The sequence below is a fragment of the Scomber japonicus genome, chromosome 5 (genome assembly GCF_027409825.1).
Source record: "Scomber japonicus isolate fScoJap1 chromosome 5, fScoJap1.pri, whole genome shotgun sequence".
In the NCBI taxonomy this organism is placed as follows: Eukaryota; Metazoa; Chordata; class Actinopteri; order Scombriformes; family Scombridae; genus Scomber; species Scomber japonicus.
The window spans coordinates 22,631,735-22,703,823 of NC_070582.1; the positions used below are offsets into that span (position 1 = coordinate 22,631,735).

The 72,089-nt window shown below is 38.5% G+C and overlaps 3 protein-coding genes across 3 annotated transcripts in view; all 3 read left to right on the forward strand.

The window, feature by feature from the left end:
* Positions 1–11,714: 11,714 nt before the first annotated feature.
* Positions 11,715–19,365, forward strand: ehf (ets homologous factor). The gene is made up of 9 exons (XM_053319214.1): positions 11,715–11,888; positions 14,238–14,352; positions 14,817–15,074; positions 16,286–16,330; positions 16,470–16,514; positions 16,616–16,675; positions 16,837–16,881; positions 16,993–17,188; positions 19,266–19,365. Exons 2-9 carry the CDS (start codon positions 14,277–14,279, stop codon positions 19,363–19,365), a joined length of 825 nt encoding a protein of 274 aa, XP_053175189.1. The 5' UTR covers positions 11,715–11,888; positions 14,238–14,276.
* A 5,442-nt stretch (positions 19,366–24,807) lies between these two features.
* pdhx (pyruvate dehydrogenase complex component X) lies at positions 24,808–57,127 on the forward strand. Its single transcript, XM_053319516.1, has 11 exons — positions 24,808–24,957; positions 29,930–30,013; positions 32,757–32,857; positions 39,295–39,503; positions 40,810–40,908; positions 45,978–46,140; positions 47,095–47,242; positions 51,608–51,666; positions 53,359–53,517; positions 55,256–55,320; positions 56,155–57,127. Exons 1-11 carry the CDS (start codon positions 24,822–24,824, stop codon positions 56,408–56,410), a joined length of 1,479 nt encoding a protein of 492 aa, XP_053175491.1. The 5' UTR covers positions 24,808–24,821; the 3' UTR covers positions 56,411–57,127.
* Positions 57,128–63,896: 6,769 nt separating this feature from the next.
* cd44b (CD44 molecule (Indian blood group) b) overlaps positions 63,897–72,089 on the forward strand; it is an 11,702-nt gene continuing 3,509 nt past the window's right edge. Inside the window, exons 1-2 of the mRNA XM_053319942.1 lie at positions 63,897–64,118; positions 71,374–71,539. Of these exons, the coding sequence (XP_053175917.1) occupies positions 64,052–64,118; positions 71,374–71,539 (233 nt within the window). The 5' untranslated portion in view covers positions 63,897–64,051. The remainder of the gene's footprint in view (positions 64,119–71,373; positions 71,540–72,089) is intronic.

The following is a 72,089-nucleotide window of genomic DNA, read 5'->3' on the forward strand; positions in this document are numbered from 1 at the left end:
CATAAACATGGCAAACAGTCTCATTTTTCTTGGGTATAGAAAGCCCCTTGAACTTTCTTCTGTCACTATAGAAATGTCAAATTAGCAAACTTCAACAAACTTCCTTTCTAGAACTTCTCTGTGATCAGCTTTCAGACCTTGAATTCAGTCCTTTATCCAGTTTTACTGTTTTTGTCTCACTGTGCTTTTTATTCCCTGAGCATCAGAAAGCCTCTGTTAAGAGGGAAGACAGAAATACACAACTCAAAGGAATGAGGAAACATATCTTAGAGGAAGCTATGAGGAAATCTTGCAATGATTTTACTGTAAGCATGTCAGTGTCTCTACCTGGCACCAAACCTCGATCGAGGGAATCTACCATGGCACAGATTCAATTATTCCACCCACCTGTCACCCCACTACTTCCTCTGGACATCCACCCCCAACCCAGAGGAGACCATGATCTTTTTTCAGCTCTGCACAGACAGACACGCCACCCACATAACCAAGTGTAAGCCTAATTAAAGACACTATGAAGTCTACTATGTCATGTTTTATCCTTATCTGAGGGGATGTTGTACTATAGATCATTTCTCAAAGTAAATTCACTGCTATGTTGGTTTAAATGACTTTGCCAAAAGAAACTACCACCATCTGAACAACAAAGAAGAAAAATGTAATTATATTAAGTCTTAATCAACCTCTATTGTAACCTTCTTTCCATTTACTTTATCGTATTAGAGTGTGAAGAGTCACAGCTAATAACTGGCCCCTAAGCTGCAAACCTACCACCACCATCTCCCTCCACCTTTATCAGAGAACATGTGGACAGAGGCTCAGTGAAAGAGGGCACAGAGAACAGGCAGGCTGAGAAGAGAGGTAATTTCTGCTGTCTCACCTCAGCGCTTTCCTCATTCTACTCTGATTAGCTCCAATAATGTATCTTAGACTTTTCAGCTGTTCAAAAGGACGGTGGGGGAGGGTGAAAGGAAGTGAGCGAGAGGGGAAAGATGGTGAAGAAAACGTCCACTCCCTCACAGCTCTTACACACCATTAATCTTTTTCTTCTCGCTGTCGTCTTGAGAAAGTGATTACAGTGACTTAATTGTATTTGAGGAGTTTCTCTACTTTGTATATGCTTTACCTTATAAGAGGTCTTGTCAAACTTTGGGAATCTAGATTACAAGCATTTCTTAAATGCTGCGTCAGAAATTAGGCATTAGGGATGGCATGTATCATGACAAGTGGCAACGCCTTGCATTATTCTTATAGGCTGCCTAAACAGCATTTACTCTGACTACCTGTTTAAATAAAGGATTAAATAAAACAAATCAATATGTTGTTATATGGTAGATGAGATAATGTAATTATTCTATTGTTTTCTAATAATAATAATAATAATAATAAATAATTTATTTTTGGATAGGGACAGTGCATATTGATGAACATCAATATTAGACATCTCTGTAAATATGCCGGATTATAGCAAAACTGCTAATTTGCATCCGTAGTCCCTATTGAGTAAAATAAATATAAAAAAGAATACAAGTAGAAGAGACAGCATATAAATAGATAAGATACAAATGGAACACACACAGCACAATACAATACACAATCAAAAGGCTATCAGATCCAGATAGGATACAACAATGTAATAAAAAGTTCAGTCAGTGTCAAGTCCAGTTAGTGGTCGCATTGTTTATTCTATTTTTTTTTCTTGATTTGGTGAGTGCACGAATCCAATAAAATATGTCAAAAAACTGACTTTGATCTAGTATCATTGTATTTACTTTACTTAGATTTATGGATTAGCTTACTATTTTATTCCAAACAGACACATATTAAAGGTTTCATTAGCTACCTATAGGTTCTAAATCATTTAGCATTGTTGTTGTGTCACACAATAATTGTGTTGCCTCTTCTGCAACATATCTCACATCAAAAACAGATGCTAATGGTCAACTTCAATAGAGTCTGTCCAGGGTGAATAGCAATTTCAAAGTAATGCAAAAAAGTACTTGACCAAAGGGAACAAACACAAATTGCTTTTCAATGCATTTGCACAATCTACATATATTCCTCACCTGATTTACTTAGACAGCAGCTCTTTACGCTGTCACCTCTGTGCCATGGACCGTCCTGCCAGACACATTCTGCAAGAAAAAGTGCAGTGCAATTTCTATAAGATCACTAAGCTTAGGAAAGAAATCATCTTGATCTTGATTGCACTACAGTATATATACTTTGGCTGCAGTTCAACACAATGTAGAAAAACGATCAAGCAATAAATCACAATATTACTAATAAATTATGATACAATAATCTTTAGCATATATCCGATTATTGGCACATTAGGAGGCATTAAATATGTTCATGGGAAAGGACAAGGGGATGATGAAATGCACATTTCTTTTTCCAGCTACTTTGTGGCTCTTGTAAATCCTATTTAGGTTATGTATATGCCTGGTATTACACCATATTGCATGATGTTTGTAAATCCAGAGGAATACTTAATTAATCGACTTCTGTTAACATGTCTCCAACTATGATTTGCATTATCCTCCTTTAAATGCAGTGAGGAGAGAGACACAATTTGCAAACCTTCATATAAATTACAACTACAGCTCTAGCCTGGTGCAATACACGGCATGTGTCTTGGGGCAGCATGGATGGAGGTACTAACAAAAGCCTTAGTGCATCTGGCCCTAAAAGTCCAGGCTACTGACTCTTTAATGCTGTACACAGCTGTCAACATGCAAACACGCTCACAGCTAATAGCTAATATGCTGATACCTAGCAGGTGTAATGTCTTAGTTTTGCTAATTAGATTAAAAAGTGCAGCTGACACTGATCTGAATAGTTTTAGTTTTGCAGGTATTTGGTGATAAACCAAAGCATTATGACCTGATGATGGAGTGAGATAGAAGTCAGGGGATCATCAAAGTGATTACAAATGTCATAGCAATCTAATCCATTCAGTAGCTGTAGATATTTCCATCAAAACCACAAATGTCAACCTAACATTGGCACTAAAGTCACCTAACCAAAGTCATTGGGATACATCCTGTAGGGACTGTGAATGTATGTGCAAAATTTCATGCCAATCTGATAGCTGTTGATATCTTTCAGTCTATAATATATCAAGTTTCAGAAAATAATATCTCTCTCTTTTTTTTTAAACTATGCCATGTTAGAAAAAACTATAGTTAATAAATGACTGCATGATGTGCATGCAAACACTGCAACTATTACTGATTAACACAACACACAGCCAGCAAGGCAAATATAGCAAATTTGAAAGTCAAGCCAAATCAAGATTAAGATCTATACACATCCAGCAGCTTGCATTCACCTTTGTCTATAGATGTCTTTCTCACAGGCTCAGCAAGGCAAGACAAAGGCCAGTTTGAATAAATGAGTTTTCAGCTAGTTTTTAAAGGCACCAACAGAAACAGCAGATCATACATCTATAGGAAGAGCATTCCACTGTGTCATAGCCACAACATCAAAGGCACAATCACCTTGTGATTTTAGTCAAGAGCGAGACAACCAGCAAGCCCTGGCCAGAACACCTAAGTGGTGATAAAGGGATGAAGCAGATCAGAGATGTATACATACCATGCAGGGTTCTATATGTAAAAACAAGTACCTTAAAATGGGAAGCCAATGTAAAAATGATATGGTGGGTGTGATGAAAGTCATTCTGCTGGACCTGGTAGACCCTTAAAGACCATGTGCCAAAGCAGGGGAAAAGGGCATTGCAGTAGTCTAGCTGGGATGACATAAAAGCATGAATAATCAAAAAGGCTGATTATCAAGAAAATAATTAACTTACATAGTGCCACATGAAATTAGAAGACTGCAAGATTTTCTCCTGGGTAATTAACTCATAGTACAAACATATAGAGCCTTAGTACGTAGTGTTGTGTTGTGTAACACTCACACAATTTATTGAATGTTAATAATGTCACCAACAGAGAATGACTCTTGTTTCATCTCCATCGGAACATGTTTGGAATTTGAAATCTTACATCCAATAGCAAATGGTTTCTTTGGCATGCACACACAAAGGGACACAATGCACAAAAACACATGCTACATGCACATCTCCACAGGAGTGGTCATCAAGCACTATCTCTTTCCTTCAGCTCAGACAAAAGCTTGTGACATGTTCATTAAGCAGCAGGGATCCCATTACTGCACTCAACAGCCTCCCTGTCACAATGCACGCACATAATTAGTTACACATGCAGCCTCAGGAATGCTAATTGTTGCTCTCCTCCCCTCACCCGCTTATATTTTTCTATACAGTTTCTCACATCCTCCTTCTTTCATCTCGTTTGTTCACTCTGCAGGTGGCATAGTGTGCTACTTTATGCTGTCAAAGTTGTTCAGAAAAGCTTTCAAATTACAGTTTAAATTTCCCCACTGAGAACCTATTAACCGCATAATGGAGACAGAGACAGAGAGAGAGAGAGTGAGAGAGAGAGAGTGTGTCAGACAAAAAGAAAGTGAAAGGTGGAGTTGGCAGGCTGAAGGGGTTTGACATTAGTCACTTTTAGAAATCAAATGTGTTCTTCACATGTCCTGGCACTATTTTGTTTTTTATTCCTTCCCTTGTCACTTTGTGTCTCCACCGCACTCTGTCATCCATCCCTGCCTGCTCATTTAAGGGGATCAGCAGAATGTGTATACTGATGAGGTGATGGGGGATTGTCACTGTTGCATAGGTCACCAACCTATTCAACAGTTTGATCATGAAGCAGCAAAGCCAAACAAACCATTACGTAAAAAGGAATAGGAAGCATGCCTTTGACTTGATTTATATAACCTTATTGTCTCCATTTGTCTGAGCAAAATCCTTACCATCTCAGCTAATTTATTCAATGTGAACTGTTTCTAAACTTCATGGAAAACAATATGTCTACTGTGAAAAAACCTCTACTGAAGACTTTTCTTTTTAATTAAACAAATTAAAAAACTTGTATGATGTCAACCCCAAAAGGAGATCTAGTGAAGATTTTTATAGATACAAGAGGAGAAATGTTTTTTTCAGTGACAGTTGCTGCAACTCATTACATATTTTTAGATCAGCCCTGTTTACTTCATGATCATTAAAACACTAAAAAGGTGAAAACTCTGAGCTACACTGCCAAAGCATATAAGTCATTTGCAGTCTCTCACATGCACCTCTTGTATGATATTGCAAATTGTTCAGATTCACTGGAGAAAAACAAAAATCACCCTAACCCTAAAACCTCGTCTTTACACTTCAATAAACAGCTAAACATGTAGGGATTAGCTCTCCAGTCCCCCAGATGGGAGGTGAGTGCCCACTTGTTATTGTGTAAAAAGGTTTTCCACAGTATGATAAATATCAATGCTACATGCAGAGAAGCTAGAAATCATGCTCCCTGCTTTCTTCCTCGCCGATAAAATATAGTAAACTACGCATATAATACCTCATCATCATGGGAGCCTGCTGTTTTCTGATTTTTATTTCATATTCACACATTCAAGTGCTTGACACTACAAAATATTATCCTATAGTATATGACACCAGCTTTAACTCAGCAGGGGAGGGTCAAAACTGATTAATCTGCCATGCAACATGTGGTTTTACTTAATTATCATACTATCAGAATCACATGCACACAGTAAGGGGTATCTAGTAATTTCAGGAAAAGGCTGATAGCTTTTAAGGCACTACAGTTTATACACCAAGACTAGAACATCAGTGCCCTGCTTACGCTATGCAGGTGTCTCTCATGTGCCGATTAGTTGCAGGTGACCTGAGGCTATGTCAAGCGTTGGGCCCTGTCGCTTCAAAGTTTCCAGGTGCTATAAGGGTGGGGTGGGGTTTCCAAGCTTCCTGGTGGAAGCAGCAGGCTGATTGTTTCCATGTAAAGACTCACATAGCCTATATCACACATACGTTAGGCTATTTGTTTTGCTATATTTAAAATGATTTCCTCACCTTTGTGTCTCTCGCAGCAACCCTGTCTCCTAGAAATGACGTTTGCATGTAACACTACACAACTGGGCTACTACATGACACACACATTAATAACTAATAACACCGGCTACACTGCTTTCTTAGCCTACTCTAGTAATTTGAATAACCTTTACGAACAGAAAAAGCAAGGATCATGTAGACTAGCTAAACTATGCACTTATCATTTGATATTTCTTTAATTTGGTCAAGCTGTTTCACCGTCTCCTCTGCATGAAGAGTTACTTGTGAAGCACCAAGATTGTAGAGTTTGGAGCTACACATGTACCTTAAGCTCTTTATTGCTGTCTTCATTTAAATAACTATAATCAGAGAAGTTGTATGCCATCATTGGGTCAGCCATGAGTGAAATATCTTCCTCCTTCATCTCACTTTCACCATCATGATCGAAGCTAACGTAGGCTAGCCATCGGAGTCAGTCTCAGAGCTTCAGCTGCTGTCAGTTTCGGCTCCACTATCATTCAAATAATGCAAATTTAGCCAAAATCCAAAATTAGCTCTGTCTGATTGTCATCAAATGTAGCACACAAATGGAAATTGAATTCAAAAAGTTGAGCAATGTCTTCCTCATGTATCTAGCTTTGCTATCTCCCTCTGCTGTCAACCGCAATCCGTCTCATCTCTTCATTAATTTTATTCAGCCTTGTCAATAAATGGGATTAATATTGACATTATATTACAGCTAAGACTTTATTTATTTATTCAGAAGCACAGTAAAACCCAAAATACATGTAGCCACACAAAAAAAGTATTTCTGCAAAAATGGACCACTACAACATCTGACTCATTTTGATGGAATTTCTCACAAATTAAGCTATAAAGCAAGATATTCTTTAGATCAAAATGCAAAATGTGGAAGTACTATAACTCCAGTACATGCTGTATTGAGAATCTGCATTCTTAGTAGTTCATAGAGAGACAATGAATGTATGGTAATGTAATGATAATGTTTTTTTTGGTATGTTCAAATGAGTCAGAACATTTTGTGAACTCTGGAAAATCAGAATAACTCTGTTACTTGTGAATAAATTGGTCTTAAACTGAATTACATGGCAGTTTAAGATCTAACAATGAAATCATCAACCACTTCCTAACATAGACACTTTCATTAAATCATTATAAAGCACGTCACAGCGTTTTGTAGAGTTTTGCTCAAGCTGTATGTTTTATTGCTTAGTGAAAGAAGGAACTACGAGATAGTTCTACCTTAGTGTTATGTGTGACCATTCTGCCATTCTTCTGTTCATGGTGTTAAAGTCTTAGTTACATATGTCTGAATTAAGCAAATTTTTCCCAAATGTACAATAATTGCCCTAAACCTGCATCAACTAGAAACTAACATCACTGCATCAAACTAGAATCAAAGAGAATATTGTCACATTTTAGCTTATATGATTATGAAAGATTGCTTATTTACACAGCAGGTCAACATTACAATGTATTTGGAGTATGTTAGTCTGTTTTGCTCTTCACCAAGTCCTGAGAAAAATATATGGAACACAGAGCATGTTAGGAGCTGTGCAGGTAGTGTACAGTAGGTTTTTAGAGCTTTTTTGTTGAAAGCAGTTGTCAGCTTTGTCTGCAAATGATGTTGATGAGAGCAGAGTGTACCAAAGCCGAAAAGTTGTACGCCATAAAATCAAAACAAAACGCTCCACAGGGCTGAGGGGAACTGCAGGGTTGGTCGATAATCATCTCTGCATTCGCCACTATGATCCACATTTTTCACATACTTCATTTCAGTATTAAAAATTGTAGCCAGGGCTACGAATTTAAAACATCACATATTTATTCCCTAACAACAAGAATATATTCTTGTTAAATAAGCATTTATCCTAATGATTGTGTCTACTGGAACTTATATATAATACTACAGTGTTCATTTGTGTTGGAGGTTACATATTCAATATGTAGGTCTCATTTTAAAAGATGGGCTGTTTCATTGATGTATTGTACCATGCAGCAGTTGGTACAGTGAAGGACAATCAGTCATTGCTGCCTAGGAAGAACCATGTTATCCATCTCAGCAATGTGTTAATTGAAACACAAGAAGCTGCCACTATAGCAGCACAATATAGCTATGACACAATAAACAACTGCTGCACTCCTTGGAGTCATCTCTTTGGCTCTGTCCTGTCTCTCATCTCTCTTTGTCTCTCATGTATCCTTCTTACACCTCTGTGTAAGAGCTGATAATGAATATAGGTTACTGTAGGAGTAGCAGCATCCATGGACAATGTAGTCAATAACTGTCAGGGCGCATGTCATTGCCTACACATTCTCATATCACATCTGTGTTGTTCACTCATCACATAACCTCGCATTCAGAGCTCCCCGCAGTATGAGACAACAGTGTCACCTATGGGTGGAGGAGAAATCAACACTACCTTATCAAGTGCAGTCAAGCTCCTGGACACTGTGCAGGTGAAAAGGTAATCTTACATCAGTCATGACATGCTCCAGCAGACCTGCATTTGAACATATCAGTTGTGAAACATGCAGAACTTGTGTTCTCCATGCAGAGTGAATAATACAGCCGATCAAATAGACATGGAGGAGTTCAAAAGAACAAGAAAGGAAGATGATTGTGAATAATTCATTTTTCTGTTCTTTGACAGGGAGGAAACGTACAATTACAATTTAGGCAGTGAAATTGTCATTTGTAGCAGTAATTGACACTAATAAAATGATTTTTCCTTCTTTCCCCATGGATCATATGCTAATCAAAATGTGAAGTATTAAAGATGACACTAACAGGCGTGATAAGCAGCTAATGAAAGAGGGGAGGCAAGTAGGACAGTAATAGACATACTCCTGCTAATAAGTTCCTGTTCATTAGAGCATGCAAACTGTACCCTCCTCCTGTCTTGTCTGTTTCTTCTGACTGACAGCTTTGACAGGCTTTCCTGTCAAAGGTAAACTTTTGACCGCATCCTCAAATAAAGCATTAATATTTAATAGTAGCACTAAGCAAGTTATAAGCCTCTTTATAAATGGATCAGTAGTGTACTATTATTGGATGGTGACATAAGCCTCCACTTGACTCTGTACTTAAAAATAGATGACACTGCCTATAATTCCAGCATTCTGATGACATTTTCTTGTGTCTGGGAGGATGTCTTCACTCACTCTCATGATGTTAGTAGATTGACTCACGCAGAGTGGAGTTGATTTGACAGACTTTGATCTCTCCCACTCTCTCCCTTTTGCTGTTTCCCCAGTGGACCTCTTCATATGTCGACCCACATCCACCCTGAAAAAGCAGAACAAAAATCTATGAAATGAGATGCCAAATATGAAGCTCTCCTTGTGACATGACAAAAAAAAGGTTTGACAAAGAAAGAAAGAAAAAACGAATTTGAAAGGCAGGCCAAACTGTCGGCCATGATGAAAAGTGTGTTACTTCAGTTCACTGCTGTTGAGCATATTAATCTTACTGCAATAAAATCTGGTCAGGCATTCACAGTGGGACGGGACCAAACGTGGCTTAGGTCCCAAATTACACCCTGGAGGCACTTTACCCTTTAGAAAGAAGATGGGAAACTGCTGCAAAAAATCCAGAAAATCACACCTGTGTTTCAAAAAGGCAGCAAGCGGGCTGCTGGGAGGGCCAGAGGCGACTTATCCGTAAGCCCTTGTAGGTAGGACAGTGTCAGAAAGACACAGGGAGATCAGGAGTGGTGAGTTTCACCATTAGGACTGTAGCGATCTGGCATGCATGGGGAGATGAGAGTAACTCACAGAGATAATCACACTCACACTGGATTCCCTCATTACCTTTGAGGCAGAGCTGTGGGCAGGAGTCCAAGTCAAACGCACACACTCAGAGAGAGCTCTCAAAGTGTGCTCAGTGTGAACTGTGGAGAGCACAGAAGCTTAGTATGTTGATCATAGGGATGTGTGGAATGAGGAAAGTCCATTAATTTTAGCCTATGACATGCTGTTTATTAGAGCAATGCATTTTTATTCTAGTTTTCTTGAAATGATCAGAGATTTGAACTGGTTTTATATGATTGCATCAATAGATCCATATTATATAAGACCAAAATAATTGAGTTTATTTGTTCAGCATTACCTCTTGTTTCCCTCCGCACAACTCTGCTGAGGAAGCTCTGAAAGAAACCTGACAGTTCTCCCTGCTTCAGCCTATTATACAGTTCAACCCTGCTCAAAGTCACTTCAATTATTAACATCATACTGTTAGTGCCTCTGGTCCCAAGAGGTACTGTAGTGGTACAATGCTACAGATCAGATTTAGATCTCAGCCAAAACCCTAATTGGCGTCAAGCAAAAATAGAATGTTTGAACTCCCTCTGATTGTTGTCAGTATAGAGCGGCAGTGGATATGAAGGGTAGCAAAGTTCAGCAAAATTGCTTTTTTGACACATTTACTTCTGAATGGATACTGTTTGTTTAACCTTGCTGGTTTTCATTTGGAAATGCATGTTCTGGATTTGACTTATGTGAACTGAAAAAAACAAACAAAAAATAGCTAAACAAGATGAACATGTTTTGATCTAATTACTTTCACATTCACTGTCTTTCTTTATGAGTACAGTGAAGTGCTTGGTGAAATGCATGGTGGCTGATTTAAATAGAAAGAAGATCTTTTGGATAATAGTACGGGCTGTGATTCAACTCAATTTAACATGTCATTTACAGTATTATTTGATGTCCTCTTCAAAGACAGCAAATCCTGTGAATGCCAAAAAGGGAAAGACATGATAACTGACAAGAAACTAGTTCAGCATAAATGAACACTGACAAAGATTTTAAGCATAATAAAGCAGCTTTTGATATTCCATGTCTGACATTGCTATGGAATTCTCACTGGGATTTATGAGATGTGTATAATTGACATCTGTCAGTCCGCACCTGTGGATTACTGTGATCCATTGGGCACTATTTTAAGAATTGATCAAAGTGCAAAGTGATTGGTGAGGTCATCCCTACCTCTTGGTGAGACTAAAATGAAGCCTGTTCTAAATAGCAATCATCCCAGTGCAAATTTAATTTGCAAACTCAAGGCTGAAAGAGGCAACTGTGTGAGAACAAAGACACAGTGGAAAATGAGAGACATTTGTAAATGTGTAACCATGATGAAGGCATTTTCTTACAGTATTTTCAAGCAGACAGCCACTAATGTTTTTTTTTCACCATGCAGTACTAGCTACTTTCAAAAAGGAAAAGGAACAAATTCTCTCAGGTCCTCTTACCTAAACTGTCAGCACCTCATTCATCATGATGAAATAAGAAAAACAAATGCTTGTGCTACATAATAACACAAGGGACTTTTTTTAAAGGTTAAACACTATATTAAGCAACCATATGAACAATGACTTAAAATGTTTTCCCTCTGTGGGCTTTGAGTGTGTGCCTCTGTATATGTCTCTTCATGAGTGTGTGTTTTTCTGCTTGAGTAAGTGCAAGTTTGAAAGAGAGTAAGTGAGAAACAGTGTCAAAAGAAACTAAAAGTTGTGCCAGGTGTGTGTGTGTGTGTGTGTGTGTGTGTGTGTGTGTGTGTGTGTGTGTGTAGGTGTTGCTGCATGAATAAGTTTTATATATCTGTGTGTAGGAGGTGGGTTGTTGGTGTGTGTGGGTGTGCATTATGCAAATACCTTACCTGGTGTGAGCAAGTAGCCAATTGGAGCAGGATAAGGAAGTTAGGAGGATAAAACACCCATTGTGGTGGGGCAGCACCTAGTGTGTCTACATGCTTTCATCTGTTAATTCAAAGAATTGGGACACAAAAGAACTCACCCTGCCTCACTGTAAACATTATTCCTCTAAAGTATTGGAATCTGCTGGAACTTAATTGATCTCTTTTCAGCAGAATTGAGAGTGGAGCTACGTGAGACCTCTATCAGGCCTGGCCGGACCCCAGTCTACTGCTCTGGTAAGCAGCTATACTGGTGCTGGGCAACCAGTGCTTTTCAAAATGACCGAAAAAATAAAATTGAGCCGAAGTCTGATTTTAATAGGCTTGATGTGATTTAATGCAATTTAATTCTATTCATATTTTTTCTGTTTTATCTTTTATGCTGTCATACTGAAAATTAGTATAGCATTATTGAAAATTGAGACACTGAGTGTACTATTTTGAAAATGGAACCCTGAATAGTGCAAACAAGGAAATTAACATTTTGAAGATGTTTTTGCTTACATGTATTGAGAGAATATTAAATCCTTGAAAAGTTGTATTTAATGCTATGCACTATGATGCATTAACTTTAATATATTCTCCTGTACTCGCAGTTTTTCAGTACTCTCTCACACTGTCAACACTGCACCTCCTCAGTCTGTTCAAGCTGTCCGTGTCATGGACAGGTTGCATATTTGATGCCACAGCATCAACCTCAATTTTAATTATGGGCTGGTCCCAAACGCAATCATTAGAGTAAAAAAGTAAGTAAAAAAAAGTTTCTAAACAGTAAAGCATAAAACGGAGTGAATTAAAACAGGAGAAAGACCAATCTGGTCAGGTTAAATGTTACTCTAAAGCCATTGGAGCTAAAATAAAACATACAGTCTTATGAAGAATTGCAATGCTCATGTGAACCACTTCACAAAGGTGCTATTGATCTCTGCACACCATCACAAAGGCATAAAAAGTGTCTTTTTTACTATAACTCAGCTAACGGGATATTGATCCTCCACTCCTCTATTCTGGCACTGCTACATGATTGTTGCATTGGCAGAAACCACTAGTTTCCTTGTTGATGCCTGCTTTGCAGGAAAAGACCGGAGTGAAGGGTTAACTCGCAGCATAATGTTTGAACAGACCTGGCAGATTGTCAACTCATGAGCTGATCTACCTTGGCATGGCAGCATGTGTCACTTATCTCCTGGGGAAATCTCATTCAGGGATCTTGACTTAAAGTTGTTATACATATGATTTGCCAGATGTTTAAGCAGATTCTACTGTCCATCTTTATGTCCCAGACGTGTCAGGTTGACAGCACAGTATTACATTTGAAAAGTGCTGTTAAAACCTGTGACAGGGCTTAGTGTAAAATGTTTTTTGCTTTTTATGACCAACCATAAAGGTTTGATTATGATCTGTAAGAGAACAAGTGAAATGTGTGTCAGTGTGTAAAGAATTAGCTTCATTGTGTAGCCATCTTAAACAGGTGGTTATCAAACCATAATGAACAACATGATGAAACCCTCATTGTGTTGACCTTTGACAGTTTCACTTTGATATGATAACTCAGTAACATTTACAACAGTGTTTCCAGTAACCTTAAAAGAAAGTACATTTTATTACACTTTATAAATAAATAAAGTTTTGAGATGTTGTAAAATAGTAACAGAAGACAGGATGGATTGATTGTATAAACAACATAAACAAAACCAGCAATGTATAGACTGTAGAATATAAGTGTAGTATATTTTTTTGACAACCCTAACCCTAACCCTGACATGACTCGGCCACTGTTGATTTGTGCAATACTTCTCTGGCACCCGCTGGGAAAAACAGTGGGGCTGCTAAAATTCTGACAAGCTTTATTTACATGAGATGCAAACATACTTGCGGTTAAGGCTGAAACATGCCTTTATTTATTATGCTCTGTATACAGCACTGTAATCGTAATCTGAAAATTTGAAACATGCAAGGGAGCAGAGCAAGCAACCTCTACTAATAATGAAATCAACTCTCAATTGAACAAACAGGTGCAAAGCAGAAGTTAAATCATTGTTACTTATAGAAAATGCAATAACGTAATATAGATGCAGAAAAGTAACTCAAGCGGAAGCAACATGTTTCTGTTTTAAAGGTATTTTTAGCATTTACTGAGACCATGATGCTACAATATGAAGTAAAAATAGGCTTGGAAAACTGACAGAATACATACATATGTTTTCAATGTGTAAAAACTATTGAGCCTCAATCACAAAACAAAAACTAACTCACCAGTTTGTTCTAAGTTTTGTATGTTCAATTAACAGCTTGTAACTGACAGAACACTGAACACCTTTGTTTTACTACTTGTTTGCTCATGTAAGGCTTTTAACCAAATGCATTCAATTAAAAAAAACAACAACAATTAATGTATCCAGTTTCATTTAAACAAATCTTTGCTTGAATTAAACAAACTCTTATATTGCATATATTGCCAGAATGTTTTGTTAATATTTGTACATTTAAATGAAATCATTATGTATTTTGTGTTACATTCAGTGTCCTAAATTTCATTTCATTTTCAATCTATCCATATATTAAACTACTCCTCTCCTACCACAGCCACTGGGCCATGGTACATCAGAGTGTAGCGGCTAAAATATGAGCGTCACTCCAACCACCACCCTGGACAGTCAGTTGACCACTACCTGGGGCCCCAATAACTCCTACCCTGATGGTGAGACATATGATGCACGCTAATGCACTATTAATGATGCCTACAGTATTCCTTCCTGGCATTAGGCATGCACTCTTCACTTACTTCACATCCCTTAAATTGTTTAAATAATAAACCTAAATACCCTAAAAATTCTGCTGAAGGATTCTGATTGCTCTCTTTTCAACAATCTGCTTATCTTTCTGGTTATGAAACTTCAATGCAATATGAATACAAAAAAGAAAAAAAAAAGTAAAAAGTACCTGGTGAGCCCAGAGCTCTGACAGCTCTCAACTGAGTAGTAGCTCAACGGCTCTTTTGGTAAACTGTTCTGCAGATTAATGACAAATACCTCCTGTAGCAGAATGTATGTTTCCCTTGTCAGATTTATATTTACATTTACACAAAATCAATTCAGTTTAAAAAACAATGTTTTTGTACATTCCTACTGATTTGTTGCCCTCTAACTCTATGCTTGTCCCCAGTTCCAATGGTGATGTCTGGTTACACAAGTCGCCTGTGGCCTCATGACTCCCAGCCTCAGTTCTGGAGTAAGTACCAGGTGTGGGAGTGGCTGCAGCAAGTCATGGACATGCACCAGATCGATGCCTCCAACATTCCCTTCCAAAACTTTGATATGGACGGCCATCAGCTCTGCAGCCTGAGCTACCAGGACTTCATCCGTGCCGCAGGCAGTGTGGGACCCATTCTCTTCCACAGCCTCACAGAGCTCAAGTGGAGTGGTGGGTCTGAAAGTCTGAGAGGGGGATGAGGGGAAAAAAAGAAAAGATGATTAGTCCCAATAAAGGAGAAGCTGGGTGATTCGAGTTGGGTCTGGAGGTTTTGATGAAGTGTTGCTGAGAAAGGATCACAGAGCCGGTCAGGGGTCACACTGCATGGTGCTGTGTAGAGGGGCAAAACTGCTTTAAGCAAGGGAAGATGATGGATTTGTTGTTTGCACTTGCCAGAGTGGGTCTCTCAACGAAGCACAGAGGGGGTGCAAAGCTAAGAAACAAGCTGAAAATTGGCTCATCCACAGTTTTGTAATTAGAGTTTGAAAGAAGAAACAGAGTATTGTATAGAAACTGGAGTTCAACTGTAGCTTCACCTGTGAGCTTTTAACTATTATGAGTTGTGTACAGGAAATTCAAGGGAAAATATGACACAGATCCTTATCCATTATGTGGTGAATGACATCAACACAACATGTCTTATGCAACGGCTGTAGTTGATGGCATTTCAAAACAACAGCAATGAGGAGAGACCAGGCACAACAGGTTTAACCTCCAGTTTTTTTAGACAGTCAAGGTAAACCAGACTGTGCAGCACAATGATGCTATTGTTGTTGCTGGCCGTAAGAGACCAGCTAGGTTTCTTGGGACATGGTGCTACATTTTTAAACATCAAATATCATTGTCGAATTGACTGTGATACCTGGATAATATAATCACAAAAAACTTGAGCTCATGGTGCCCAATAACACGTGGGAATTGTTCATGCTAGTGGTTATGAAAATTTAAATTACATTTCCCATGTAGCTTCCTGTTGGAAAAAGATTATTTGATGTCTCCTCCTTATTTTATCCTCAAGAGCAATGAAAACAGATAAATGTGCAGTACGTGTAGGGAAATCTTTTGCTCCTTTTACCATCTGATTTTATGGAAAGAGTAAATGTTGTGGTTCTTTCTGAAGTGCTGCATCACCTCCATGTTTTGGGCCATGTAACAGTTTCCATAAAGAAATACAATACATTTTCTGATACAATCTGCTAAAATATCACTATGTAATATACAATTAAGGGACATAGAAGGGCTCTCAAAAGCAGCAGTAGTTTAGTCAATAGTTTTTATGTGGGAATGATTAATCAATTTTCAAATAATACACCAATGAATTTCATCCCTTTATTTGTATTGATAATCAATGTATGACCTTGTTCCTTCTTATCCCTACACAGGACAGTACCATGTGGAAATAGGGCAACTGGAACTCAAACCAGAACGTAAGAGTCTCTCCTGCCAATCATAAGCAAACAGAAAACAGTCAACAAAGACTGGTTTGCCCACAGTTGTTCCAATGAATCAAAATATGAATTCTTAATACATTCTGCTTCCACTTAACCCTCTTTTTTTCTTTTACAGTAGACTTTTCCTGTCCATTTCCAGATGTCAGCTATCCCCCTGGAGGTACTGTATCTGCCGTTTCCTACCACCAGTGTTTCATTTTATCATGTGTCAAATGAATTAAATATTGACTTTGATTCTTTTTTTTTTCTCTGTTAACTTAGAAATCTACGACCCCTCGATCCACCCCCTTCCCGTCGCCTCCCCGACCCCCTCTAGCCCTGGTATGGAATTCATAATGACTATTACCTGAATTCAAAACCAGTCCACAATGCCACATACAGTATTCACACTTTATGATTTTCATGGAGCCGCAAAATACATTTTACAAATGGAAGTAAGTAGATCAAAGGATTCATGAGCAATTTGTTTGTCTGTTTTTCAGACATAAAAAGATCTTACAGTCGTCCACATCAGGTCAAAAAACACAGTGAGTAAAACAAATACGTATTTACATATTATTATCTTTTATTAATTTATTTTTTTATTTTGAACAGATGTTTTTATTCATGCCATTCAATTTACATCTTTTTCCAAACAGACCCAAGAGGTACCCATTTATGGGAGTTCATCAGGGACATTCTACTGAACCCTGAGCGCAACCCAGGGCTGATAAAGTGGGAGGATCGGACAGAGGGGGTTTTCCGCTTCCTAAAGTCAGAGGCGGTGGCACAGTTATGGGGCAAGAAGAAGAATAACAGCAGCATGACCTACGAGAAACTGAGTCGTGCAATGAGGTACACCTGCAAAGCTACCACACATGTTGTTATGAATAGATACTCTAAACACATACAGTTATGGTTAAGCAATGCACCCTGAGTGAAATCAAGTTCTCAATTGTTTTAATATTTTATTTACAGCGAATGACTCAGGAAAATAACTCATAGTCAAGACACATAGATTTGAATACTCAGTCATTATTAACAATTTTTCAAAAAGAAAGCACATATATTTAAATAAATAACAATAAGGCATTAAATTAAAAGGAAAACAAAAATAAATTGACAGAAAAGGTGTAGGGTGAAGCTACTATGTGATCCCTCAGTGTTATCATGCAGCGTCTTACTTTTCATTTTCTTCACTTATCATCTAAGAGATTGAAACTCTCTGTGCTTTCACCCTTACACAGGGGTTTTCTTTAGTTTGTCAATAGCTTGTAAAATCTCTGTTGAGTAGGAAATTTCACACTGCATTGTTTCAAATCCAATTTTCTTCTTCAGCTTATAATGCACTGAAAAGAGCATACTGTAACAACTACATGTACTTCAAAGCAACTTGTGACATCATCAAGAGTAATAGCTACATCTAAAATCACTATCCACTATCCATCACTGATAATGGACTGATTTTTGTTGTTTTATTTTTATCCCAAATGAACTGAAATGGCCTTCTCCTCAGAAAATCTTGCTAGTCACAGCTTTACATTCAAATGAACTAATCTAATAGGCTTAATTTCATTGTAGTGCAAACCACTGGGAACTACAAAATGTGCCCGCAGGTATTGTCAGTGTGACTGCAAAGCTGATTTTCTATTTACTGTGGTGCAGCAGAAGGATTTGCAGCTTGATGGCATCACCAAATATATCAGTGCACTCTGCTATGAATAACAAAAGCATTGAAATAAAAACAAAACTAACTCTCTTTCAGATCATTCCTTTCATTTGAATTACTTTCATTGAACTGTGCTTATACTGAGAACATTATTTGACACATGAATCAATCTTTGCAGTGGATCAAGGGATTTTATATTTGTAGGTACTAACAAAACAACAGAGAGGCTAAAGTAACATTTAACTTCTCCTCCCTGTTGATTATTATCCTCCTTTTTGCAGCGTGTCTGTAATGAACTCTCTAAAAAAGCTTATTGCAGGAATATGTAACAATAAAACTGGCAAAAAAGACAAAATAATGAATAAAAATAGCCAGACATACTTATATTACCATACTTTTACTAGTACGACTAAAAAAAGTAAACTCATACTTTTTTTTTGGGGGGGGGGGGGTTGCCTTTAATGTACAGGTTAGTAGAGAGAGAGACAGGAAATGGGAGGCAGAGAGGGGGGCAATGACACGCAGGCTAGGACCGCTCGGTGCAGGATTCAAACAGTAGCCTCATCACATGGGGCGGGTGCTCTACCCACTGAGCTAAACACCGCCACTATTACCTCATACTTTGATCACATATTAAAATGGCAACACATAAAAGATTCCAATGAACTGATAAAAGCTGTTACTGTAATTTAATACACCTCTGTAGTAAAAGAATAATGATTTACTACTGTATCTAATTATGGCTGCTGAGTCACTCAGGAATATAAATGACAGGGTGGGGGAAACAAGGAAAGAAATTCTGGGAAATATGTGTATTTGCTTTAGATTAATAGTTAGATGTTCAAAACCACTTTAATGCTAGAGCCAGCAGATAATTATCTCATCTTAGTATGAAGACTGAGGGAAAGGACTAGACTGGTTCTATTTAAAGGTTAATAATCTACCTCCAGCAAAAAAACTGAAAGGTACAGCCAACAATTTATGATTTTATAGAAACAATTTCTTTCTATTTTCCAAATGTGCCAAACACTTTTTTCAATTTCATGCTGACAGAGTAACTGCACCACAAATAGTTCCATTCACTGTAAATGTAGTAGATATGCAAGCAAAACACAATAGAACATTTAAATAGTATCTTTCACAAGTATATTACCATGTATTTTATGTATTTTATGTATTATCAATTCAAAAGTACTTTCTATGTTCTGTAATTACTTCGTTGTGAATTTAATATATGGTCTGCCCATCTGTGTTCTGTTTTAGATATTACTACAAAAGGGAAATCTTAGAACGAGTAGACGGACGCAGACTGGTTTACAAATTTGGAAGGAATGCAAGAGGATGGAGGGAGTCAGAGAAGTGACAATTTCATTAATTTATGTTTTTTGTTTGATGTTGCCTGATGTTTTATTGTAGTTTTTACTGACTGTTTTTGATAAAGACATGTTTGGACTGTTTACACATTGTTTATCATTATTGTATCACTTTTTTCTTTGAATGTATCCCTTTGCTGTGACGCTGCACTAAAATCTTCTATATTGTCCCTTATTTAAAAAAAAAAAAAAAAAAAAAAAACTCATTATATCAGCAGTCAAATCTTACGTTTACAGAAGATCTTGGTAAGGAAATAATATCAAAACTACCAAAAAAGCTTTCATATAACATGTGATTTAAAAAAAAATATCTTATATTATTTCAAATCACTTACTTTCTTTAAGTCCCAGAGGAGCACATGCTGATATAACATTTGAAATACATGCAACAAACGGGTTGGGTGTTGGATGTATTTGATATTGACACTGTGAACTGAAGGAAGGATTGCTTGATCACTGCATAAAAACTAAAAATGCATTATAATGAAAAAAACAGTATATATACACAATGCAGCAATAAAATACTAGAATGCATTAATAAGAGATAAATTATAAACATGTACATCAAAATAACAGTATGGTTCATTTGCTTCATTTCATCTTTTGCATTTACTGACTTGTAAAGAAAAGTGTATAAATGTTTGTTGATGTTTGATAAAAAATAAAGCCTGTCATTGTTTTTATTTTTATGAGTCTGTTTGTCAGAATTTGCTATTTATGTCTCATTATGTAGATCAGTTGCTATGAAACCAAGAAATATTCTGTAATCGCTGATCATTCTTGTCATCAGTCAGCATTTTCCGACTTGCCCAGACTTGATCAATATTGTCTGCCAACAGAGTGTGAATTAGATCCACAGCTGTAAGTCTTGAGTCTTTTACAAGCATGACTTTAATAAGCTGTGCACCTACAGATAGTGGAGGTCATTTCTGTTTTGTCGTGACAGTGTGAAATGCCACGCAGTTAATTGTTTGCCAGTGCGTGCCATTGCTGTCGGGCTGGTTCCTGCAGGTAACAGATGACTGACTGGGCCTCGATGGTCAATGAGATAAAAGCAGTGTCAATAAAAGACTCCTGTCTTTGGCCTGTGTTCACAAGCAAATCTGTGTCTAATCTGTACTCTGTTTTATCTTGCTTTTGGAACCCTTCTTTACATAGTGTGGTATTGATTGACACCACATTTTGTTATTATCTTTCCCAGTGGCTTCAAAATTTGCAGACTCCACTTAGCATCCATTTCAGTTTTATTTTCTTTGCTTGGCTCTGCTCTCACTGTCATCCATGTCACAAACAGCACAGTCATGATGCAAACTAAAGGAACTTGTGAAATGAATATAGTTGACATATAAGCTGCCAGCAGGCAGACTATGTCATTATCAAAAAACTAGACACATCTAACCCTCTAACCTTACTATCAGACTTGATGGGATTTCTAAATCTTTGACAGAGCATCTACTTCTGGTAGCAAGAAACTGCCAATGATTGACAGAGTTTGCAATAATTTTGTTTTCCTTTGACAATTGGATGAAATAAAGAAAATTGCAAGATATAATTTAGCCAGTGACTGTTCCTGATTGGACTAAGATAATAGCTACTGATTGCCATATTGTTCTACTGTGTTTCATGAAACACGCAAGAAATGCAATTTAAGTGCATATCCATCATATTCCATTGTTTAGATTCTGTGTTCTTTTATTTTTTACATGGAGCAATTATACTGTAGCTCCTGTAGAGCAGCACTTGCCATGACCATTATGCACTTACATTATGACATGTATACAGCATAGTTGTGATTAATGTATAAATACAACATTTAATTATAAGTTGTGTAAGTCTTAAATCCTTGAAATAAAAAAGGAAGTTCTCAATGATCAGTGTGTCACAAATTGCTAAGCTTCCACAAACAGAAAGCAGTAAAGCATGATGAATAGGATTGTGTGTTATTTAACCATGACCCACCAAATGCTACTGTTCAAAATAATTTATTGTGTTTGATTTGCACCATGAAGACTCAAAGTATTCTATGTGGAAATGAATATAGCACAGAGAGATGAACTTTCCATCTAATCATCAGAGGCACAGAGAAGCATACACATCTGAAATCTGGCCTTAGTTTCACTTTTGAATAGTGCTTCTGTGAGCTGTGATATGGGGACATGTTTGATGTGACTGCCTAAAGATAAGTGGACAGTTAGGCAAATGTGTCTAGACTGATCCAACCTCTGCAGTGCGAAGAGACAGGAGCTTGATTTTCCTAGCAGACCACTGCCATGTGAATGCAAACTCTGGCTTTACATACCCTCAGCATGTGAAGATCCATGACGGCCACTAAAATAAAACAGTAACTCTGATTCAAATCAAGTAACTTTCATATGCATAATGCTGTAGGCTATGTGAGAAGTGTGTGCGTGTGTGTGTGTGTGTGTGTGTGTGTGTGTGTGTGTGTGTGTGTGTGTGTGTGTGTGTGTGTGTGTGTGTGTGTGTGTGTGTGTGTGTGTGTGTGTGTGTGATGGAGTCATCTGACTTGAATGGTTTCTTGAGAGTCTACAGTAAGTGGAACAAGTTCATGTATAATTCTCTGAAATACGGGAAAGCACCGTTAAACCAGTGCAACAAGAATTTACAACGCTTGGTTGAGGGGCACAAGCAGCAGGCACCAATGGCACGTAGGGCAAACATGCACCCAAACCGGTTGTAATAGATCTGGGTAAGAACAAAAACAACTGACACACACACACTTGAGTAGAGATATTTAATCTATGTGCCTCACTTTAACAGTGGTTTCATTGCACAAAACTGCAGTATAATTAGAGCAGGTCAGACAACTGTCTGGGAAGGTGACAACAAAATGCATGAGCAGGTAAAATTATGTACTAGCAATAATCTAAACAATGGCTGCCTTTGTTTTGACAAAACAAGTGGAATATCTGTCCACAACTGCCTTTATCTCTTATTGTTACAAAATTATTTTCCGATTTGAATGAGCCACACAGGGACATCTTATTATTTAAAAGGGAGTGCATTAATTCAATCAGATAGATGCTGGAGGAAGAACAGGGAAATGATGAAAGATAGCCTAAGCATGGGCATAAAGACTGCCAGCTGGGATTTTGTGTCCGGTCCCGTGCCTGCTCAGTGGGGCTATTGTGTTCCCTCAGCGGATACACAGTCCCAGCTTATCAGGACCCCTTATCATTTTTGCTTCACACTCAAATGGACCTGTGAGGCATTCAAGCCAAACTGTGAGTTGGACAGATTAGAGATGTGTCACTGATGCAGTTTTACTTTGTAGGGAACTGGGTGAGAGTTCACTGCCCACTTAGAAGTAAAACACTACTTAATAATCTTATGAAAGGAGAAGATACATATGAGTAAACATGAATACATAATAGTAGCACAGTGTTAAGTTCAAACGTGCTGGTGATGACTCAGCAGTGAGGCATCAGACAAGTGTATTGTTCACAATCACATGAAACAGAAACCATCCCTGAAGTCACTGTACTCATAGTTGATAATGTTGTGTAATTTGCAGTCCTATCTTTTCTGCATTTTTGATGAGACCAAAACATGAGGAAGTATTGATGAGATGAAGATTTATTTTTTAGGCCAATTTCCTGCTCAGATTGTTGGACTTTCCATTAATGTTTGTTTCCCTGTTTACTGAGTTACTGTTTATACACGCCCTCGCAAAAAATAATTTATGATTTATGTTGATTTTCACATGTACTTTTTGGTACAAATGTAATGATCCACTGGTGAAAAAATGTCAAATCAAAATCAGATATTTTCTATCAATGGGAATGACATTAGTCATTATTGGCCTTTGTTTGAATATTCTGAATATTTTATTTTTTATAATTATTTGTTTGTTTGTATAGGAAACATTCTCACCCATTAAGTGCTTAAGATATGGGCTTATATAAATGAATAATAGGACTTACATATACAGTAGTGTGCTAAATCTTTAGGCATTACAATTAAAGTGAGAAAGCTTTCAAAAATAATGCCATTAATAGTTTTGTATTAATTTGTATCAATTAAGTTCATACAAAGTTCAGTAAACAGAAGAAATGAACTGAAATCAGTATTTGGAGTAAGCATTCTTTGCCTTTAAAACAGCTACCAGTTCTCCTCGGTACACCTGCACACCATTTTTTAAGGTACTTGGCAGATAGTTGGTCAAAGCATTTTGGATTCATGTGTTTCTTGTAACCATACACTGACTAGATGATGTTAAGATGATAAGGGCTTTTTGGGGGTCACCGCCATCTGTTGCAGGACTCGTTTTTCTTGTCACTGAGATGAGTTATGTATGATTTCGGCTGTATCTTTGGGGTCATTGTCACATTGTAGAGTAAATCAGTCTATGATGTACTGCAAAAATGGACAAGAATCTATAAACAACATGCATATCTCTTTCTAGGTAGGTTAATCTGCCAAAAATATGAGGCAGTTGAAATACTCCATATTAAAATTAAAAAATATATATTATACAATATATAAAGTGACATACTGTAAAATATATCACTGACATGGTACAGCCATAGATTTAAATACAGTACATCAATAAATACAATAAAACCAGTGAGCAATATGGTGTAGTGTAAAGGGTGTTTAATTATGAGTGTTGGCCTTTTCCCATTTACAGTATTGAGAAATTAATATTAGTTTAAAATATGACTTTGTGCAGGAGCCTTTCGACCATCCCCCAGCAGGGGGCAGTATCTCGCTGAGCATACAGTCTGAGTAGAAGGGATTAGGGAACAACAGTATGAAGGCCATCACTTCTTAAATACAAAACGGACACTGTTGTGCCATTTGTGAAACCAGCACTGAAACACCTGTGTATCATTCTGGTCTTGCATTCACACTGTGAATTCTCGAAATTTTTGTCATATTTTCTTTTCTTTTTTTCTCCCCCTAAATTTTAGGCTTCCTGCTTGTTTGTAAAATTGAGCTAAAGTGGATCTCTACTAAACATTTTCCAAAAATATTAAAACTATGGACACTACTTGTATTTACAACACTTCTGAAAGATTTGTACTGATACGTTTGTTTAAAATCTTATCATTATTATTGTTATTATTATTATTATTTTTTTTAAATATGTTTTATTTTTTACTGCTTATTAATCCATGCTGTTCCCACATAGACTGTATATAATTCATGTCATGTCTGTGTCCCCGTTTTTAATAAAGTTTTTTGGGGAGAAAAAAACAGTAGAAAGGCCCCCCGAAGGACCCACAGAGAGCTATAAGCCTGCTCATTAATACATCCATGATTAAATTGGTCACACTTTAACAGACGCTTTTCTGACATGTTCTAAGGTTTACAAGTCTTCTAGGATTAATTACGATTTTGAAACAATGCTATAGTTCCCATTTAAAAAAAAGTTTTACCTGACAGGCATTCGTATGGACGCAGCTCACCAACGGAGGACGACAACATGGCGGCCTCCCTGCGTCTGGGTCGTCAGGGAATTTTATTTGGCCTCAAATTATCTAAATTTAACAAATGTTTATGGGCCACTCATTCGGGGCAGGAGCACGCCAGACACTTCTTCAAGTCATCATGGGTGCTCGGTGAGTGTTGACAACTGCATATTAGGACAGGCGGTGTCGTTTAGTGTGCAGAGGACAGACCGCGGACATTTACTATCATCATTATCTGATATCTTTTATATATTTTCTGTTGCTTTCCACAACACGACAGTCCTTCTGTCAAACAGCACTACTAACACTACTAACATTAGAGTCTGAACAGCGAGAGTTTATGTTATGGCAAAGCAGGGTCAATGAATGATAGGAATTCATTTCTAAAGGCATAATGTCACAAATTCAATGTCAAAAACAAAATAGAAGTGAATATGTTTATTGCCATTGAGCAGCAACTGTACAACGAAATGTCAGTGCTTCTCCTTTCAGTGGCATATACAAGAACAAACAAAACAAAATAACGACGAATAAAAGTGCAGGATTATAAGAAAAGAACACAAGCAACCATGACTCGAATGTAGATAAATGAATAATAATACATATATTGCACATTATATTGTATTGCACACCCCAGCAGGAGATTATTAATCATTGCACAAATCATGCGTCATTGCACAGTGTTATTTTATCCTGGAAAATAACACTGGAAGTGAGGGTCTTCATATCTTTGTAGCAGATTGTAGAGGTGGTTGGAATGATGAGATGAGTCCTGTATTATGTTTTTGGCCCGACGTAAACACCGGGCCTTGTAAATGTCATCAGGGTAGGGTAGTTTTGTGTTTGTGATACCCTGCTGTCTTGTTAGCCACAGTGCAGCTAGCAACCCACACCAGGATGCCATGAGACAGGATACTTTCAACTGAGAATCAGTAAAAAAGACAACAGCAGCTGTTGGGAGAGGTTTGCTCTCAATAAAATAAAGCCACTGCTGTGCCTTCTTCACTGGAGCAGTGGTGTTCACAGTCCATGTGAAGTCCTGGGTGATGTATATGCCCAGGAATTAAAGTCGGTATCTCTCTCCAACATATCTCCTTTAATGTAGAGAGGCGCAGGTTCCTCTCTCAACATGAAACCAATAATCTCTAACACTGTCATAAAGTATAGCTAAACATAATTTTGGATTTTCAAGAGGTTTAGTGGAGTGTGGATGTTAGGAGAAGGTTACTAAGCCTCATCTGTATCACAGTGAACTAGCCTTCCACATTCACTCACTGACCTCTTTGTTATACCTATGCAATCCAATGCAACATATCTGCTTTTAATTCTAAATGTATGAAGCTTATACATTTTCAGTTTTTGTGGACATTGTCAAGACGGTGATCATTCTGCTTTATGTTTATAATTGAGGTCATAGTGGGTGATGGTGATGCATTATAGTGAAGTGCGTTCCTAATATTTTGTCCACTGCATTAACATACATGAGAGGGGCAAAATATTAGGAACACCAACATAATGCTCCCCAGTATGCCACCACCACTTAGTACGACCTCAGTAATAAACATAAGATTGCACAGGCCGGTAACATCAAACAGCATACACAGTCAAACCCATGTCTGTCAGCTTTGAACAGGCAGCCTCTGTGGCAACACATAGCTGAAGGTTACTTATATCCAAAGGCAATTTGAAAATGACGATTGCTCACAAAACAACGCTGCAGTCAGCTTCTAATTCAGACTTGAAGGTAAAATTCTGAGAAACAATGAGATGTTGCAGTTGGTGATCCATTTTTGCACAACTTACACTTACGAAAATATTTTTAAGCATTGTATTAAAAGTCTTAACAGACCACATCAAACCAGATCCAGATCAAAAACCACTTGATATTTGTTTATCCCGACCACATCAGACCACATCCAGATCAAAAACCACTATACTCCGATTTTTCAAATCTGGACTAGATTCTCAAGGCGACTCCAGTGACTCATTAACACACAGATTTAGACTTGCTAAAGCTTTACTCTCTCTGATAAAACTTAAAAAAGGGCAATGTCACAGCTTTTTTTCCATTCAGGTCCAGGTCAAAAACTATCTAATGTGGTCTGGATGGGAGAAAAGCAGGGAAATCACCCTTTTTTCTGTTTTCATTAGATAAAATAAATGTTTCACAAATTTTAGGCATGTTTAAACAGTGCTAAGGTTTTTGCTACAATGCCTAACATGATTTAATAAGTGCAAATTCTGCAAAAACTGAGATTAAGCTACTGATTATCATTATTTATGTTTCCCTCAATCTTTCCATAAACCCTAAATTGGAAGCTATGAATCGGGAGCTAACTTCAGCACCATGCTCACAAATATGTATTCCTCTGATAGAAAGCCTTATGGAGTTTGTCTGTTATCAGTGTTGTCAAGAGCCAACGTTTATGGCATCTTGAAGTCTTGGGTCCCACTTGTACACCAATGAGATGACACACACAGCAGTTTGTCACTGTTTCAACTCCAAAGTGTTAAGGGGCGGGTTCACAGTCCCTCTAAAATCAGTCAGGTGTCAGGTGTCAGGTGTTTTCCTCAGTATAATCATTTCTCCTCTTCATACTGGCTATTAAAACACCACTTTCAAATGTGCTTTCAAAGTGATTGGGGCCAGTTCCACAATGTGTCCACACAGTCATTTTGTGCAAAGATGCATTTAAAAGTTGACGTGAAGCTTATTTGAGGCTTAAGTCAGTCTGAGTTACATTTTTAGCTTCAAATTAACTCTGTGTTTCCTTTGATAGTGTTTCTCTGTTGAGCTGTGGTGGTGGCGTAGTAACAAAGGACTTTGGGACTGAGAAGTCTGTAATCTTGAAAGATATTTACTTGATTTGACTTATTTGGACGACTGGAGCTTCATATTAGCTTCAGATAAAAATTTCAGTTTTCATTTTTGAAGGAGGCTTCTGGATTGTGTCCCCCAAACCTTTTACTGTAAGTCCATGATGAAGGGATATTTCAGTGGTCATTATGAGCAGGAAGAATGATTATGACACCTGTTGCTTTATGACAGACTTTGCAAACCTGTGGAAAAATGGAAATGAGCCATTATTGATTTTAGTAGTGACACTAGTTCTTTACCTGCATTGGCATGTCATGATGTTATGTAAGACGGCGGCAACACTAATAACATTAATAACTGCATTCCATTGATATTACCATGCTGCTTTACTGGCACAGCTTCCTGAGATTCTTAATGGAACAGAGCCATCATACTGTTTTAAATAAATGGTGACTCATATAAAGGAAATAGCCACAATCAGGTTAGGATAGTGATATATAGTACCACAAAAGAGTCTGACAGCAGCATACTGACTGGATCATAGATCTGGATTTAATGTTTGAATTACTATTTACCCATTTTATTTTATCACTGCAGTTTTAAAGGCTCATGAACTCCTTGGCAGGAAGCCAGTCTTCAACACAGTAATAGTCAAAGTCAAAGAGCTCATGGCAGAAATAATTGGCTGTTGGAGAAACTACGAGGTAATATAGAGAGAATGTTAAGAACTGAAAGAGTTATGTGAGTGTTAAATGGGTTTTCTTTGAAATGCAGTATGTATTTATGAATATTGGACTCGTAACATGCTGCTTATGATTTCAGTGGTTAACAACATAATGGTCGGCAGACATTGTGATTTGGCATAGCAGAAGAAGCACAGGTGTAAATAATTATATGGTATGATGGCTCTATTCCAGATCTGAGTCAGTCAGCAAGGACAGTAGATGTTGATGAGAAAAAACTAAGATGTGGTAGAGATCTTTCACATACAGATCACACACACAAATAAATATGCAGATGCATACATTTTACCATTTTGTGGTTTTATTCATTTTCAGATACTGGACCAAGATGTTAAACTTTCGCTAATACATAAAGTGAATCCTAAAGAATGTGCTAATCCTGTTCCTTTACGTGTGACATTGTCAAACATCCAGCAGATGGCAACAGCACACAGCATGTTCAGACCCTATAGTTTTTCTACATTGCTTTTATGGAAAGTGACATTTATTGACTTGCAACAAAGTTAGGTACTCCTACATGCACACTAAAACCTCTAACTTAAAAAAGTGACATTCTTTACTCTGATGCAAGAATCTTTCATTTGTTTTTGGCTGAATTATTTTTACTGGATTTCATTTACATTGTTGAGATGAAGGGTCAGTTCAGTTGTTGTGTGCTACATAACTAATGTACAATTATTGGATTGGGTTGATGTTTTTACTAAAATATAGTGTAGAATTAAAATGTTTAACTTGTTTTAAGTATTTTATAGCATTAGTACTGCAATTATTTAAGAAATGTAATCCTGTACAATCAACCTCATATCCCAAGGTCACATTTCTCTGCTTTTCCCAACAATTTGAATTGTTTGGGTCAAATAAAACTGCTCAGAAGACATTGACAGAAACTGTCCTTTTCACTCTTTTACCATCTAATCTGTATCACTTTCTCTCTCTGTACACCATAAGGGGCTGAAGTATGTGAGCAGTTCACTGAGTATGTAGAGTTCACATAACAGATGGGTATTCCTTTCGAGTTGTGTCATGTCTGAACAATAAGGTTGACCATTCTTGAGTCTTCAGCACTGCAGGCTAGTGATGTTTCTGCAGCTGGGGACCCAGTGTCCAACACAGTGCTGTGAGCCAGTTGAACCTTGGCCTTCTGACTGAGTGGCTACAGCTGGTGACAGCAGGGGCTGTAGGTTGTGGCTCAAAGGCCTGCAAGAATATGAGCGCCTTTGCAGCCTCTGGTGCAGTGTCAGCCAGGATCAACAATTACATAAGTGACCTGGCAGTGTTCTTCTGTCATATTGGCACTGTATCTGTCTGTATCTGTCTGTGCTCTGCTTCTCAGTTGAACCCCCTGAGGCCTTTATGCAGTCATACACTGCCACTGCTGCTGTTTTTACTGTTTGTTTGTTCTTCTATTCACATAACCTATTGAAGTTTTAAGACCTGCTCCTAGGAGATTTCTGAATGTGATTGTCATAGAAATATTTCCAGTTTAGTTTTAAGATTGGTGATTTTTGTTAATTCCAATGCGTCCATGTAAACTGTACGCTATTCTCTTGTTATCCTGAAGGTGTCGCCCCACTCAAAGTGGAAATGCCAGCTCTCTCCCCAACCATGGAAGAGGGAAACATAGTCAAATGGATGAAGAAGGAAGGTAAAATAAACATTTCCACACATTATCACACAACATTTCATTTGCCAGCTCTCAATATATTGCTGTTCTGCTTAACTTCTTATAACTAATTTGCTAAAACCACTGTGGATATTAATGTGTTACTTAAAGGGATGGATGAACCCCTTTTGCGTAATTTTTTCCTACTCACTGTGACTTACATTTGGGTGCTCCCTCATAGTCCAAAATTGCCACAGTTATACTTTATGCGTCTATGTTCATCAGCACAGAAAGCTCAGCAATTATTTTCCTAAAAATGACCAACAAATTGTAGCACTAATCATTTTCTCAGTGACATCACTCATCAGCTCTCTAAGGCAAAGGCCTAAGCACTGTTGCACCTGAGGGCCACTGGTGGCTAATTGGCTCAAGAAATCACAGCAGTCACAATTCATCACTGCTTAGCAGCTCTGCTCAGCCAGGCGCCACAGCCACACTCATTTATAAGGAGGCAGCATACTGAATTCTGATTGGCTGGCTTGCTGTGTTGCCATGTGCTTCTGTGACTTAGGGTGAGATGTACGTGTAAGTGAGAAAGTGAGAGAAAGAAATATAAATTCTCACCAACAGCAAAAACACATCCGGCGTTCTATTTTCTTGCATTTGCAAGACATATTGATGCTACTAAAACCTCATCATAGGATTTTAGATAATCTTTGTGAAAAGTGCTTATTTAGTTTGACATGCATATATTTAATTAGATCTACAGTGGGATCTTGTATAAAGAAGTGCTTTTCAGGGCTGATATCTGGCATTTTAAAATCATTGACATCGGCCAGCATTCATTAGACAGGTAACCTTGTGAGTCATGATGATCACGGTTGTGAATTTGCGTGGTAGTTAAAAAGGTCTATATTTGACTGCTAGAACTTCCTCTTATGCTGATCAGTGTGCAGAGTTGATTGCCACCTTCATACTATAGTCTTTGTCAATATAAAGACACAGGCTACCACCCTGGGTGTTACTGGATAATGAAACAATCCTGTTTGACAGGAGAGATGTACACCTGGATAGATTAGGGCACAGCACTTTGTCACATCTCTCCAGGAGGTCAGAAACAGTCTTAGGTGGTCCTGTTTATTGTCGATGGAGTGGACGTTGGTGAGGAAGAGAGGAGACAGGAGAGCTTATCAACTGTGGGTTAGCCTTTAGCCTAACTTTAATACTTGCTTGCAGTGCTTCTGCTCGATCTGTGTACATATGTAGATGTCCAGTAAAGGTCTAGTGACAAAAAAAATAAAGTGAGTACACAAACTGTGGTACAGAAAAAAAGTTTTAGATTACTTGCGTAACACTGGTTCTTGGGAACATTTATTTGATACATTTTTAATTCAAAATAAGTGCACTGCAGGCAGAGTGCAGATCTAGTTAAGCAAACAGAGACATTGCAGCAAATCACATTAATGTTAAATAAATGTACATTTAAGTTCAGCAATTTTATGTCTCATTTTTATTATTACATTTTTGTATTTTATCAGATGCAAGAAAACACAACACCACCAATAACATGATAATGGCATTATGTATCAGCCATTGGCCAATTTGCTCTCTACATATCATCATTGGCCATTGGAAAACCTACTTTGCAGCTTCTTGAATTACAATTCAGCATTGAAACATCCATCTAGAATGGTTTCCATTTCTAAATATGTTCATTTGTGCAGGTCATATATATTAATGAGCTCTGGCCGGCATATCTGTAGTATGTATCTTTTTTGTTGTCATGCTCATTGCATTCTGGTAGAGGTGAAAAGGCTTGGGGTCACCTGTTTAATCTTTAATATTGCACATCACACCTAACCCCTGGGGTCATATGGTGTTAACGCCTCATACAAATCCAATCTTGACTCCGCTACTCCCTACTCTCAGGGGCTTCCAACGTCAATACTCCCTCTGCTCTTTCAACCTACTCCCTCACCCATCTCCTTCCAGTCTTCCAATGACCCACACTGCCCCCCCCCCCCTCTCTCTCTCTGTCTCTTTCTCTCTCTCTCTCTCTCTCCTTCTTTCTCTCTCTCTCTTTCTTTCTTTCTTTCTCTCTCTCTCTCGCTCTCTCTCTTTCTATTCAGTCAAATTTTACTGAGTCATGACTGTCTCCCTGAACTAGATTGACTGCAAGTGCTGAAGGTTAGACATTTGCCAGTGCAATAAAACAACAATAAACAATAACCTCTGTATTTCTCTGTATTTGTCAATTGGCAGCCCATTTGAGTTTTTGCACAAACTGGTGCTCAAAATGGATAAAGGTGCATGGAAGAACTGAACCAGTGACTCCTAATTGCCTACCTCTTTCATAAGCAGATGCTAATATATTCCAGTTCTCATGTGGTGGACCATTGGGAATCTTGGATTCTAAGGATAAGGGAAGATCTCTGCATCTATCAGACACACTGAGTTTCTGTGTCTCACATTCTTCCCCATGAAACATTGATTAGGCCCTTCGTTTTGAGAAGTAGGCCAAAGCCAGAGCAGATATTTTCCGCATAACTTTTTTGTCCCTTCAATGGAATTCTTTGATTTACATGTCAACCAATTTGTTTTTACTGGGTGCAAACCCCCAGTGAAAGTGAACATTCTGCTGGTGATTATGATTCATGCATTTCCAATCACAACTGAAATGAATTATTTGCACTTAAATTAAGGTCAGAACCTCCATAATAGAAAGATAGTTTGGGAATGAGGTTCTTAAAATACCAAATCAATTTGTGTACAATTACCGTTGCAGGTGAGGCAGTGGCAGCAGGCGATGCCCTCTGTGAGATTGAGACAGACAAGGCTGTTGTTACCATGGAATCTAATGATGATGGTGTGATGGCAAAGATCTTGGTGAGTAAGCAAAAATATCTTCCTCTACTTTTCTTGTACTACTGATTACTGCGATTATTGCAAATAACTTGCAAAGTCTTTAGTATGGCTTTTATGGATTTCCTATGGAAATGGAGATTTGAGTGTATTGAAAGCAGAACTTTAAATTGTGTTCTTTAGCTTTCTGTTTCAAATAATGTGAACAATGATTTGCAGTTGTTACGGTTATGTTTTTGAAATGAGTTTATATTTGCATACAGTAGTACTGTTTGTAATTTTGTACATGTTTCAGGGGTTCTCCCTTTCCTATACTAATTGGCTACGCTTGTTAAATCAGTTTTCCCTGTACAATGACAGCAAAGCTTTGATGAGGTGTCTTCAGTGACAAATATTTCTATCCTTCCATCCCCCCATTGTGCTGTTTGTTGTTTGAATTTTTAATAGGCTGCCAAAGACATAGCAATAGTTGTCTTTCATCAGTACTCCACCACATGTTCGTCCCGCTGAACAGGAAGATAAAGATGTTTTATCTTCTTTCGCAGTTTTATTGATCTCCAAGAAATCTGAAAATATGTGAAGTTGAAGGAAATGGAGGTCATTATTTCCCTAGCAGTTGAAGCAAGATACAACTTATGTTTATTAGCTTTCCTATTTTAAAAACTGAGGGATGGCAGTGAGATGTTGCTGTGTTCATTCCTGCACACACACACAAAAATACAAACCTGTGCTTCATGTCACAGAGAGTGCCATATCTGATAATACAACATGTTCCCTGGCAGCGTCATTTTGGACATGCCCAAGCTGTGGTGAAGCCTGAGTGGGGCAGGATTTAATTAGGCGATGTGTGTGTGTGTGTGCAACCCTATCAGAAAGCAACATGCAATCATTCTGCACCAGCAGATGCACATCAACAATGTGCACACAGATACATTGTCCACAAAGAAAATAATCTCTTCTCCTGGGCAAACTCTTAAACATAATGGCTACATTTTTATTTATTACACAGATTAGTTATTTGAGCCATGATTGTCAGTTATTAACCACTAGCTTATGTCTATTTTTTTTCTACCTTTCCCTGCTTGCTTGCTTGCTTCAATTCCTCCACATTCCCTCACTACATTCTAATCTTAGCTACCATGGGGATGAGGTAGTTTCCATAGCAACCGCCCAAGAATTGGGGGTAGGGGCTATAGAGCTGAAACTGGCAGAGAAAGATGGTCTGTATTAGATAAGCCCCCTAGCACACTCTTTGTGATAGAGAGAGTGTGTGTATAGTTAATAAGAAAAACAGCAGCTAGTAGCGATATATTACAAACCTATAAACTCCCTTTTCATGGCATGGGTAATGTGGCATTCACTTTGTCTGGGTCAGACTACATTAGCTCTTAGTAGTGTAACATTGGGTCTCCAAGAACCCAAGTAGGTTTCTAATTTAGAGGCTACCATAATTACCTACCCGTGGCCAAACGCCTAAACAGGCTGCAGTTGACGTGAAGCTTGCTGTACTCTGCAGGGGTTATTTATGGGGGTCAACTACCATTATGGCCCTCTACCAATTTCCAACCATGGCTCTTGGGGATGAGAGAGCAAAGGATAGATCCTGCTCATATTGGGATGTGGAGGTTGGGGGGTTGGAGCTCTAGCACAGTGAGCGTGGATTACTGTATCTCATCATACTCTTACTGCTTTGCCCTGCCCTGACCCGGGGGGTTCAATCTGAAAATCTGCCTTGGGCACAATCAATCATAGCCTGTAGAAAAAGACACACGTTTGCAGATACATAAATATGACGCACAAAAACTCCTCTGTATCACATGTATGTGAAGATGAATTCTTCTGAGCATGGAATAAAGAACAGCAGTCGGTGGATCAGATGGTAGTTCTATGTGAATGAGTTGGCGATTGCTATAGTGAATTCACTGATAGAATTGATGGATAGATAGATAAATATGTGGATAATCAATGGATATATCCAGCATGTTCTGTGCTGCTAACCTGTCAGTTTCCAATTCATCATTCCCTTTCCCTTTCCCTCTTCATCTGCACATGCTATCATCTAAGGGATCGATTTTAAACAACAACAGCCATGTGTCCTCTAAATCAACAGATATTATACATCATTTTCTAATTTTGTAGCTTTCCAGAATTTCTATCGAATGAATTTCAAGATGCTCTCATCTTGAAATTCATTGCCTGTAGTCTCTAAAAGGCTTCAAGAAGAATGGCAGTGTGTCGGGGATAAGTAGTTGGGATTAAGGTGACATGTTGTTTTTATAAGTGTCTTACCTTTAGATAAAGCATGGGGAAAGGACTTATGATAAAGGTTATTTGACAGTAAAACTCATTACATCGTGGTTATGTGGTTGGTACCTTTTTATAAGCTAAACAAACATTACACTCAAAAAGAATGACTTGACTCTGGAGTTGTGGTTTGAATTGGGTATTTGTGGGTTTATGTGTGGGATTACATTGAACTGTCAGCCTATTATTAAGACGTAGGATGTGACATGTGTAATCTTTTTCTTGCTGTATCTGTCATGCTCTATTGATCAGAGATAAACCTTGTGGTACATGTCTAGACTGAGTTCATCTTCCTATTACAAATAAACCTGATAACCACACTACACAAGCAGGGGTTAATTGGACTTTTTTGGGCTCAGCTGTATTAATACATCTGATGACCCCCTGTAACATCTGATAAATATGAATTGGTCAAGTTTTATGTTATGACCAACTGACCAACTCTACAGCTACAAGCTCAACAGTCTCCTAAAGTGAATAGAAGTGCTGATAGCTGTGGAGGATAAGCTTATTGTAACTGAGCGGTTTAGTCTCTCAGGGGATGTGTATTGTATGGCTGTATGGTAACTGTTTGATGGTAAGTAGGTTTTAAAGCTCATAAATGGTCTAGTCTGACTTTGTAATATCATTAGCCAAGCTGTTGGGCTTTAGAGAAATGCCTTAAGAGCTCTTTATGAAGTCTTAGTCTATGCAGTGAAAATATTGCTATAGAAACTATTCTTAATCAGGCTAACAGACTGCCTTCATCCCCAGTCACAAGGCTGCTCACGTTTTGGCATCAGATCGGCTGTGAGGGTTTAACATGGATATCAGAGTTTATATATTGCCTAATTCATTTATTTAGAATTGGTCACTCATTTATATCACCATATCACATTTAATTTCAGCAATTCTTTGGATGCCATGTGTTACTCAAATTCACAATTCATATACATCATATATGTTTACTAACATTATGACAAGATCATATCGAACCTGTTTGAAGAAATTGTATCTGGCCCAAAAAGTGTGTTTAGTATGAAAACAGATCCATGTTCAGTTTAACCACAAAGGGTATTATAACTTTTTTTTATAGACCAAGGGCCTGATTTACTAAAGGTCTGCATGTGGAAAAACGTGTGCAAACTTGACATCACCTGCAAAAAAATGTACAAGCTGATCTACTAACACAGCGCACTGAGGCTGACATCTTTCAACTGTGCAAGATAATACACACTGCCCATTTAGTACGTTTGCCTTAATGAATATGTAATATGGGGTGTTTTAACCTCAGTGTGCAAAATACAGTGAGGAGAAAATGCAAATATGTTATTTAGCACATGCGTTGTGATTTACCAAACCTGAAGGTAATTTTGCTGATGGTAATTGCGTCGATATAAGACACATTTGACGGGAAGGAATTAACAGGCGGCACACTGCGCACAGAGAAGACGGAGGCACAATGACAGAATGATGATGGTTTTTCTGCTAATGTTTTTTGCTGTAACTCAAAATGTTTAACTTCTTCCACTAGAACATCTAATTCCATGGGATCTGATTTCATTTTGTGTTTGCAGGCTTTCTGCTCATCCAAACTCTTATTACAACGTGCAAAATCCTCATTTAAATACTGCTGTTGCACCTGTTGTCATTTGTTATTGTTAGTAGATTACCCGCAGATCGCACGCTGCAATGCAATCTGTTGCACTGCACATGCAATTTAGTACCCTTTACTTGGGATGTGAGTAAATCTGGCCCCAAGTCTGTACTGCATGCAAGTCCAGATATGGGCTGAGAAAGATCTGAGTGCCAAGATTAAATATTTATTCCTCCTAAAATGAGTCATATACCTCCTAAAAAATGTTCACATTGTCACTATGAAGAGAGAACCTCATTTCCAAGTAATTCTCTGGGCACAGGTAAACCCATACACCAAAGATATCTTGAATATTGTAGCAGTTGTTGAGATGTCAGGATAATTTACACTTCACATAGGTTTTTAGTGTGTTCTGTAACCATTTGATGGCAGTGTTGAGCCCCATACCACTACAGTATAAGCATCTATTAATGCAACTATGCACACTGTATTCTGTGCTGCTGTTGCAGTGTTTTTGAGTGTGTCATGATTTTCAAGAATTCCATTTGTGAACGCACCTTGCAGCTGCTTGCTATTTTCTTCCTCAACTAGAAATTGTCATTGTATGTCTTCCTTTAAAGCTAAAGGAAAAGCTAAAGCTGCGTGTATTTTAGATGGATACACATCCAATGAGTCTGAATGAATGTTGTTGTTTTTCTAGAGAACAATAGGGGCAGGGTAAATATTGGAAAGCGTTCCCATAGGTTGGGGATTTATTTGTGGTGGTTGACCCCAGTGGAGGAAGGGTGGAAATGATGTGAACAACACATTGTGCATAGAGAGTCATCTGCAAAACAGATTAATTAGAAAGTAACTCACATATGAAGGATGCACCTTTCCACTGTGTACTTTGAAATCTTTTTCTAGAACATTTGATTTAAAAGAAAGAAATAATGACAAAATATACACAAACTACCATATAATAATGTTGCTGTATATTGTGATATGTTATTTTAGTTAGATTACAATAGTTGCTTGTGTCATGACACCTTTGTTAATGTGGGAAACCTGTTGTGTTTCTACCATGTGATAAAATCTCTTTGGGACTAAAGATAGAGACTCTGTGGAAATTTACAGAAGCCCAGATTTTCCTGTGCAGCCCTCAGGACCTACCCTCATCCATCACCTACCACTGACTAAGAGAGGTATATGAGGAGCAAGACAGGAGACAAGCTACATTTTAAAAGTGTGCACATAAACACAGAAAACATGACCTACAGCACCAGTTAAAAGTTTGGATGCACCTTGTCATTCACTTTAATGAAAAAGTGTGTCCAAACGCTGTACAAATGTTTGCCTTTGAAAAACAAATGGATTAAGAAAACATGATAGTAATGGACTTCATGCTGGTCACATGAAGCTGTTGTAAAGCTTTTGCCAGAAGAGTATTACACAATCTATACAATAATGGTGCTTTGTATTAACTTATACTTAGATAACTTAAACACTTGAAGCTTGAATAGCTTGATGAATTAATGACATGGAATTCCTATCATTTGATGTGGACCATTCAGCTTATCTTTGTGTGTTTGTCTCCATAACTGTGCTACAGAGCAGTTGTCTGCTTTGAAATAAAGTAGCACAATAAGCATTGAGGTACAGCGCTGTCTACCAGTGAACGCAGGTGTTCATATATTCTGCTGTTCTTTCCAGTTAGGTGGTTATGATTATTGGAGTTCTGCTCCAGCCTGCTGGAGAGAGGGAGTGGGAGTTGGGGCGTGCTGATAGCTTTGTCTCCAAACTAATGACTTTAGTGATGGCCATCTAAATTTGAACCATTGTATGTGCAATTATACAATATTTTTTTCATTTAGTTGATTGTTAAAAATTGTAGGTTATCATCTTGTGGCTGATCAGCGGTGATGCAGAATGATTGAAAGCAGTTGCACAGCCAGGATCTGATGTCTTTTTGTTTTTCCTTCTCCTCTCTCCTTGTATCGAGCTGTATCTTTAACAGACAGCTCACTAAGTGGATACCTTTTTGAAAAGAGATGAAGTGCAGCAGCCCGACCCAGTGTATTGTTCCTGGCCTTTCATTTAGACTGATCAATATTGACTGAAGGACAACACCTTGCAGAGCTCGGGAAGGGTAACAAGAGGCTTATAGTGGATTTGGATTACTGTGGAACAGTATAGTGAATCAATGGTTGACAGCTATGAACAGCATGAAAACACATCTATTGCACATTAAGAACCTATTCCAGCTCAGTTGGGTGTTTTGGATACTTTCTCAGCTCAACAGAGAGAGAAAATGGAAGGATGGAAATTGAAGTAAATCAGTCGACAGTGTCACTTTTCAAGAGGTCCCCAAATAATGGCTGTCTAAAGATTTATCTGTTCAATAACTACTGGTTAATTGATTAACTTCAGAACCCTTGTCCCTTCAGCTATTTTGTGTTCTTTACTACACAACCATATAACAGAGGAAACCTTAACCTTTATTCTAGCAGTCTTAGTTGCACTTGTGAAGTGAGTGAAGATGTTTTGCTAACCACCACCACCTACACTAACTGTATAAGTGCCTCTGTCATGCTCTTTACAGATGGAGGAGGGCAGTCGCAATGTGCGCCTGGGCACTCTCATTGCCGTGATGGTGGAGGAAGGGCAGGACTGGAAGCAGGTTGAGATTCCCCGTCCAGATGTTGCACCTCCATCTGCAGCTCCACCCACTACACATGAAGCTGCTGCCCCAGTTGTGCTCCCCGCTGCTCCCTCTTCACATCCTTCACCAAAACCAGCCCCCTCAGGACCGTAAGTGCCCCCTAGTTTGCTATTAACTCACTTCCTTGTAATCATGGCAGGCATATTAGATGTTTTTCAGCAGCAGTGATTGTGCCTCATCAATAGAATTGAGATTCATATTCCATTTCAATCTGAAAATTGACAGTTTTACCACTTAAAAAAGTTAAAGTTAAAATTGAATAGTTGTCCAATGTTAATATCACCATCAGGTTATGCTAGTGAACAGATTTCAATTTTAAAAATGCTTCCACAATTAGTCTACAGAGTAGTTAGTAAATAGTACTGTGGAGTAAGTGGCTGGAGCTGAAGGTATTGTGGTTGTTATGACTGTTTTGATGTTATATTATAGATTATTATAGACAATCAGGGGCTATGGGTGGAAAATAGCAACTTGCTAAAACCTGGTGCAATGCCTCTCTCCGTTTTTTATACAACGTTAATGTTTTATTGTGCACTGTCCCTGTTTAAATAAAATAAACATTACATTACTTTCTTCAGTTGACCTCCATGATGATGTCACCGGTTGTAGTCACTGAGTTGTATGTTTTGTTAACTGCAAAGCCAAATAAAGCCTGGCATAGATGGACAACATGCTGCGGTAACATAAGGCTACATGTAGGAGCTACTGATAAAGAGACCTTTTCCTTGTCAACAGTATACAGTATGCTCATTTCAGGTCCTGTCCACGACTATCTTAACATGCTGAGTAACGTGTATGTGTGGACAGAGCCTACCCCTATTTACACGATACATACTCTTGTGGAAAGCAAAGGAGCTGCCACAACACAGATAATCCCTATTTGTTATGCAAACATTTAACACTGAGCCGGATCACACATTCAAATTTACACCGTGGTTACATCAGCTTGACAGGGTTGAAAGATGAAAGGTGGATGTCTGCCGCAATCATTTAATAATAGGTGATGGATACAGGATTGGACTATATTAAGGAAGTCTACCTCAATGTAACTAATGGAAAGTCTGATACTAACTTTGTTCACTCTAGAGTGGCAAAGAAAGAGTAGAAATTGATAGTTAAATGAGGCCTGTTTATATAGTCTTTCATTAAAATGTAACTTTGGAGCATTTAGAGAGGACAACATGTGAAACATTATGGATGCTGTCAGACAAATAGGAACTTCAACCATGGGAGTCTGGGGCCACAAGGCTAATATTATTTTTAAGAGTTATGAAATAAAGGTAGGATTTGACATTTTCCTGCAATTAATGTTAAGTACTTAAACCAAATGTGTTTACAAGCATCTATTTTTTAAAACTTGAAAAATGTACCTCACCTTATGTCTTCATTGTCCAGGTTACGACTGAGCCCAGCAGCAAGACACATCCTTGACACCCATGCTTTAGACCCCAAATTGGCCACACCCACTGGACCTAGAGGACTTATCACCAAGGAGTGAGTATGATTTAATGAGTCAGCCCTAAGGCCTGTCACATACTCCATGTCAGGTGCACCCGCCTTGATTTAAGCATTTAAGATATAGATCCTTGTTTATATAACACACACTCAATATTTTGAGCCCACACTTAGGATATAAAAAGCAAAGCAATAAAATTTATATTGTAAGATTTTGAGGTGGAATAATGATTAATAAAACCATTGCAATGACCTATAAAATCATTACACCCTTTAACTGATTTCTTGTCTTATCACAAATTTAACATCCACTTTAATTAATTGAGCAGTGGTAACTGAAAACAGTGATGTAATATTTGCCTAAAATAAGCAAGGCTTTACAAAATGATACTTACTTTTTTTCTCCCATTTCTTCCCATTTTTTGGGTTTTACAATACTTTCACTGAGAAGCTATGTTACTGCGGTGTTGATAAGAAAAAGATAATCCACACAGATCAATTGAACTGGCCAAGAACTGAAGATGTACACATTCTTGCGTTGCCAATGCTGTAGTTCATTTTTTGAGAGAGTGATGTATCAGTGGTAAGTCCTTGTTTACAATGTAAGCGTGTAAGGACATAGATTGAAAGGGTCCCTCTGCCACCATATCACTGATGGAAAAAAATGTCAGCCATAGTATAGGCAGTATAAAAATGTGGGAGAGACTAGGTTAGTGAAAGTGTTATAGATATCAGGTACTTTAATCTTGTTATGTGGTAAAATCACACTATAGAAAGCTGTGAAGCTATGCACACACCCAAACAAACACACACATACACACACATACACACACACAGCTCTAATGGCCACCTGCTGTCAGTGGGGACCTGATTGAATGCTCTCGTTACCCACCTAACACCCTGCTGGGGAATCTCATTAAGCAACTTCTGTTGCCATAGCAACCCAGTCTCCAGGACCCACTGGTGACCATAGAAACGCAGACCTTATGTTGTCAGGGATGTGTGTCTTAGTCAGTGAAAGGGAAATATATAAAGCTAAACTAAACCAAACACAATAAATAACAATAACTCACTGAAATCTAGACAAACCCTTCCTCTGAGAATATAAACAGTATTAAAAAAATCCTCCATAACAGAAAATGCTTGCAGCTGAGAGAGTCTCATAGACCTCCTAATGTAGTCTATTTTGAGGAGTATTTTTCACATATGTCTGCTGTGAGGTTTGTACTCACAGTAGACATATGTCTGCCAACAGAAAAACTCAAGAGGTAAATTTCACTAAATAGCAAACAGGGAACACAATTAAGAGAAGGCAGTTTCAAATGCTGTTGTTTCTTTTCCCTCAGCTATAAAGCTGTCTTGTTCATAAACATGAGCATTTTCTGCACTATATGTGTGTCAATGTGATTTCTAGCCTTAAAAGTCGTAATTGTTTAATGATTAATGCAGTTTTAATTATATCCCCATGATTTGACATGCTTGCTACATTACTTCATTTTAAACTATGTGTTGGACATTTGCATGAATGACCTGCCAATTCACTCACTGCTACTTCATTAGCTCAGGAAGTCTTCACAAAGGAACGTTGATGGTGAAAGCAGGCAATCATTCCAGAGGAGATCAGATGCTCTGGACACACAGATGATTCATAAAAAAGTGTCTCTTCATTAAGAAGTCTTCCTGAACTGAATGGTGTTCTCTTCCAAACAGCTTGCTGGTGAAGTTACAGGCTTGGCTTTTCTGTTTGGTATAACTAGCCAAAGATATAACTTAAGTAAAGGACACAGGTGTATACAAATGTTACCATGTTGGGAGATTCTTCCAATAAACCATTAATATATAGGTTGTCAAGTATTTACATAAATTAAACATCTTACCACATTTTACCAATGACCCAGCCACAAAACTAAGTGATCTTGTAACTGGTGTGATGTATTTGACAAAGCTGTGCAGACCACAGTTCTGCTGTTGTCATTCACTCATAGATAGTTGGTGAGATAGTCATTGATTTTGGTATTCTAATTGACTCTTACTCAAACATATTGGCTTAACTGAGCTTGATTGAAGGTTAGACAGTGACAATTTTGGTAAAGCAAGATGTTGGGCAATGGAACACATCAAATGGAGTTATGAGTAGAAGTGGTGGGTAAAATGTTCTTATTTGTGCAAATCGATGGCCAAAATTGTGTCTATGTATACAGTATAGGCTATAAGGTAGGTACACTGTGAGACTGAACTGAAACCAAATCTTCTTGGGAGAATAGTTTCGCATAAGCTAACCTTCTCAAGAGGGCAGAATAGACCTTATTTCCTTGCCTTTGTTCCTTTGGCACATCAGATAAGGCTGAAACCAGGGAAGGGTACCCCTCCCATTCCACCCCCTGCCCTAAAGAGGCCCCTCTATAGTGGGCATGAATAACCGAGGTCACGCAACCCAGGGATGAGATCATAGCATGTTACATAAGGCATACAAGGTTTAAAAACATATGCAGTACCAAAAAAACACTCCCTCCCTCCCTTAATCTGTTATTAGCATCGTAAATAGCACGTTTAGCCAAGAGGCAATACTAAAACAGTGATGGATGAATTTAATGAGCTATTTTAACATTTTTCTTTGGCTGCATTGTTTAGAATTACTACCACAATCAGATTATTTTTCAAACATGGTATGTTTCAAGTAGATTTTCACAGTTAAGATTATTAATGCATTTAATTTTTCAAATGTGGATGAAAAATGGATACTGTACACTCATCTACTGGAGCAGTTTTCATGCTCGCAACACATCCTCTTCCTTAGCTTGTCCTAGGTGGCAGTAGAAGACAAAGTTTATTCATGTGTGTCTGTGTACTTGTGGTGCTCATTTCACATGTGTATGTGTGTAGATGTTCTTGTGAACGCTGCCTCATTCCCTTTTTAATATTCTAGTCACTCTCTCCCAGTCTTTCAGAGGCTCCTTTGCCTCCGCTGTCAGTAGGACTATAAATGGTGGGTGTGAATAGCACATGCCAGCCAGCTACACAAAAGGTATCTATGGTGTCATCGTCAAGTGGCCACTGTAGGCTGCTGTTGACCTGACTTTCTCTTGTATCATCAACAGAAACTTATAATTTTATAAATTTATAAAGGATATTCCTTATACATTCTCACTAAAGTATATGGAAGAATTTTTTTTTTTTTTACTTTTTTGTACTTTCCTTTTAAATTTCTAGTCTCTAATAGCTAGTCTTATGCATTGGTTGTTGTTCATTTGCTTGCTCTTTCTTCTCTATATGAAAAGGAGCAACAAATATTGTCACTTATCGTCAAACATTCAGTGTGGTCCTCTCAGGTTAGCTTGGGGATTTCCAAGCTGCTTCAGTCCTTCCACAAACAAATACTCCTATCATTGAGAGAAAGGGAGGAGCTATTGTGCTAGAGGAAATAAAAAGATGCGGCTCAGAGTGGAACAAGAGGGAGAAAAATAGCTGTGGGGCCCAGACTGCTCCAGACTACATGGTGAGGTCAGAGGCAGCTGATCCAGACAAAAGACTGCATGTGTGTGGTTAGGTGGACCCCAGTGCAATGAACTGGAACCAGAGAGCTTCAGGCAGGCACACCTGATACCTGCCCCTTCCACCTCTTTCCCTACAAAGCTCAAAATTAATGGGTGAAAATAATCTAGGACAGATCTCTCAGTACATCATTATTTCCTTCTTCTTTACCTTTCTCTTTTTCCTGCCAGTCAATACTCAAAGCAGCAGTGCCCTGACCCACATCATTTGTTTACTCCATCTACAACCTTCATGAAACAGCAGCCATTTCATATATATAGACCTACTACACAGAAATGTTCCCTTCCCTTGAAATGTGCAATAACTCATACAATTTCAATTTCATAGTAATGATTCTCTTTTTCTTTTCTTTTCTTTTTTTCTTTTTTTACTATCAGCTTCAGGTAGAATAAATACCTCCAAGTTAATTCACCCATTCAACCATTTTGGATATGTAAATGTGACTTAGATCGAAACAATAATACACTACATGTCTATACTAAAAATGAAGTTGTCTCTGGTGCATTATTATTTCGTCTTTACAGAGAGATGATATGAAAAGCAGGAATGTCCATGGCTCACCAAAACAGTGGGAGGGGTTACGAAGCCAAGATTTTGAATAAACGTGTCAGTTGCTGCCACTGACACCTGATCCTGGCCTTACGCTGACGGGTTTGTTTGTGACTAGCAAATGATTCTCATGACATTCATGCATTGAAGCCATGCAGGGTGCTGAAAGTTACCATTGTCAGACAGAAACCTAACACGGATACAGACCTGATTTAAAAAAAATGGCATAGTGCAACTTGTAAGCTGAATAATGAATAATGCTGAATTGTACATCATATATTGTGTTGTTTTATACTACTATGCATGAGTTGTGTTGTTTCATACATAATGGTCAAAGCAAAATTAACTTTCACATAAATTTTTTTTTTATTATTTTACTGTAAGAATTAGGCCTTCATCAATAAATTGAATAAAAGAAGAACAACGTGATGAAAAAGAAGGATTTCAAGAAAGAGACTTGAAAAAGCACAATTCATTGATTCAAGAGAAAGAAACCACAGTTTGTAACGATAAAGATCAAACCAAATAAAATCGACAGGAAAGGATTATATCATTGTTATCTGCTAACTGCATCATGAAGACTTACCTTGCATAACCACTATCCTGAAGAAGTGGGAAAGTATTTGTGTGTTTGATTGTGTGGACTGCCTCAGTGGTTGGGTTATATTTCCAGCATTTTGCCCCCCCTTATTTCCACCCACACCTCTCCTCATCCCCCTCTATCTTCATGATGGAAAATATATATAATATCACAATTCCAGATTTGTTTACTTTCCACTGTTACTGTTGCTTTCCATATATCTACAGTAATACAGATAAAAAATAAAACCTATGCACGGTGTCCAGATTTTCTGGTTGTCTTGTAGTATAATATTGAATTACTGTATGTATTCTATAGTATGCAAATGATAACAAAAGATAATCCTTTATTATAATTATTTATTTATTTACTAGAACATACATTTATTTAGATGACTATATAATCATGTTTGTTTTTACTTCAACAGAGATGCGTTAAATCTTTTGAAGAAGTCTCCTGCCCCCAAAGCAACGCCTGTCACTGCTGCTCCTGCTGCTCCTGCTGCCCCGAGTCCTGTCACTGCCCCTCCACCTCCAGGCAGCAGACCCAACATACCGCCTCTATCTGTACCAGGGAAACCAGGAGCACCGGTTAGCACTCATTACAGCATCTCTTTATTTCACACACACACACACACACACACACACACACACACACACACACACACACACACACACACACACACACACACACCCCAGTGAAATTACAAGATATTGTCACAGTAATTCAACAACAGACCATCTTCCAGCGTTGGGCTTGTGTCACGGCCCTAATTAGTGTGATGAATGATCATCTAGAGTATTCCAGGACTTGCCTGTCTTGCTGCAACAGTGCTGTACAGCATTATGATTCTTGTAGTCTTGTCTCTGTGTGTATCAGTTTGCCAGTGTCTTTTTCCTTTTGTTGAGGCCACTGAAAATAAATATGTACTGCATATGTCACAGCTACAAAACTAACTCTCTCCTGTTGTAAAGGTATAAAGGTCATATAGGTTAAACAATGTCCATAGTATTAAGGTCATTCAGGTTATTGATTGCTTCTGGTTTCACAGTTCTGTGGTCAAATGACTGATAAGTTCATATATCATTTTATATTATGTGTTTCTTTTTATATGCCACGAACATTTTGACCAATAGATGTTATGTTGCTTTTCTTTTTAAACTCTTCTTAATACCTCTTTTGTGGTTTTTGTTTTGCACAATATACATTTGTATTCTTTATGATAATGCTATAGAATGTGACCTATTGATGTCACAGACTGGGTCTGTAAATGATCTGATGCTTTAAGAATCAATCTGTCAATCATAGTGAGCAATCATTAATTCATTGTAACAATATTGTCAATAGTATCTTTACTTTGTTATCCCCTCCATTTTCTTACTGATTGATGGCAGCTGAGCTGAGTTATGTCTCTACATATACGGATAGTGATAGACTGACCATCATTCTTGTTCTTGTCCCCAGTTTTCCCTGTTGTCTCTTAAAATGGCCTTTTCTATTTGTTCAATTATTCACCACTTCTCCCCTCCTCTTGTCTTCCTCAGGGCACTTTCACAGAGATCCCAGCCTCAAATATCCGCCGTGTGATTGCTCAACGACTAACGCAGTCGAAGACCACCATCCCCCATGCTTACGCCTCTGTTGACTGCGACATGGCTGCTGTCATGCAGCTTCGCAAAGACTTAGCCAAAGGTAAAAAACAAACAAACTCAAGACTGAGGGTGTGTGTGTGTGTGTGTGTGTCTTCACATTAATGTAGCACTGTTCTTTACATACAAGTTAGTATCGTGTGGTTTAGTGGATGTTTGACTGTAACATTTGGAAGGAAACTTTTCCATGAACATGAGAATTTCAAGGTTTTCACATGACTGCTAATTTGACAAAGAGGACAGTCTTTAGAATTGAAAGAAGCTCTGGTACATATCTGCTCAGTCAGGGTAGTCATGTCCCTCTGGTTCGAAGTACCACACACACTTATTTGCCATTCCACACACATGATGGCTTGTCTTTTTCGGATAGAAGAAAATGGTTTTACATGTATGCCCTATGTCTAAGAATAACCCTGCATGGTGTGGGTGAGAAAGACTTTATGTATGGGTTATTGGTTCAATAAGACCAAGAAGTCCAACATCTCCAGAAGGCTGAACAGTGTGTCGGGGGATCTCCGAAACACCCAAATCTGACACTGATCACATCTGTTCTTTTTATGCCTCCGCACCAACAGCAGCCTTAGCCGGAGGCATTATGTTTTCGGGTTGTCCGTCTGTCCCATTCTCATGACCGGATGTCTTAGGAACGCCTTGAGGGAATTTCTTCAATTTTGGCATAAACATCCATTTGGACTCAAGGATGAACTGATTATATTTTGGTGATCAAAGGTCAAGGTCACTGTGACCTCAAATCCATCCCATTCTCAGGAACGCCTGAGGGAATTTCAGTACATCTGGCACAAACGTTCACTCAAGGATGAGCTGATTAGAATTTGGTGGTCAAAGGTCATTGTGACCTCACAAAACACGTTTTTGGCCGTAACTCAATAATTAATATGCTAATTATTACAACATTTCACACAAATGTGTGTTAAAGTGGGTTAAAAGGTGAAGCGCTGACAACAGGTCAAAAGTCAATTTCACAGTGACGTCCTCACTGCTCAAGAAGAGGAGATTGTGATTATATTTCACATTTTGTTAGATGCTGAATTGGTGACACAAATCATGAGTCCCCACCTGGAAACTGGTGATTTTATAGGTCTTCTGTGCTGCCAGTTTGAGGTTGTGTGTGAAGCATCCGTTTTAGAATTTAAAGCTTCTTTGTTGCAACATCCTTATCTGAATCATCGTCTACTGTCATGTTAGAATCAGCTTTAGTCGACAAGCATGTGAACACATACAAGGGAAATACACTTAATACATTTGTATTAAATTCCTTCAAAGTTTTCACTATTAATATTATGAGTTTGGACAGACATGGATGTAAATTGCAACTTGACTGGTTAGCAGAGGCATACAACCACATCTCTATAAAGCATATATCTCAACATAAGGCAGCTGATACTTTGATACGACACCCACAGCTAGTCATACACATAGCACATAGCCCTAATCTAACAGTTTCTAAACTCTCATTTTTCATCCTTTACTATTTAATAGGGTGTCCGCCTCTACTAGCTTGAAATCACCCTTCAGAAAGTAACAGTAAAATAAACTCTGTAGCAAAATTTCATAGAAATGAGAGCTGATTTTATTCTTAAGTCAAATTTTCATTCACATAGTTGTTCCTTGTTTCAAATGTTTTATTCAGGGTGTTGACTCTTTGGTGTCATGTGCTCACTATTAAACCTCCCCCCTTGGTGTATTCTGGCATTTTTAAGATATTTCATATTCACATTCATTTCCTGACAATGTTGATTAGCAACACTGTTTGCCAAATATTTTTTGACAAATAATTTAATTTTGCGCTCAAAGTTGAAATTTTAAGCTGTCACTAAACTTAAGTATGACATATGACTGTAGTAGAACACTGTAGTCACATGTAATCCTCACAAAGTCCCTTTTGTTTTTGTGAGTGTCACATCTTGATACAGTATCAGGCCCCTGAGTTTCAAACTAAATACATGCTTCAAATGTGCTGTAACAATGCATACATGTTTAAAATATGAATTTATTTTGATTAACACTCTCCAACCAAAGTCAGCACAGAAATTAACGTTTAATGTGGTTAAGTCAGAAAGTCAGTAAATCTGTCATCAGTGATCTATAAATGAATGTGAGTGACTCTTACAGTATTTGCTGTCTACAGCAGCTTTATAATGTATGAGAAGCCTCTCATTCAGTTCATTATATCCCTGCAGCATCTGAAGGCAGCAGGACTCATATGTTAAATCTGCAGCCTCTGATAGGCTATGTTCTGTGCCATGGCATCGGCATGATTATTGTGACTGTGTTATCCTTGATTAGATCACCTATGACACCAGGCTGCAACAGTATAACAGCACACAGCTCTACAATCATCACTCAATATTCTGCTATATTATGGCAGAAACATAAGGTTAAACAGACTCATCACAGACACTTTTAAAACTTTCTTTTTAGCAAAGTGGCATCTCATGTTTAATCCTTAAAACACATTGTAGTGCAAACACTGTTGTGTATGTTACTATGTGACTGTGCATGAGGTGAGATACATAAGGATTATTGATGAAATAGCGTCGGTCCAATATATTCACATAAATGGCTTCACCAAATCAATTTCAGCATTTTTTTTTATTTTTGTCTTTATTATAGTAACTAAATGATGAAAAAATCTACTCCTACTGGCTTTGGATGCAGGTTTGTGGTGATGGGTGTTTATGTCGTGACTCTCTGAACCATTCAAACATTTCCTGAAGAAAAGCTTACTGTTTTTTGAGCTGTCATTGTCACAGTGTGATTGGCAAGGACTCTACTTTTGAACATTGCACTGTTGCACATATATGAACCAAAAAAGCAGGTGCACACAAAGACCTCCACACAGTCCGTGCACCTAAGACCTACTGTGCTGCACTTGGACTTTATCATTCAAATTGAATTAATAGTGCAAAATGATAAAGCGTACAATGCATGCTTTTGCACCCGTGTAGAACAGGCCCTGTTCACTGAAAAGGAACATTATGGACATTTACCATAAAAAAAAAAAACAAGACATCATTGCTTAAGATAGATGATCAATCAGTAAAGAAGCCATTGTCTGATTTCACATATCTCCATCACTGACTGAAACCTAGTCTGGATGATACTATAATATCACTACCACCTTCAACACATTGACAGTATACTAGAATTGCAGTTTGGTTGCTATGATGACGGAGAATGTTTGACTAAACAGGAAGTAACACTGACTTCTGCAGGGCTTTTAAAGTAGTGTGATAAATGAAAATAGATACAAAATAGAGAAGCTAAAGACAAAGAAAAACACATGAATGGTCTGTGCAAAAGTATGAAATGACTCCGGAGACAAGGATGGGTGAGAAGAAAAGAGATGAGTCTATCCATGCAGTACCAATAAAATACTAGCAGGAGCAAGTGTGTCTCCTGCACATTTTGGCAAGCTGCTCTTTTACTTTCTCAGCCTTTCCTAGCAACTGTTATTGGGCTAACCACAAATTCTTGTGCAACTGGATGTGGATGTGTGTGTTTAAGGTAGAGGGCGGTTTACACCACAAACAGAGAAAGGGAACATTGTTCATGAGCATTTGGTCACATTCAGCCAAGAAAATATTTATCTATAACGGCTGCTTTTCATGGATTCCTAAAATGTAACTAATGCTTACTTTGGGCTGTTTTTTCATGTTGATATAAAAAGAGTGCTTCGACACTTGCTTATTTTTAAACATTTAGTTCAACACACTAATACGTAATTGGCTTTATTTAGCTTAACTTTGCCTAGCTGTCAAACAAACAGTAAATCTCTCTGGGTCCTGTCTCTGTATGGAGGAAACAGAACGGCCATTCCAGACCTATTAGCGAGGTTGTGTGTGTACTGAGGGATTCTCTCCCCGGTTGTTTTTGCGGACTCTCATTGTTCAGGAGCAGCACGATTTCACGGTTAGCTCGTTAATCATCCCGCTCACAGCATTCATAACTGTCTGGTACTGCGCTAATGGACAAGAGTAAGAGTTGGCAGTGATGCCAGGCCAAGCCCGCCTGGCCTACTGGTGTCACACATGGAGAAGGGAGTGGAACAAATTTATAGTGGCTAGAGAGGGATGGATTCTGACCAGCTGGAGTTAAGGTTAAAAAGATGAAGGGTATTTGTTTTCACCCCAAGGGATTCAGTTGTTTTTACATATTTGGTATTTGTAAAAGACACTTCACAAGTCTTATACATAATAGAATCACATGTGCCAAGATATTGTCACCTCCTGCCTGCATGTAGTTCAACCTATGCAGCCAAGATTACCCTTCACCAGCTGTCTGACTATCACATAATCTTAATCGTAGTGTTATGTAGAAATCGCAGGTGATGATTCTCTTCCAGAAACTTCCAGACTCACAGGTTGTTTTTTCTTTGTCATTTCAGAACAGATCAAAGTGTCTGTCAATGATTTCATTATCAAGGCAGCTGCTGTCACACTTAAAGTAAGTATTGTTCTACATGACTAATTTTTGTGTCATTTGTTCATTTAACCTGTTTGTCTTTCAAGCCAGGCTTTAGTTTTTTCATCCCCTAACTATGGGTATCTATAATACCCTATTCAGGTTTATGCCTACAAGTATATGGCATTTCAGTGCTTAACAAAGCCTGTTGACACACAAACATACTGTAGCCCATACTGTAACTGATGTTCTAGGCAACATTAGTTGGTCACTCAAGTATTACTATTGTGTTTTGCTGTTGTTTACTCTTGTTGCTAATGGAATCAGATGGTATCAAAAATCATGATCAAGCTAAGATGACAAAGACCAATCTGTTATTTTTTGATTTCCGTTATGTCATTTGAAAGAGGTTCTGAGGAAGATTGCGAAGCAACAACTTCTCCAAACAGTTTAAGGAAATAAGAATTGAGAGACAACAATCTTGGACATTAATCTTCATAGCGTTCTTTTATTGTTGTTTTTTTTGTTTTGTTTTGTTTTTTTCTTCTTCTAAATAAATGCTGTAAGCAGAGATAGCCTTCTTTAATTTCAGGAATGTGTGGAAAGAAATGGAGGTTAAAAATAGATGTGGTCCTCCGGTAATTTAGTTATTCCAGACAGGAATGTCTCAGTAACATCTGATAAGGACAACATTGCCCATCACATACTTAAGTTTACCTCTTATCGTGAAATTTTCTATCTGTTTCAGTAAATATGTGTCGGTTGTAAGCATTTACATGTACCAGAGGTCATGGAAGTCTGACATTCCACCGTACAGACTGTAGCATGTACATTTATGAAACACTACTATATGGAGATCAAACAGGGATTGAGAAACCTGGATGCTATATCGTGTGTTACTCTGAATGTAAGGAGTGCGGAACATAAATGTACATATTTCCAGGTTAATGTTAGTGTAAAACTGTAAAGTATGACACGTCTGTCTTATAGTCCATACACTAGAATTGGTCATACAATGTTCAGATGGCCAGAACACCTCTTCCACACTGTACTAAGACCTGTGATGCATATCACTTGCATATCACTGTAACTTTAGAAAATTGGCAACACAGCTGTACATTCCCCTGAGCTGACCTGACCTGAGTATCAAAGTACTTTATTGTCATTGCTACAAGAACAACGAGACAGCACAGCATCTCTAGAAAATATGCATCAGTTCATGTACATCAGTACAGGAAGTGGTATCTAACACCTTCTTTTAAAAAAAAAATCTATTTAAGCAAATAGTGTGCATTAGCAAGGGTTCTACTGTCTTTGTAGGCTGATCATTTTTTTCTGTGTTCATACTACAAGTACAAAAATAAAAAAAAAACCTAATATCCAGATGAATCACTTATTAAGGATATGTCGTTATTGCAAATTCATTAAAATTCTTCAGATTATCTACATATAGATATTAATCTGTAATATACATACTTAATTGACCGTTATAATATCATTATGAATTAATGGTACGTGCTACAGGTCATATTGTAGAAAATCACAAATTTTTCATTTCATTTTTCACACTTAGAAAGTACATGGAAGCATTATGTAACCAGGAGACTAACTGTATTTTATGTTTTTTGTCATGTTTTTTATCTCTCTTTGTCTAGTTACATCCTTTTTTATAATATTTGACGGGACTTGGGCTGTCTTCTAACTTTTAATTTTATTTATGTATTTATTTTATAGGAGATACCAGAAGTGAACGTGACCTGGTCTGGTGAAGGACCCCGTGCACTTGATTCAGTCCACATTTCAATCGCTGTGGCAACCGACAAAGGCCTAATTACCCCCATCATCAAGGATGCTGCAAACAAAGGAGTGCAGGAGATCTCAACTAATGCAAAGGTAAAACTCACAGGAGCAGGAGGAACGAAAGACACAAGACAACATAATCAACTTTTCTGTGATAAAATGCTATGCGTGAACCCTGTTGCAAGAGTCATCTCTGAAGTTGTGGGTGCATTCACTGTATTACCACAAGTTCTGTATGTGTGAATAGATAAGGAAGTTGGGGTTTGCCCACAGCCCAGCTGGATGGAAAGGTGACCTTCTGTGGGCATATGTGGAGGCTCTCTGGTTTTAACTCTATAACAAAATAGATTTTGTTCCCATTAGACATCAGAGCATCTACTGTAGAAACAACTGGATAGATCTGTGTAGATACAGTAAGTGATTAGATTTGGGGTAGTTTGATTTTTGGCTGATCTGGTCTCGGCTACCATAGGCTGCCGATGCAGTAGAGAGCAACAATGGTCAGTTCTTTCCCCTGTTCGCATCCAGCAGCTGGGGACAGTTTTATTCACAAACACACACTTAAAATCCAATATGCCTCTATAGTCACACATCTTAAGTCTTTCTCAGTAAAGGCACACGCACACACAGATCTAATAGATGAATTTCTAAAGCTGATGGTAATTAGCCTAATATCTCTCACCAGCAGTGGCCTGGTATTATACTCTCTAAATGTTCAAGGCCCATATTCATGCTTGTGATGTCTCTGTGAAGACATACTTGGATTAAGCAACTACCAGCAGAAAGCAGGAAAGACTTTATGCTGTCTGCATAAAACATAAAGCATGACACAATAGTAGCTGGCACAGTGTTGTAATGGCACTCGTATTGACAGTGGCTGAAATGGTATTTATAGCAATGGCAGTATCAGTTTCAACTTGACAGGGATGAAAATATGTGTCGGAGTGGGTTTTTTTGGGAATACACAGAGTGTGTCTGAGCGTATAAGTGAAAGTGTTTAAGGGAGGGAATGTGTGTGTAATTGGGTTTTAGACATACTATAACTCAGATTCCAGCATTTATAACTACACTTTAATGGAATTAATCCATGCAAACAGATATTGCGATAGATTTGATTGCTTCTACTTGCTGTAAAAGGTGGTTGCCTAGATTAGTAATGTTCACACATTACTTAATTTCAGTTCGACACACCTTGCACAGTTTGCTCATTTTCTAAAAATCCCTTTTCAGTGTGTTATTTAATTTTATTTATTTATATTGACAGATTCCTTGTGTTTTCTCCAAGGTTGTCACACTCATTCATGCTCTGATCGAACATCGTTTCACAGAAGCTGGCTGCAGTAATGTGTTGGCTTTCCTTGCCAGATGTCTCATCTTCTCTTCTGGATGTTGTCAATTCCCTTTCTTCATTTGAGCAATGCACAGTCTGATAGTTTCCATTTATCTCAGACTGCTTTTGGACATGTCATCATTTTCTTGAACACAATATTTAAAAATATATCCATGTAGTCTTTCACGAAAAGATCTGGATGTTAAAACTGTAGGTTTTTTTGTTTTTTTTTAACATTTGTGTTAGCTGTTTTGGATAACAAGTCTGTTGTTGCGAGTTGAGGTCAAATAGGTGTGGTTAGGTATCCTGTCCTAAATATGTATTCTACCTTTTTAGTCTGAATATTCAGTGACCACCACCTTTCCTAGGAGGAAAAAATGTCCATACAGTGTCAATAGCAGTATTTTACTCATTGTTTAGTTTATTGAACTATTGTCGAATGCTTTTTTTTCCTGAAATTAAGCTTCAGAGTCTGAGTGAAGTGTAATGTTTCTTCTGTAGGCACTGGCCCAGAAGGCTCGAGATGGGAAACTTCTACCTGAGGAATACCAGGGAGGCTCATTCAGGTAAACCAAACACACACACTGTGTTGGAGAAAGAGGAGCGACATGGAAAGTCATGACATTTTAAAACAAATTTAAACACATTTGTTTGAAGAATAGTCAGAATAGTTGCTGACACCCACTTCTGTCTCACAATTTCCTCTGTTGCTCAATGATAAGATAAGGATCATACAACTGACTTTATGACTTAAATCCAGGTTCACAGATAGTCAATATATTATGCATATTCTACATTTTATGCAGAACTGAACTGAATGTGGTCCTGGGCGACAAGGACCATCACTTACTGCTGCCATCAATAGCAGAAAAGTGGAAGGGAGGCTTTCTAACTCATTAGAATTAATGGTGTCATTTAGACATAAATTGGGTTTCTGTGTCAGACAGGAGCGATGAATTCCTATGGAGATGCATCTCTCTTTGTCCTCCTGAGGATATATGTGTACGCCCTTCATTTATTCCTTTTTCCATCCCCCTGAGCTAAAATTCTCATTAAGACTAACAGCAAACTGCCTTCAGGGTCAGTCTTACTCACCATACACATCATTTGGAGAGATTTGTTTCTTGTTTCAGCTCTTCTATTCTTTACTGATCAGTGCTCAATTCTCTTCATACAGTCAGTTCACCATCTAATTTTTTATTCAGTCACTCTAAGTGGTAATGTTCTTTTTCTATGAATTTGCATCATAAAGCTGGTTCTACAACCACCATTATGTCCACTTAGTTAATTATGTATTTTCTCCCCTGCTGAGCTTGACTAATGATGTAATATGTGTACTGTCTCTTCTCTCTTCCAAATCCCACCCCTCCCTCCCTCCTCAATCTCTCTCTGTGGTGTAGTATATCTAACCTGGGGATGTTCGGTATCAGCGGCTTCAGTGCCGTCATCAACCCTCCTCAGGCATGTATCCTTGCCATTGGGACCTCCAGAACCGAGCTACAACTGTGTGAGGACGACCAGACCTTGCGCAGCCAGCAGCTGATGACTGTTACACTGTCCAGTGACGGACGGCTCGTTGATGATGAATTGGCCTCACGATTTCTTGATAAGTTCCGAGCCAATCTAGAACAACCACAGCACATGATCCTAGCCTAAAAAAAAGAAGAGATAGTTCTATTAAAGCACTGGAAAGAAAGACTAAACAAACAAACTCCTTCATGACAAAGCCTGTCTCATGCCTCCACAAGCAGAGAACTACAAAAAGTTGATTCCTAGTCATGCTTGAATTAAGGCTTACAAAGTAGTCTTGTACATAGTGTAAAACGTCTATTTGTGGCTTGCGTTTGACCAATAATTACCAAGCTTTGTGATGGAGGAGTTAACCTTGGCTTCTGCTAGAGTGCTGGAGGATTTCTAGCAGTGGTGCCAAATAATTAGCAAGACAGACGTTGCATCGCAGGGTGCATCCCACATATAAGGGGTGGTTGTACTATCACACCAGTGTTTGTGTATATATATATAAAGTAGTTATTCCATTTCAAGTTCTGTTTTCTCAGTCCCATTCAATCTGCTCTCTGTCACTATTAATACACATGCAATTTGTACATTTGTCAAAGATATTTATTACCGAACGCCAGTGGCAATTCAATTTCCATTGAGTGGTAAATCCACACGAACCATTTCCTGTTGTAACTAAATTCAAACACTATTCGAGAGTTAATTTAATCACTCATGTTAATATGTTTTAATTTATTTAAAACAAACATTGTGACATCCCTGAAAGCTAAGTCCATGTGTATACAAAATAAATACCATCCTTTTGAAGTTTTGCTGTCTTAACATGCCAATAAAACATACTGTTCAACCATGAAATGTCTGTGTGTCTCATTAAAACACACCACTATCCACCTTCAAGATGTAGCACAGCTACCAAGGAAACCACAGATGTGTGTGTGTGTGTGTGGGGGTGTGTAGGTGTGTGTCCGTGTGGCTGTTTCTATTTAATTAGAACCTAAAGAGTTTACATCATAATTATTTCATAGAAGCCAATTAGGATAATATGCTGAGCTGCGTATACAGGTCAGCCTCTGTTGGCAGATGCTTATCTTTGCTGTAAGCCTGGGCAGAACAGCTGTTTACATATGTATTATCACCAGCCAGTGGAGTTTATCCTACATATGCTTAAGGATGGTTTGGTACTTTTTCTTTTACAGATTAAGGAAGAAGTTACTGAAGCAGGGGAAGGTTCCAGACTTCTTCTATTTGACAAGACAAGGAAGTGACTCTTAAGACACATGGTATTTGTTGTCGTCAGCATGAGTTTTCTTCTGTTCTTGTGACTAGGCCTGTGCTGAAAATCATTGCTTGATAGGACCTAAATGTCTTTTCCCCAACGATTCTGCTCTTACTGCAGCTCGTCACTCACTAAACCACCAGCAACTGCTGTGTGAGGACATTTTGTTCAGTGGTTGCTGTGGTATCAGATAGGAGATGTGTGAATTCTATGTTGAGGAGGGAGACTACATAGGGACTGTGTGTGTGTGTGTTTGGGGGGCAGGCAATTGGCACAGCCCAGCTGTTTTCTACAGTATACCCACTGTTCTGCTAGCAGTTTGCACACATGCACTTTCCACTTTGCAAGTTACCATGGTGATGGAAGGTACACTCAAATAGAAAGTGAGAGGAGTTGACAAAAATGGTGCTTTGCCGTGTCTTCCTGGTTGTTTGTGGCTTGACAAGTAAAAGTGGAATAATAATACACTGGTTAATTATTCCAAATTCCAAATCACTTAGTTTTATTTGTCCATATATAGGCCATATTCCATCACCCAGCATCTTCTATTCTCAGCCAAACTAATCCCTTTCGTCATCTCAATTTATCTCCTTATTCAAAATGAATGTGTTATTGCTTGGTGAGCTGTGCTCATAATTTAACCGCTGTATTGTGTGGATATTTATCTCTGCACAATTTCACCAGCTGCCAGGCAGAGATATAGTAGCTTCACAGATCAACCTGAGATTAAGTCACTGACACAGCTGCCAAAGAAGGTGAAACCAGTGTGCAAGCTTTATCATAAATCACATGGTAAAATGGAAGAAAATGAACATGACTGTGTGTACATACTGTACACTTTGTGTGTGTATTTTGTTTGTTGTTTTGCACACATCCAGTAGACAACATAGCAGATCTGATCTTTAAATGCCAGCGGCAAGCTGACAAATAAACACTGCTAAACTTAAAGCCTGTGGCAACCACGTGTAAATGTTCTCAGAAATGTTGAATAATTGTCTCATGTTCTTGTACTAGCATGCCTCCTAGCCTAATGAGATGTTTGTGTTGGTACAAAGCTTCTTTGTGTCTTTGGTATACAATATTCTTAAGACCTAATGTTTTTTAAATTATTCGTCTTTAAAGCAATATCCTTTTTCTGTTATTGTGTTCACTTCACTGGTACTATGTGTTAAGATGCTAAAATCATGTTCCTCCTATATCATATCTAACTATCAACTTGACAAGTGCTCAAGCCTTTAAGCAGAGCACTTGAACAATGTCCCTCCAAATATCAGCTCTCCAACTGCAGCAAAACAAATTCTGACATTTCATTGGCTTTGCTGTCACAGGCTGACATTCTGACTGCTTGCCAGCCAATCTCTGCACAGCAATCTTGTAATGCGTAACAGCTGGATAAGAGAGCCATCAGACAGACAGAGAGGATATCACATTTGTTCCCGCAGAGTTTTTTGATGAACTGTGCACAAGGGTCTTGAAGATAGTGTGGGGGCTTGGGCAGGCGTGTAGGTCAGACTCATGGACACACAGCATGGTACGGAATGATGGAGACAGTTGCTATGGCGACCAAAGTGGGCGAGTGTGCACTTCTGTTGTGCTGATATTTGGATGTCCTTCAGATATACAGTCTGATGAATTTGTTGGCCCAAATGTGGGGACCATAAGTGGTCTAAATTCCATGTCTGAGGGGTTTCAACTGCACATCCAATGAGGAGTGTTTAGCCCCTTATTGGATGTAGTAAAGTGTGAGAATACAGTCAAAGCTTGGAACCTTTTTTTGTATCAACAGTCCTTGGCCTTTCAAAAGGATTTTTCTTTGTATTTAGTTTTTGGAGGATAAAATATAGATCAATAATGAATACTTTACTTGTTATCTCTGACATTAAAGGGACCTAATGGTTGCATCATGCGGTAATGGGCTGTTTTAGTCTGTTTCGTTGCTCAGGAGTGCCTCCCTGTCTCTTTCTCTTGTCTCACACACACAGACACATAATTGTGTGAACAGGCTTTGTGAGTGATCACCAGGGTTGGAGAGAGGCTTTCTCTCATCCACATTATCTCACGCTCAAGTTTGTTCAACCATTGTTGACAGGATTTCCTCTGGTCTCCCCATTTTCCCTTACTACCAGCACTTCTCTATTCAGTCTTCTTTTAACGGGGATGCAGTCTTTTCTTACAAAGCCTACTGTAAAACTACCACCTCTTACTTCCACTTCCTCCTTCTGTTTAAGTCAATACTAAATTTAGATCTTGATGTAATTTCTTTAAAAACCTTCCATTGCCAAACATCTGTGGGCATCCTGAGAGTTGTGAAAGGAAACACATGTCAATTAATGAGAAACCAAACAGCATTTGCAAATATGTCACCTGTGGGATTACTGAGGCTTATCATTGCTGTGCCGACTGACAGTTCGACCCAGAAGGGGGATGACACAGGACATTCCAGTTGGCTATACAGTGCTCTGTGACACTCACTGTCCAAACACGCCCGCTCTGCTGTCCCAGCACCCAAACACAAGCATGGCCCTTGCTTTGTTGTCGTTGCACAAAGCCTGGCCTTTTGAAGCAGTCCAGTCATGCTCCTGTGACGCCGGGATAGCTCATTCAGCCCGAGATGCTGCTGCACTGAACAGGCCAACACACTCCTGACAACCTCCCTCACCTCCTCTGAGACCTCCAGCACAGGAAGCAACATAGATATATCAGATATCTAGTTTTCTTCAGTAATCATCAACAGGAAGTTGTAACATCAAGCGGAATTGTCATATGAAGACATCTGTCAGATAGCACCTTGTGGTAGATCAGATAGAAATGTGTGGAAACGTAACGCGAGACACACTACAAATATTATGCTTTACTTACAGCACACCATGTACATATGTCTCATCCTTACACCACATCTGTGCAAACATTCAAATTCACTGGATGTTTAGACAGTGAATGATGGATTTCAACTTGCTGCTCTGTACATATATGGACATCTTGCAATCTTTTCTAGTCTCATTCCAGTGACTGAGTTAGTCAGTGGGAAAAATTGCCTAACAGGAATGCTGAGGAGGTGCCATTAGTCGGCCATTACCAGGAGGATTCCCAACCACAAGGACGTCTGATGAGGGTGTATGTGTGTATTCTCACTAAGTAACCATCATGGAATTATTTGTATTTTTTTCCCCTCTGCTGCATGCGTATTGGCTGAGTCAGCAGTCTGATGATTAATTTGAGGTTCAGTCATGCCCAGTATACAGCTGTTCACCTCCGGGGTTTTTTTTCCTTTTTGTGCTGCTGTAACGTCATATGGCAAAGATAGCCAGATAATAAATCGAGAGCCTTGGTTAACTGTTTAGTGAGTTTTCAAGCCAACACTCAGGCTACAAATGAATACTTAGGTCACTTTTGTGTTCACTCAAGCTCTTGACCATGAATACTTGAGTTCAGCGAGTGAACATGTTTATTTTACTTCTATAGTGATTGAGAGTTTTGTGCATTCCATAGGGCTGCAGTGTTGACTGACTTAGTCCATTTGTCTAAATCAGCCAACATGGGACCGTGTGTATATTTAGGTCTTTATCAATCACACAAAATGTTACACATTTACCCAGCTATTCATTAAGGAGAAGATTTCTTTTAAGTTTGTGTCAGCTTTGTTTCTCCAGAGTGAGAAACCAGGACAGACATTGCTCTGCTGGGTGAGCTAACTCAGGCTGGATAATCATTTGTCTTTAGAGTACGTCACTCTCAGTTTTTTTTCTTCTGTCTCTCTTTCAGTCTGTGTCTGGATTTCTAATTTAACCTCATTAGATTGTAGTTTAAACATACTGACATTATTTTTTAAACTTTTTATTCACAGCAAGACAAGGCACCTTCATTTATATGGCACATTCCATGTACTATATGTATGTGTAAAAAGTCGATATGGTTGATATGAAAAAGTCTGTTTTCCATTTCCTTTATGGTAAAACAAACATGTTTTTTGTTTTGTATATTACCATTCAGTGTCACTATGGCAACAGCTAAACAGGAAGACACGTGTGACAGCAGGAAGTGATAAGTGTGAATCATTAATGTTCTTTCTGATCTGGGGTGATATGTTTGTGCGTGTGAACAAACTCATCAGAAAAGATAAATGTGTGTGTCAGTGTCTAAAATCATCATCAGAATTTCGTAGGAAATACTTAATGTTATCTCTTGTATGTTCTCAGAATCGAAATAGTAAATTTAATCATGGTTCCTGCAAATGTTCAAAGACTGTCAACCTTTCTGTGAAACCACTTGACCTGGCATGCTACTCAGTGGTTTCCTCTATACTGGACATCTGTATAGGCTAAAGGAAGTCTGGGGCTCTCCAAAGAATCCATTGGGAGTACATTGTTCTCAGCACCTCTTACCATTGAGGTCCCATTTTGTCGTATATTATTGTTAGCTGTATGATGGGGCGTAGGTGTTTTTCATTTATACTTCCTGTGTTTCATTGATGAAGCAAGTAAGTTTCTGGTTGCAAAGCGTATCTACCTACAGGAAGTAACCTGTGCTCATGTGATGTTTAGACTCAGAATCATCAAGAGTTTCCCATAAGATGTTTCATGAATATGATTTATTATTTAAAGCAGATCTATACCAATAGTCAGTACTGAAAATAATACCTGATATCAGAACTCTGATCTTGTACCTGTAATAATAACATAATGATAATAAGCTTTATTCATCTAGCACAATTCACGCCTACAATGGAACACAAAGTGCTTAACATAAGTAGAGAGAATAATAGCATTTATGCTTAAATAAGAAAAATAAAAAGATAAAATGAAAGTAAATTAAAGTGACAGGATAAGACCAGATAAAACAGTCAGGTACAAACACTTCAGGACACACCAATGGTAATCTGTACCATACAGATTAACTATAATGTATGTCATGGTATTAAACACTGTCATTGTGCATGTGTCCATGTGAGTGAGTTGGGTCAGCAAGACACTCAAAAATGTAAAATTTATATGTAGCCTATTCATATTTATATAAATATATTTTTTAAAACTATTATTTTGTAGTTCGATTACTACTATTACTATTACTCAACCTGCATGAAACTAGTCTTGGTACATTACTTCCGTTTGACAAATACGGATATAAATGAGCTGTGATTCAAATGCCATGAGCAGTTAAGCGTAATAATAGCTGTGTTCAACTGAAGGGCCGGGTCAAATCCGTTTTTTTGAGTGCTGTTCCCATGAAGTCGCTGACCACGCTGAGCCATTAGACACTCTTTAAGCATGGTTGGTAAGAAAGTCACAGAATTAAGCTGTCACGCTTTCTTATCACACTTGTTTAGGAAACAAGACAACACATGAAATGTTATCAGGGAGCAACCCGAGCTGACTCCATCCAGCTGCTGAGGTGAAATGTTCAATCCAAGGTAAGAATGGAGGTAAGTGTCTCATGTTGGGGCTAGCAATCAAGCATGGTTTGTGGACTCCTGAGGAAGAAGCATTGCTGGAACAGATTTTCACAGCCATCATTGTGCATACTATATAGGTTTACGCTTAGTAGCTTTCACATCTTAACCATATTTTTCTGGTGGATTTATGTATGTATGGCCAATTAGGGTGATGAGATCAAGGCAGATAAAAAAAGATGTTAGACACAGAGGAATGTTTGCAATATTTAATATTTTTTCATTCATGTTTTGGATCTTTGGAAACTTGAAGGTGAAATGTATCTATGTGAAATGGATGTGACCCCTTTCAGTTGGTGCCACAGGATCATACTGAGACATACAGCAAGAGAGACCACGAGGGAGCAGAGACAAGAAAATCAGATGAATTGAAAATAGAGTAAGGAGGACTGAACAAAAGACCAGATGGGCTCTCAGAAACTGTTGCTGTCAGGAACATGAAAAGAGGAAGAGGGGGAGAGTGGGGGGAGGGAGGGAAGGAGGGAAGGAGGTAGTGAGGGTGGGAGGTAGACAAGGATAAGGAGCCAGACAGAAGGAGAGATCATCTTCTTCTTATCCATTACAAACTGTGGAGGCAGTCAGAGGCAGGAAGAGGGGAGAGAATGAGCAAGAGAGCAAAAGAGAGTGTGTGAGAGGTGGGGCGGGAGGGGAGGTGGGGCAAGTGTGGGAGAGGCAGAAGGGTGTGTGCTCACATGAACCACTCTTCCCCTTCTGCGTGTGTGTGCCACTAGGTTCTGTGTTTTTTGAGGCAGAGAATAGAAAAGTTGGGCAAAGTCTGAGTCGGCTCCTGCAGCTACAAGACACTCACAGCAACTCCCTCCACAGCACCAGGTTTCTTTTCTCTCTCTCTCTCTCCAACTCTGTCTCTCTTTTGTTTTTTACTGCTCTCTCACTCATTCATTCTCTCTCTTTCACACGCACACACACACGCACACACACACACACACACACACAGCACCCATCACTCCTGGCAGAGGGAAGACAGGACCACAGGAGAGCTGTTACACACCTTTATTCCCAGCTACTCACCCAGCCATCGCCAGACGTTTTGCTCAGGATGTGGACTCTTCTTTTGTGGGTCACCTTTGGATTTCTGGCCTCCTCCAGGTCGGAACTACTTGAAGGTGAGGGGACTATGCTTTAGCCCAGCGGATGGCTCTTTGTTTGAGGATTTTTTTTCTTTTTTCTTATTCTGTTTGAATTGTTCCTGGCTGACTGGCTGACACTCCTTTGTTGTCAGACTTTAGGACCAGACACTATTGTTATTTTTTTCCTACTCTTGAGCCTTGGTGAGAATTTCTTGGTGAGTGAGCGTTCATATAAGGAGAGGAGAGTGAAAGAAAGAGGCTGTGCTCTGCTGCTGCTTGTAGAATGGATGAGTGGATGCCGGCTAGAGAGCGTGTGCTACACCATCACAGACAGGCTTACGTCTGCCAGACTGAGACTCCTGATAGACACAAAGGAGACAGGCGCTCTTGCTCACTCTGCGTCTCATACACATTCACATGCTGGGAGGTGAACATTATTCATCAGGGTTTTGGATGATCAGTCTAGCTTTCAGAAGCTGTCTTTTTCCCCAGTTATATTCAAGAATATAGATATTTTTTGCCCTTTTTTGCTGTGCTGCTACAGCTGGAGTCTACCACGCTTAATGCATTATTCTCTGACACAAAGGATGTTCAGCAGTCGCTCTAGATTTTCTCATTCCTCAATCTCTCGCTCTTTCTCTTTGTCTCTGTCTCACATGTGTTTTCTTTTCTTACCTTTGCAAGGTTTTTGATTGGATTTGTTGCTTGGAGCAATATATCTCTGGAGGTGAAGTTGGTGCTGAATCAAACAGGTTTTGGGTTCGTCTGGCGGGTTCCCTTAGGAGGTGATGGTGAGGTTACTCACAAAGACTACCTCTGGCACTGTGCCAAACAACAATCAGCATCAAGCTATAAATCTGACCAGTATTTAAAGGCAAATATGAGAATACCTAGGCAGCGTGTATGTACATTGTATGTAGGAAGATGTAGGGAGGTCAGGGGACCCACTTTCACCCCCCCAGTGCTTCAACATGTGTTTGGCCCCTCAAGGTTCCTTGTGTGCTGTAGAGTTGTGAGCTTTTGTGTGTATGTGTTTGCACATGTATCTCTATGTCTGGATGTGGTGAGTAATTGGTGTCTGGTGAGAAGTGTCCTGCGGTGGTTACTACTTGCTCTGGTCCAGACATTGTCTTTGAACCTTAAACCAGTGGTTGTGTTTCGCCTGAAGCACATCATTAAGAACAGGACACAAGATCCTGTGGCCATGCCAGACTTCCATATAAACCAAGATGAGATTTACGGAGCGATTTTACAATGCTTTCTGTAAGATCAATAGAATCTCTTAGCATACATGCTTCAATGGAAATTGAAATTTCTAGTACAAGTTATTACTGGCACATCTTCACTAGTGGCTGAAAATCAGAAAATTAATGAAAAAACATATATAAGACGCTGTGCTCTGCTGCTGCTGTAGAATGGATGAGTATGTATATGTATATATGTGTATATATGGGTAAGGTTAGAGTTAGCTATATACACACACATATATACATATACACATAGATAGATTGTAATAAAATCCTATTTTATAAATGAATTCACTCGATCATGAGTCATGAGAGAGTTATGATCACCAATCTCTGAGACCTTTTAATTTGATTATTTGTCGATTTCCTGTCTCAGAGCACTCAGCAAGAGATTATTGTGTTAATTGTGATTAATCTAATCTGTTGATCAAAGCTGTCAACACATCCAAGAACTCCCACTAACTTTATGTAATCTGAAATCTTAGTGTTCTTGTATATTTGAGGTTTCCTGTACAGACAGCAGATAGCACATTGTCCACTGACACCAAGAACAGACGGCCATAAATATTTCTTGCCACTTGCCACAGCACAGAAGTTCTTTCTCTCGTCTCATAAAACTCAAGCACATGCACTTCGGCCAACTTGACCGCTGGACTTCCTGCAAATGTGGCCGTATTTGCCTCCTTGGCGTAACGACCTCTCCTGTATTTGCCCGTGTCATGTTTCAAGGTCAGGGGTGGTCGGGGGCACCGTGGACTGGGACTGGGCCCTGACAAAGAGGGCTTGTGCCTGTACGCACCATCTTCTGCCACCTGAGACTCTCACACACGTGTTTGCCTCCTTCACCGCTGTACTGTACCCTCTGCTACAAAGCAGAATGGCCCAGCACCAATATCTTGTATAATCTCCCTCATCTCCTACACCCAGCCCCACATATGCATTTCATCTTGTCCTAAGTAGTGCAGGGATTCTTATATTCCACCTCGTGTCTACCTTTTTGTGTGCTGTTAAACCTTATAATTACTTTTTAAAACCTTTTGGTGAATTTCAAGCTCCCTAGCTGCAATTCCCCTTTAATAGATATTTTTTTCTTTATACATATTTCTAGAGCATTTTTGTGTTTTCATCAGAGCAGAGAGAGCTGACAGGAAATAATAGTGATGCGGGTTGATATGCAACCAACTTCCACTCCTATTTTTGAACCATGCACACTGTGGTTATATGGCATGCATCTTAATCAGTAGACTACTAGTATGCTCCTAAGTATTTCTATAAAACATATAATATGCACTGATAGTTTATCCCAACAAAGACAGCCAATGAAAGTAGTTCTGCATTGCAAGTAATGTCTCAAAATGTGTAATTTCCACTTAAGACTTTCAAATCTAAATGTTTGAAAAGAATGTTGGAGGTCAGGTTGTTTCTTACAAGGTATCATCTATTTGGATTAATTGAAACCCTTTTTTCAATTTAGAGGAGCTTTAAGGCTTAAAAAATGCACCCATTCTACCCACTTGAGTGAAAGCTGGGCTGCTGGGCTGTTTTCAAAAGTGGGTATAATGGGTGGAGGTGGAGGTGGAAAGAGGCACAAAATTGCACATAAGAGAGAAAATCAGATAATGAGAGTCCTTCTTGTGACCTTCAGGTAATGTTGCCTCTGTGTGTGTGTGTGTGTGTGTGTGTGTGTGTGTGGGTGTGTGTGTGTGTGTGTGTGTGTGTGTAAACATATTTGCATCAGATCTCATGTTTCACCAGTCCCAATGGCCCTGAGGATCTTTGTTGTGACCACTGAGGAGAAAGACATGTCTGCTGACAGAGCAACTTCTCTGGAGGTGTGATAATGGAAGATAGTCGAGCATTGTGGGAGTGATGGTGACAACGCCTCTCTCCAAGCCAGCTGATGGACTGTGGCTAAAATGATGTTACAGTAGTTTGGGACTATGGGGACATTTACAAGAGACTCTCTGTTTAAGCACGGGACTGACTTTAGTTTCGTTCAAACATTTTCAGCAAAGTGTAACTGAGAAAAACAAGGGGAAAAATGCAGATAAAAACAAAACCAGTGTTGTGTTTCTTATTAATCTTGACATCATGATACTGAGCATGCTGGTTCTCTCACTGTGCTCTTCGCTGCGTCATGGCTCTACAAACATTATAACTTTAGCAATTGTCAGCCAACGTCAGTATGTTTGTGTGCATGTGATCCGCCTGTCTGTGTATGCATGTGTGTGCACCTGCATGCAGGGGGTAATTTATTTTTTATTGCTGGCACGGAGAAGACAAACATAGAGTATTAAGAGAAAACGAGAAAATTGGGAGGAGAGGGGGGTAGAGAAAGTGAAGTAAGATTGGAGAGTCCAGCTTGTCTATTACTCCTAGAGCAGCTGGGGATTTTTGGCAAGACATTGTGTAAGAGCTCCCTTTCTCTCAGGTTCTGTACACCAAGACTTTGCAGTATCCTTGGTTTCAACTCCATTAGGTGACAATAGAGCCTTTGGGAGAGTCACTGCCTTGGCAAAGTAGGCTTCTGGACTGTATATAAACACCAATGACTGTTCCCTCTGCATACTAATGATTAGATTCATTTCAGCCCCCTTTTCAGCTTACTGATGGTGAGCTCTCTTTGATCTCTCTGGGCAGTTTTGCAAGGCTACGACTGTTGTCTTGTTTTCCAGCCCTTACTTTCAAGGACACTGTGCCATGTGGCAGCATGTGCTGAGGTTCTGTCAGGTGTCTGTGTGTGTGAAAAAAAAGACAGAAGCCAAGAACTGAAACTGCCAAACAAACAAAGTAAACCAAGTGTTGGCACTGACTCTTGCTGCCCAACTGCCACTAACAGCAGAGAGCTTCCTGCTGCTGTTAGTGCTCTGTTTACTCGTAACAGCAAGTAGAAAAGTGGGGGACTTTTTAATTATATCTTGTCTCTTAGAATTTACTTTTCTGGCCACTTGACCACAAAATAAATTGTTATTTAGCAAATGTCCTAAATGTTTGGGCTTTTAACCTAGTGTGTAGTTATGTGCAGTTAGGATATACTGTATATATTGTAATAGTTTTTTGTTTTTAACCAAAATGAAAAAAAAAATTCAAATCAATATATATAAGTTGTCAGTATTTTTTAGAACATTGTCTTACATTTGTACGTTCGACACTTGCAATCAAAGTTTCAAATTCAGAATGCAGCCTAGAGATCTTTAAGACTGGTTGCATAACAGTGCATTTCCTCCTTTACAAACAGTTTTGTAGTCTTGTAGTATAGCATGTGATCAGTATGCGTGTATACAGGTACAGATACTGTACACCGCACTAACCACAAGTAGTCAGATGTACGATTGGCTACAGAACATTTTATTAGATTACTTCTAAGAAGCAGATTTTACAAGTTTTCACTGTTATGCATGTTTCTGTTACTGAATTTAAATGAAAAAGAAAAAGAAAACATTCAAAAGCGTATTTTAGAGATCAACTTGTAAAGCATGTTTTTGTTATTTTCTATGAGCAAAATCAATTAGCTGAGATGAGACACCTTCCCTGAAAGTGTGTCCAAATTTGACTGGTACTGTATATTATAGGTAGGGTCCATCAAGATTAAGGACAGAATAGACAGGTGGAGGACCCAGATGCAGACTTAGGGCAGAACAGGTTGAACAAAAAAGTGCTTTAATAAATCATAATTCAAAAACAGGCATATTTGTCCAAACATCTGGCAGGTCAGTAAACAGAAGGTTTAGGAGCTGATAACAGACAGGATCAGACTACAAAATGACTGAATGCAAACGTCCATAAGGGCAACATTGTAACAAAGGCAGGCTGGCAGGGAATAATTGACTTAGATTGTTAAATGTACTGAGGCGCTGATGAGGGAATGAGGGACAGGTGGGTGGGCAAAAAGAGGAAGTAGGAGCTCATTGGGTGGAGATAACACTTGGAGCAGGGCAGGGCTTTTGTGGCTAGATGGGGGGCAGGTGTGAAGGGAAAAGTCGGTTGGGGAAGGAGTACAGAAGGGAAACAGCAGAAAACCCAAAAAACCAAAAACCTCTCAATAACAAACAAGCATCTATCAACCTCTCCAAGAAAATCCATGAATATAAACTTAAATACACAACATTATAAGCTAAATAATCGTCATGGTAGCATATTTAAACAAATATCAAATGGATACAGTGTGGATATGAGTGTCTTCTACGCATGAGTGGTGCAGATTTCAATAACTCTGTACATGACATCTGTGGTGTCTGAGAGAGAGGATCTCACATAATGCAAATTGTATTTATGTTTAACCAATATATTATATAAAATCCACTGATATTTAACATTTCATGCACTAAAAAGTTTTATTTTGTGTTGTCACAACTATCTGTTGAGCCATCATAGAATTAACACATCAATTTCCTGATCAACTTTTCAGATTGCATGTATTAAATGCATTTTATAACTTCTGTTATTTCCCACAAAATCAAAACTGAAACCATGAGATCTGAGTACTGATTCACATAATTGAAATTAAATGCTTTCAAAACTTTTGAACAGATGTTCACAGAAAGTCTCATGCACAAAACATTTTGTGTGTGTGTGTGTGTTTGTTTGTATGTGTGGGAGGGGAAAACATGCAATGATCACTATGGAGACAAAGTCATGAGTAAATATTAAGGGTGAAGGCTGTGTGTCATAGATTGCAAGACACCCCCCACGTGGTTTCCCTCTCTTGTCAATGCAAATGCTCACTTGCTCATATCAGAAAAGATCTGTGGGTGTTTAAACTCTGACATTTATGTTTTGCCAAGCATTAAATTATTTGTGTGGAGAGCATATGTGGTCATTTGAATGGGGAGATATATATATACACACACTGCTGCCTGTTCAGTTGCTCATTTGCAAGGCCTTATTTTGCATTTGTGTCTTCATTTCAACAAGAGAGAGTAATTTCCATGTTTCTCTGACTTAACTTTGTTGTATGAAGTGTAGGTTTTGAGGATTACCTCTTCCATTTCCCTTGTACAGATAATATTGGCTACTGAAGACCAACTAGAATGAAAGTGTGGGAACCACCTTAAAGCAAGGCATACTTTACACAAAGCACGTAAAGAATCTCTAGCATAAGTGATAAAGTCATCCTGGACGTTGTCTTTTCAGCAATCAAATCCCACAGTGCAAGATTTGCATATTGTTTGGGTTGGATGGGTTTGTTTTTGTTTTTTTTGTGAAAAAAGGGGCCAGTTAGTGTGATAAAAAGCATGGCACTACTTCTTGTGATAACCTGATCCCCGAGTATCTATTTGCCACTCTAGAGTGTGTATGCATATATACTCTATATGTGTGTCTGTGTGTCTATCTCTCCTGGTCTCAGCAAGGCATGAAGGCACTATAGATGACTATGCTGGCTAACACATGCTGCTTTGGTTCTTCTCTCACAGACAGTTTATCTGAACATTATCTCATGACTCTCACAAGAATGCAGCCATGAAACACACCACATGTGTGTAAATCAATTCTTTGCTTATCATACATGTTATGGCATTCAGGTGAAATATGTCTCAGAGTGTTCAGTGAAGGACTGAAACCCTCTGAATGGAAGTTGACTGGAGTGGCAAAAGTACAAGGATGCCCACATCATTGTAGATTCTGTACATACTGTATACAGCAACAAAATATGAATGAGTAGTCAAGAGCTTTTAAAACTGTTGAGTGATTCCCAGATGGCATTTGGTGGCCTGATTCCACTGCATTCCATATATATAAATGAAGGCCAAATAATAATACCACCCATTTTTTATATTATTATATGTCAAAAATGTTTCTTTATGTTCTGTAAATATGGCCCCAAAAGTCAGTGCTAACAGTGATATATAGCAGCTTCCATTTTATGTTATTTTAATTGCTGTTGAATTATTGGTTGTTTGTGTGTGAGATTTGTCCTGGACTGACTAGAATTCTCATCTTGTCCAAAAATGTTATATTCAAATACAAGCAAACCCCACTGTATCTAAATAGTTATGAATCCTGTAAGATACTGAACCTGTTTCCCCCTCCATCTTTCCTTACAGTGAATTCTCGCAGCTGCAGCTTTGCAGGAGTATTTCTGGTTGAGGGAGCAGGTCGTCACTCTCTGACCTTTGAAATGGCTCAAAAGGTGTGCGAGCAGCTCGGGAGTACAATGGCAAGCCCAGATCAAGTCCAACAGGCCTATAATGAAAGCATGCAAACCTGCAGGTGAATCCACAAGCTGTTGTCTAATTCATGTTATCATATTTATCTTTATTCACAGGACTCTTTTTTTTAAATCCACTGATCTAATATTTTATTAATGGTTGTTGAATAAAAATGTGTAACATATTGGGCCCAAAAATTCAGTTCATTTAAATCTATTTTCTTTTTGACACCATAGATGATGTCCTCAGTGACAGGAATATATTTTATTCACAGTCAGAAATCCTTATACAGTCCCAAAAGTAACATTCAACTGTAAATGCTTTAGGTCACCATCATGAAGTGAAATAAAAAGTTGTGAAACCAGAAAAGAGGAATAGAGTGTTTCAGTTTGACAATACGGTTACTCTAAGTTTCCTTGTGGTTGAAATCATGTAAACCTAACAACTATCTTTTCCAAAACAGTGTTTGTTCCTACTTCTGACAGCAATTTGACGTACATTCATTTTGAGTATGATGTAATATAACTTGGAGCCAGATTACATTCTGTATCAACAAAAGTAGCATCATATTGAAACATAAAATGTGACTGCAAATAATGATAATGTTGTGT

What these genes read in the sequence shown, in the direction of transcription:
- ehf (XM_053319214.1), top strand. Translation starts at nt 14,277, where the DNA reads ATGAGCGTCACTCCAACCACCACCCTGGACAGTCAGTTGACCACTACC. An exon ending in CAATAACTCCTACCCTGATG is followed by an intron (nt 14,353 to 14,816) that starts GTGAGACATATG and finishes GCTTGTCCCCAG; the next exon opens with TTCCAATGGTGATGTCTGGT. An exon ending in TGTCAGCTATCCCCCTGGAG is followed by an intron (nt 16,515 to 16,615) that starts GTACTGTATCTG and finishes CTGTTAACTTAG; the next exon opens with AAATCTACGACCCCTCGATC.
- pdhx (XM_053319516.1), top strand. Translation starts at nt 24,822, where the DNA reads ATGGCGGCCTCCCTGCGTCTGGGTCGTCAGGGAATTTTATTTGGCCTC. An exon ending in CAAGTCATCATGGGTGCTCG is followed by an intron (nt 24,958 to 29,929) that starts GTGAGTGTTGAC and finishes GTTATCCTGAAG; the next exon opens with GTGTCGCCCCACTCAAAGTG. An exon ending in CAAATGGATGAAGAAGGAAG is followed by an intron (nt 30,014 to 32,756) that starts GTAAAATAAACA and finishes TTACCGTTGCAG; the next exon opens with GTGAGGCAGTGGCAGCAGGC.